This window comes from Rosa rugosa, chromosome 3, assembly GCF_958449725.1.
Source record: "Rosa rugosa chromosome 3, drRosRugo1.1, whole genome shotgun sequence".
Lineage (NCBI taxonomy): Eukaryota > Viridiplantae > Streptophyta > Magnoliopsida > Rosales > Rosaceae > Rosa > Rosa rugosa.
The window spans coordinates 57661483-57713162 of record NC_084822.1 but is presented as its reverse complement, the minus strand read 5'-3'; the positions used below and the strand labels follow the sequence as shown (position 1 = coordinate 57713162).

Genomic DNA, 51680 nt, shown 5'->3' with positions numbered 1-51680 from the left:
TTTAATACATATTTCTTAATTTTTCACAATTGATTGGACGAAAATATTATTAATATTGTGGTAAATATTTTTTTTTAATGAAAAAAATTTAAAAAAGTGACTAAAGTGAATAACAGAGTTAAAGTTGAATGACCAAAATGATATATTTAAAAAGTAAGTGACCAAAGTATAGAATAGGTAAAAGTTAAGTGACCATTTGTGATATTCTTCCAACAAAATAATGCAAATTCTATTCATAGAAATTGGAAGAGGACAGATTAGTATAGGACTGTAGGCTCTGGGCCACTACTGGGACTTTGACTTATGCATAACAATACTTTTGTTAAATATTAATTTAATAGTTTGATGAAACGTTTATTTATAGGACAATAATTAAAAACAAAATAGGTTTATTTCACTATCCTCGCTATTTCATAAGGAATATATTTTGGATTATATGAATGAGTTTTACTATCAAAATGTTGAAATGAATCTTTATGTTTGTGTGGTTTTGTTATAGATTATGTACAAAAATTTTGAGCATGTCATTTGTGTTCTTTAAGGACACTTTTAGAGATACAGCAAACAATACGAGAAAGTTTTATTTATAGCGAGGATAGTGATTTTCCTTTACCCTTTTAATCATATGTAAGGAATAAGGACAAAAATGTATACATTGTTTGGTTATGATCATGATTCATTTAACTATAATAATCATGATCGTATCAAAAAAAACTATAATAATCATGATGATTTAAAACTAGGGAAAATAATGTGGCCACACAATGATGAATGCTGTATTTACACAAATACCCCTTGGAGTTGACACATTAAATAGGGACATTACACTAACTTTTCTATTACACACTTATCTGTCATGTCATGATGGTTAATATGACTCATTTAGTACTGCTTGGCTGCTTTGTTGACATGCAAGAGCATTTGACATTGCTTTTAGGACTGTTTTTACTTATTTAGGAGTGACTTTAGTCTTCCAGAAGCAAATATCAAACGAGCCAGCTGGTTGGTCAAATTTTTTTATAATAAGATGAGATTGGTAACACTCAAATTCTTCGTGGATTTGCTTTGGCGATGGTGTTTAATTAAGATAATGAAGAAAACCCGTGTTGGTATGATATTTTTAGGATTAGAAGCATAACTACCTTAACCACCAAAGCCAAAGGAAGACTGGTCATAGCTGTTTCTTTCCTCCCAATTCCTAAACTCAAGCCTACTGTTTCGGATGATGCTACGAATGACTTCAATTCCGAATTGCAATTGCGCTGGTTCTCTCTTCTTCGAGGAAAACAAGCATCAAACCCAACGTTGTGGAAGCGAAGCTAGCTAGGAGCCCCTTTTGAATTCGAACCTCGATCGAGAAATCCAAGAACCAAGGGGATCTAAAACAAAAACACAAAGCTAGGCAGTACATCAAAACCATGAATGGAAATGCTTTAACAATGAAGTTGTACAGATTCAACTTCCCCAATATTGATTTTGATGTTTGAGTACTCATATGGGAAGAAGCATACCCACGGATGAAGCCGACCTGCTGATTCATCCGGTGTTTCCATTGTCACTCTTTGCTGCTGGGATGGCCGCAGCTACCATTGCCATGATCACAGCTCTTTGTAGTTTTAGACGAAAAAGGCCGCGTAATGTTGATGAGGATATGCTACAATCTCCGGGCGCAACAAAGACGAAAGAGGAAGCACTACAACCTGATGACGTGAAAACAACAGAAGAACCAGCAGAACAAGCGGCAGCAGCAGCAGCAGCAACAACAACAGCAATGTCGAACGAGACCACAGCACCCCAAGAACCCGAAACAGTAGATGAGGAAAAGGAAAATGAAGATGGAGCAGATTTTAAAACAAAAGAACTCCCACTTCCTCCAGGAAAGAAGGCCTTAGGGTTAGAAGCTCGGACGACTAATTGTTGGAATGCAAGCAATGTCAATACGACAACATCTCAGATAAAGAAATCGGCTTCTGAAAGACGGCTGCTGTCGAATTTGAGCATCAAGCTACCGAGAAGCTTGTCAATGGCGAAAAGGGGAGAGAAAAGTAAGGACGAGTGTAATAACAAACGAAAGAACGGGAGAAAGTTGTCCATGTCGTCAATGACGAAACAGGAAGAATCGATTTGGATGAAGACGATCATATTAGGGGAGAAATGTAAAGTGCCAGAAGAAGATGACATTGTGATTTACGATTCCAAGGGAAGAAAAATCCCGGCTTACCACCCGAAAAGTAGGCAAAACTCCTTTATTGATCAGACCGCAATTCCGAACCAGTTTAACAGTAGGCAATGGTCCTTCATTGATCCAAGTGCAATTCCAGATCAAAGAAGAAGCAATGCCACAAATGTAGAAATAGATCAAAACAAAAAAGTTGGAGATCATCAAAAAATGATCAGTTCGGATCACGAAGAATTAATGTCCTTGTCTCAACTCTGAGGTCGTGTAAATTTTATCAGTATCCAACTGTTGTACGTGGCTTATACGTGGCTTGTCTTTGGAGTACGATGTATAGTGTTCATGTCAACATTGGTTGTTTTTGTTTTTGTTTTTGAGAGAGTGACAAACTTTTTTTTTCTTCCTGCTCATCAGCAGATTAATTAGTTAGTCTTATGATTTCTAGGTTGTTTTTGCTTCTGACTTTACTATTATGACAGATTTATTCACCTACTCAATGTTAGAAATCATGGTAGAAACGAAGAGGCAAAGAAAATGGCTATGGAGTACTCTGTAACAAATCGTAGAAATCTGGGTACATGGATGAATGAAGAAGACGATGTACAGTTACAAAGAAAATGACCAACCCTCAGTAAAAGATAAAAACTCCATATTTATGCTAATGTGGTTATTATCTCTGTTGACTGTTGACTTTGACCATCAACATATGACTTGTACTCTTAACATCCCCCCTCAGACTAGTGCTGGGATCCCCAACTCCCAAGCACTAGGGTGCTACAGAGAATGTGTTTTCAACCAGGAGGAATGAGAGGAAGTGATCGCCACGAATTCGAAGACTCACAAGCTTGCCTACAATTCATTAAATTTCTGTCCAGAGTGGAAGGTAGTAGCCAAGTTCTTGGTGTCCGCAAAACTGCAAGTTTCGTGAGGAGAGCTTGCTGCAATTGAGGTCGAGTAGGAACTGATAATGAAAATGGCAGAGACTTGACAACTTGTGATTGAGAAGCATTGTTAGTTGGCTGAGTAGCAATGGAGGGTGGCTTTGGGCCTTTGGTTGAGTGCAAATGGAAGCAGACAAAGCTTGAGGTGCTGCAGGGGATGGTGGTTGACAATCATACTGATGCCTTGTAGCAAATATCTGAGGTTGAGGAATTCTAAGATGACATTTGTAGGCAGGGTGACCAATTTTCTCACAAATTTGGCATACTACCGAAGAACTTGATGCACCCTGCTGTTGTTAACAATTCCTGTAATAACACTTGTATGCACTGTGCCCTGGTTTTTCACAGATCTGACACACAATGACATTGATGAAGTTCCCATTGGTTCTTGGCTTCCCATTGTTTAGGTTTGAGTGGAGAACGCCATTTTTCTTCAAATCTTGTATTGAAAAAATGGATCTTGAAGAATTTGAGTAGTACAAACGGCTACAGCATGAGCAACACAAACAACTATAGAATAACCCCAAATCTTGATTCACAAACAGATTTTCACAAATCAAGAACAAAGCAGAGTAGATCTGCAAGTAGAGAGATTTCTTTTTGACTGGTAATTTGATGATTCTAAAGGGTAGTTTCTTGTTGGTTTTGCTTGATTTCTTGAACAATATTGGTTTTCTACTAGTAATTGAACAAGGAAAACGAAGAACAAAGAAAGAAGAGGAGGAACTTAGGGTTTTTGATCGGAGTTGCAGCGGAGAATCTTGATGAAGAATCGAAGTTGTAGCGGAGAACTTGATGAAGGATTGAAGGTCAGGCCACCATGGGCTTTGATACCATGTTAGAAATCATGGTAGAAACAAAGAGGCAAAGAAAATGGCTATGGAGTACTCTGTAACAAACCGTAGAAATCTGGGTACATGGATGAATGAAGAAGACGATGTACAGTTACAAAGAAAATGACCAACCCTCAGTTAAAGATTAAAACTCCATATTTATGCTAATGTGGTTATTATCTCTGTTGACTGTTGACTTTGACCATCAACATATGACTTGTACTCTGAACACTCAATAAATTATTTGCTCAATTGTTGTTATTTGATTTAGATTATATGCTCGGATGTTCAGTAAAAAGAATAAAACTCTCTAGCCCTAGCGCCGCGAGAGAGCACAAATTAACGCAGCCAACTCGTTCCTTGTCCGACGGCAGCCATGGATAGCGTCGGCTTTGCCGCGTAGTCTCTATGCTGGCTGCCGGACGGGCACTTCAACGCCCTAGGCTGAGGTCGGGAGATGTTTGTTTGGCTTGGGGTTTGGTAGGTTGTTTTGATGGCAGGTTTGGAAGGCTTTTCTGGACGTCTGTGGTGGTTTCTATGCAGGGATGGCGCGATCTGGAGGCGGCGAGGATCTGGGAGCATCTAGGCGACGGGGCGGTTTGTGGGTCTCGGGGCTAGTGCATTGGCAGTGGCTCGGGGGGCTTGGGGCGGTGCTGGCTTGTGGAAGAGGTTGGCGGCGCGACTCTTGGTGATTGAGGCTGGTTTTTACGGCAGGACTTATGGGCGGCGCGACTCTTGGTGAGGCTGGGGCTGTACTCATGGGCGGTGCTGCACAGGCAGCTGTAGACGTGATGGAATGGTGGACTGAGCTTGGGTCAACCCAGTTTTGCTGGGCCTTGAGTAGGGCTCTTCTCTTTGGGCCTGCCCTATTGGGCCTTCTAATTTAAGCTGGGGCTGTTTTAACCCTAAGCCATTTTGTATGTTTTTTAGTTAAGTCTAAATTACAATAAATTTCTTGTATTTAGGAAGCTAAGCACCGTTGTGCACTCTATGTACCTCTAACGCCTCTGGAGTAGTACCAAAGGAGGATTCCCGCTATCTCTACGTATTTAATTGTATAATGAGTAGGTCTATTTCTGTGTACCACTGTGGGTACTACCACTATCTTCTTGTCTGCCTATGCCCTTAAATGACAGTGGAATTGTATGTAACGATCTATTCTGGCTTGTGATGAATATAACAATCATTGATCGATTGATTCGAAAAAAAAAAAAAAATCTAGATTATATGCTCGAGAAAAATAAAATATTTATAAAAAAAAAATCACTGTTATCCATCCTTAAATTTTAGTCCTATGAAAGTTGAGTAATTAAGCAAGAAATTTACTGAATATGTGAATAGGAAATGACTAATTGACAAGATTAAAAAATTTAATAACTTGAGGAGGTTGAAGATGACCTAATTTTCTATTACACCCATGATTTGGTCCCATATATACATGCAAGGACAACAGCTCGATCCTGAAAAGCAGATAATACATTGAACCTTATCATCATATATGCCTCCCCTTATTTCCATTAGGAATTTAGCTGGTTCATGTCTCCATATATGTACCTAAAGTTGGGACTTGGGAGTGGAAAAATGATTCATCTGAAAATTAGGTCACTAAGCATGCAATTGATCTAGACATTATTGTAACAGAAGAAAAGTCAAGCAATTGACATTTGATTTCATATTAATTTATCCCATTTGAATATTTGATCCATTTCCGGCTCGAGCATAGTGAGGAAGAACTGATAAATGATTCTTATTCCAAGTGATTCTTATGTTTGCTAAAAGTAAACAAACAAATACATCAATTCCACTTTGAGTGATCCATATTATGAGAACCACAATGCATGCAAGGCAAATTAGTAACAATATTCCACTATAAGGGTTAATAGTAATTTCTAATTTATTAAAAACAATTTATATTCTCAATATGATTCAGTCATATTGAATCTTAGATCCTTAAAATTTTAAATATGTGCTAAGCTCCTACCATCGGAAAGATCAAAAGTATATTACGAAATTGTGTTTGGGAAAACTTATAAGCAGCTTAAACTAAAAACAATGAACAATAACGTGTTTGGTAAAACTGAAAACAACTTCTTTTATTTTAAGCCAGAACTCTTTTAGAGCCAACCAAGAGCAGAAGCACATTCAATTTAACTTATAGAAGCATCTTATTTTTTTACCATAGCACTTTTAATTTCAAATTAAGTAAAATATTTTGTCACTGTTATAAGTATTTTTAAAGTCTAGTTTACCAAACACTCAACCGATTTACATATCACAGTGAGATCGTATTCCCATATTATAGAATAAAGCCAATTTATCTTACTAACACATCCGTATCAAATTGGACCTAGACCTCCCTAAACTTTGATAAATGGCTACTATCTCTCCATTACCACGTAATATACGTGCAAATTCCAAGGTGCCACGTTAAGGAACGAGTCAATTTTATACGCTCTGTATTTATTGATGAAAAATAATTTTGACCAAAAAAGAAAAGAAAAAAACATCCCCCCATCCTTGGAAATCCGAGATTCCTAGCTAGAAGCGCGTTGGACAGAAAGTGAGATCGATAGAGAGAGAGGAGAGGGGACAGGGGACAAGTCACAAGTCACAAGTAGTTGTTGTTGTTGTTGTTCAGAGAGAGGATTTGAGGAGAGTCCGAGGAAACCTCCTTCTCTCTCTTTGCTCAAGCAGAGACTACTGGCTTACGTGCCGCCTCTCTTCTCTGAATCAATTTCTGGTAGGTTTCCTTTTTTACGTATTCAATTCCTCCTTGCCCATCTCCCATTTCCAATTCTTCCTCCCTAGATTTCCATTCCACAAACTATTGGGAAACTGGGCATTGAGGAATTGAATTCACCGGATACATGTTTGTATCGATTTGAGGGGTTTCAAGTTGTTTGGTCTCTGGTTGGCGATCCGAACGATTCCAACGTTTGATTTTTGTTAATGGGTTTGTGATTGATCCACCGGAGCATTGTTGGGATCGAGTTAATTGTTGGTGGGCTTGCTTGGTTTGGCTGTATATCTTTGGATGTATCTAGTTATCACCCAAGAGCAGGATCGGCTTGTGAGCGTAGCCGACTCGTTTCTGGGTGTTCTCAGGCCATTTGACCTGAAACTTCAACAGAATCCATTCATTTTTTGTTCTTCCAGAGATAGATGGGATAAGGAGTTCTTCAAACTTCAGGGAGGATAATAAATTTTAAGAATTTGTCGATTTTTGGCTATAATATTGTGACGAGTTTGAGTCTTTGAGATGGGTTCTTCTGCGCAAAGATCATCAACCTTGACCACAAATGTGGCAGAATTAGTTGATGTTTCAGCTAAGCGGCCCGAGGTCTCGTACATTGATACCATGCCTATTTATGTTAGGGAGCTTATTGCTGGAGGGGCAGCTGGGGCATTTGCTAAGACTGCTATTGCGCCGCTGGAACGGACCAAGATACTCTTGCAGGTGAGGCATATCTAGAAATTCTCCATTTCATTTTCGTATAAGGTTCTTTCTTGTTTTTCGAAGTTTGAGTCATTATACTTTTGGTACATTGCTCTTCACTTTTTTGTTATATGTTTGTTTGTGTAGCCTTTTGTAATATGTATGTTTGTGTATTTGCATGGGAATATATAGACAAGAACAGAGTTTCGTTCCCTGGGGGTAGGTCAATCTTTGAACAAGGTACTAAAGCATGAAGGCTTTCTAGGATTCTACAAGTAAGTTGGACATGAAGAATCAATTTTTTCTTTTTTCTTTTCCTGTTTCCGTTTGGTGTCGTCCTCCATAGTGTTTAATTCGTTCTTTAACTTCTTGTTGTCCTTCAGAGGAAATGGAGCTAGTGTTGTTCGAATTGTTCCATATGCAGCCTTACATTACATGGCATACGAGCGGTATAGGTGTTGGATCTTGAATAACTATTCTGCTTTGGGATCAGGGCCTCATATTGATCTTTTAGCCGGTTCAGCAGCTGGAGGAACAGCAGTCATATGCACTTACCCCTTGGACTTGGCTCGCACAAAACTTGCTTATCAGGTCATTATCCTTTGCACGTATTTATAATCAGAACCTCTTGTTTCTACAAATTTAAAATTTAGGATGCAGACTGAAGAAGTTTAGCACACATTGTGGAAATACTTATGCTTAGTCAGGATCTGTACTTTCAAGTTCATGATCGATTAGTATGTTATCTAATCTTCTTTTATTTGCTTGATCGATCATGGTTTTACAGGTTGTTAACACCAGAGGAAAATTCACTTATGGTATGAAAGGTGTTCATAGTCAAATCTCTTATAAGGGCATTGGTGATGTGCTCTCTAGTGTCTACAAGGAAGGAGGTCTGCGGGGGCTTTATCGCGGCGTAGGTATGTATGTCAGTACATGTCCGAGGGCCTGATAATGATATGTAATAAACCTCTTGTTACAATCTTTGTGTTCATGAATGAGTGCTATTCCCATTTTATAAGTAACATTAGCAAAGATCTTTCTATCGAGTCCTCATATTTATTTGTGTATCTTAGTTTGATTGATCTGTCAAAATTTGTACCAATTTGAAGTGTCCTTATGTGATATATGATGGACAAAGCTAATACTGGGTTGAACCTTCATTGGCTTTATCAGGCCCCACACTGACCGGAATCCTTCCTTATGCTGGTTTAAAGTTCTACATATATGAGAAACTTAAAAGCCATGTTCCTGAGGAGTATGAAAAGTCTATTGGGATGCGCCTTTCCTGCGGAGCTTTGGCTGGCTTAGTGGGGCAAACCTTCACATACCCATTGGATGTTGTTAGGAGGCAAATGCAGGTATTGATTTGTTGAAGTCTCACTTTTTTTTTTTTTTCTTTTTTTTTCTTTTTTGCATCATTGCATGGCATTGGACTTTGATGCAGCAAGAAGCTATGAGGTCATAATGTTATATGCCAATATAATGAGAAAATTTACTGTATGTTACGGAGTTTCGAAGGATTAGAATGAACAAATGCAGTTGGTTGAATACGGAGGAAATACGATTTGAATTCTCACATTAGTTTTGGGATGTAACAGGTTGAGAATCTGCAGCCTTCAGGTGGTGTTAGGTACAAAAACACAATGGACGGACTTAAATTTATTATCCGCAATCAAGGATGGCAAAAGTTGTTTGCAGGCCTGAGCATTAACTATATCAAGGTGATCGCTTATTCTGTATGGATCAAATGATTGTACTTTGACAGGATTTCTGTTTTGCGTATGTTATTTGATAGGATCATTTGTGTATTATCAGAAGCATTTGAACCAGTTATGCCAATTAGAAAGAATATAAATCTGTGGTTCTTATGATAACTATGCTAATTTTTGTGTTTTGACCTGTTTGCCTTGCCTAACAAAATGGTTGTTATACTGTGCTCGCAGATTGTTCCTTCTGTTGCAATTGGTTTCACAGCATATGACGCGATGAAAGTTTGGCTCCACGTTACACCCCAACAGAAGTCCCAACGAATAACTGCTGCGTAATCGGAGAGACTCAGAATCTGTAACATAGAAACTTCAAATAGATGGCATCAAGCCATCAATTGAGCTAATACAAATGTTCTGTCTCTGAATTACAAGAGATTATTGATTTTACACCATTGTTATTCCAATTAAGTTTCTATCTACGATTCACTTGGAGTGATTTCACTATCAATAGCACCCAGCAAGTATCAAAACACGGCGAATTTTGGCAGTGTGTCCGGAATATGCATGTTTTTGGACTTTTAGCAAATACTTTCCACATGGAGCCATGAACAGGGAGAAAGTCTTGCCCTTCACAAAGGGCTTGTGAGCTTGTCTTTGTTTTAGTCAATAAAGGCTTGTCTCCTTCATAGAAGACCCCATGGTCCTTTTATGTGGATGGGCTGATAGGGCCATTTTGTTTTTGTGAAAAGTGATTCCTCATGGTTATCCCATTCTATTCCACTACCAATGGCTAGGACTAGGAGTACTGTGTATTAGAAAGATACATACTTTTTTCTCTTGAACAGAAAATTCCATGCAACCCAGTAGTTCTACCATTTTCCATTTTCTTTTAAATTTCTGATAGAAAATGTCACTCTCCAAATGAGTCATTTCTGTCTGTCCTGGCATGCCAATCACTTGCCTTGGGAGCAAGGGGTCTTGACTCACCAAGCTTTCATAGCTCATATCTACGAGTCCAATATGTACTACTATTCTTCAAGAGTCACTTCTTGTTAGATGTATATCCTATCCATTCCTTCGAAGATGAGACAGTATATATAAATATTGGAGTTATGGCACGAACCACTTTTGTACTAACAAGCCAAGTGGTTATCTGCAAGGAAAGGCCAACTTCATATCCAGCGGAGGTTGAGCTGCCAAGTCAAGTATATTTCTTTTTCCTTGTGACAACTCTAGTAGTCGACTTGGCTGGTTTTTAATTCTGGGTTTGTCACAAGTTGACCGACACCTCAACAAACTAACCAAGTTAATGGAGCTGGATAATCAAAGTAATATGCCTGTTGTGCTTTGGAAATGGGGCTCGTAATAAAGTTATCATACCTAACCTACCCTTGAAGATAAAGAAATCAATTATTGGAAACTGTTATCAGTGTTAAGGACAGTGACTCCTCCATTATTGGTGTCTTGACCATGCACTAAAACATAATACTGCCACACCAACTGTGTTACAGATTCATGGTTGTTACTTGTTAGAGGGATAGAGTAACAATTCCATCGCAAATGGGGTAAAAGTCCTATGAATTAGGATTAGATTACTCTTTCCATTAAAGAAGAAAATAACTGAAGTAAAGAAAGACTTGCAGAAGTCAATGAGTCAGTCTGGAAGAGATTCAAGTTTCAACAACCAAAATCGCTTATCAGCTTCTTGTCCCTAACTTCACAGTCTCTAGCGTACACAGTGTTGACCATGCAAGCTTAGACTTTTGCCATTAAAAGCATGTGTCAGTAAATATATCACTAGTTAGGAGCTTCTTCAGTCTCTCTCTTTAACTTCCATGAAGCTACCGACTTTGATTTTTCAAACAATTTACCAGAGCCACTAGTAAGCTTATGTATATAAAGATGATAATCTGACTTCATTCTTCAAAATTCTCTCCACGCTACCAAGCTGACTTGAGAAATAAAAATTAAGGAGGAGGAAGAAAAAGAAGAAGAAGAAGAAGAGGGGCTTGCATTGCATGTAAGATAAAGCTTAACTAATATTCTTGAGCATCTCACTTCATACATATTGATATACCTCATTTCATTCTTTAGTTCATAAAGCTTGATGGGTTCTTGTTGTTTAGTTTGGATATGTTGGTGATGTGTTTTAACTCCATGACAATTTTAGCCTGATCTGAGTTTTGTGGTGCTTAATTTCCAGTTGGGTTTGCTGAGCGAGTTCCTCATTTGATCACTGCCAAACTAATGGGTCTGACCGGCACCATGGAAACACTTACCGTGAGGTCCATGAGCTTAAGTACTGAAGATTCAGAACCCCATAACAAGTCTAATGGGTTAGACTATAAGAAAAGTATGGAAAGGTCAATGGGCTTCAAGAAACGGGAACCCACAGAAGAAAAACTCAAAACAGCATCTGATACATTTGATGAGAAATCACATTCAGATTCTTCAGTTGGTAGAAACTGTGAAAAAATGCAGATAAAGAAACCCACAATACTGCTTCCTGAACCAATCATGTTGTTTTCTCCAAAGCCGGTGGCTAGTGAGCGCGATGCTGCAGCAACTAGGCTTCAGAAAGTGTATAAGAGTTACAGGACTCGGCGCAACCTCGCAGATTGTGCTGTTGTGGTTGAGGAACTATGGTGTGTACCTTGAAACTGTGACAATTTTTTTTTCTGATACCCTTTTGTTAATTTGTTGCTTATACGTGCGTGGTGTATTTTTTGAAGGTGGAAAGCCGTAGAGTTGGCAGCTCTGGAACGAAGCTCAGTGTCATTCTTCGACATTGAGAAACATGAAACTGCTGTGTCAAAGTGGACAAGAGCTAGGAAAAGGGCAGCTAAGGTACTAATTTAATTTGGTTATGTGAATGAAATTGCTGAGATGTGCAAATTAGTGGAGGAGATCAAAGTTAACAAACCAATATGTTTGTGTTTGTAGTTAGGGAAGGGGTTGTGCAAGGATGAGAAGGCTCAGAAACTAGCCCTGCAGCATTGGCTTGAAGCTGTGAGTATATCCATGCACTTCTATACATTCAATTTTGTACAGAAAGCTGTCTTCATTGTGCTTTTTTCCCTTTTTAATTCTGTTTACAAAACTCTGTTGTTTATGATTCTTGTACTTTTTTCATTGAATAATAGAAGAAAGTAACAGCTCATTTCACTAGGATTCTATAAAGCAGTCCATGTATTTTAAGCTGAAAGACATTGTTGGCGTGCAAGGATCATTAGATAGATCCTAATAAATTCTTAGAAATTGAACTATATGGACAATCCTCTAACTAGGCTCACTGATCCAGACATTTTTTTTTTAGTGACATCGGAACTGATCAAACAGAAACTGAAAATTGATGCTTTTTTTTACTGCAGATTGATCCACGCCATCGGTATGGACACAATTTGCAATTCTACTATGATGTGTGGACTGCTTGCAAGAGCACTCAACCTTTCTTCTACTGGTAATGAAAACATCTTCTATCACACACAGTCGTATAAGATTTTCCTAGTTTTCTACGAGTTTAGCACTCATGATATTAACCTGTTTTTCCTTCACCCTGAAACTGAAGGTTGGATGTTGGTGATGGTAAAGACACAAATGTCAAGAAGTGTCCAAGGCCTGATCTCCAACGCCAGTGCATCAAATATCTTGAACCAGTAAGAACTCAAATACTAGTCACTAATTACTACTTTGATGTTCATAATGTGCAGCCTCCATAGTAATAGTTTTGACCTTTTCATTGTTTATTGCAGAGAGAGAGAGAAGCATATGAAGTGATTGTAGAGGAGGGAAAGCTAGTGCAAAAGCAATCAGGGTTCCTTGTTGACACAGACCCTTCATCTAAGTGGATATTTGTGCTGAGCACATCAAGGTCTTTATATGTAGGCCAGAAAAAGAAAGGTGTTTTTCAGCATTCAAGTTTCCTCTCTGGAGGGGCTACTACTGCAGCTGGAAGACTAGTTGCTCATAATGGGGTTCTTGAGGTACATATATTGTATTATACAGTTAGATTTAATTTTAATTTCTCAACTACACGTAGTGCTAAGCTAATCAAATTCCTTATCTCTCACTTTCGTTTTTTTCAGGCTATATGGCCATACAGTGGTCACTATCTTCCAACCGCAGACAACTTCAAGGAATTCATTAGCTTCCTGAAAGAGCACAATGTAGACCTCACCAATGTCAAGGTGATTAGACTAATAAGCAAAAGATGTTTATTTATTTTTACACCAAGTAAAATAAAGATTGAATTTTGAAAATTATTTACTGTTTTACAGATGTATGCTGTTGATGAAGACAAAGCATATCAAAATGAGGAGTGCTCTAAGCCAGAGGTGACTGGTTCATCCACAACCAAAGTGACCTTGGATGATTCTAGTAGTGGTGCTGCCATTGAAGTTCCAGCAGATCATCATCAACAACTTGAGAGTAATGGGAGCAGTTCAAGTAGTAATGCAGATGAAGCAGAAGAAGAACAAGCACAAGCATTTGACATGTCAAAGCGCTTGGCTTGCAAGTGGAGCAGTGGCATTGGGCCACGTATTGGGTGTGTGAGGGACTATCCAGCTGACCTTCAATCCCTAGCTCTTGAGAAAGTCAATCTATCACCAAGAGTCACATTGGGCCGCCATGAAAGCTATGCCCCAATTCCCTCACCTAGACCAAGCCCAAAGATCAGGGTCTCACCTAGGCTTTCCTATATGGGCCTCCCCAGCCCAAGGGTACCCAATTCCAATTAGACATTTTAGGCCTCGTTTGGTTCTCGAACTAAACGCTAGAAAATAGTATTTGCAACCTCGAGCTAAAAGAATCATTTCAAAGTTCAAACCCTTTAGTCCGCTTGCATTTGCTTTTCATTTCCGAAAAACTACTTTCCGGAAACAAAAGAGACTCAGCTCTCGAGAGTGGGTACATCTTATTTCCGAACTTGTTTAGGGAGTCATAAGAACGAAGCCGAACTTGTTATTCTTTTATTTATTTGTTTCTCTTTAAATTAGTTTTTCTTTTCAAATTTGTATACATGCCCTTCTTGTGAATGGTGCAAAGACAATGTCCCCAGGCATCATTCTTTTTCTTCCTCTGGGTTATATGCAACACAGGCATCATTCAATGATAGTACAACACTGCTAATCATTTAGTAGAAGGAATCCAATGTACTAGACATAAAACAAGGATTCCAAATTCAAAGAGGTAGTCGATGACCATAAATTAAATGAATTTATTCTAAACCATAAAAGGAGGAATCCAAGGAGAAAAATTGAAATAAAGAACAACCCTTTTTCTGGAAGTCCATTAATTTAAACATGGAATTGGAAGAAAGTTTGGAATTTTGAAATCTTGGTGGCAAAGGGACAAGAGTGTTCAACCTCGATGTCAACGACTGACAAACATTATAAAGTCTAGTTGGTGTTTGTTGAGAAATTCGAAAATAAAAAAATTAAGTAAAACACAAAATGCACTTTTCTCTAAATAAATGCTTCTTTTCCTGAACACTCCTCAGTCTCCGGTCTCTAGTCCACTGTCAATTTTCTGTGCATGATTCAAAGCAAAGCAATTATAATAACAGAAAGACAATAATTAGTATCCTTTAAAATCTCAGTCTCTTCTGTTCTGTGTACTTCGAGTCTCTGGCCATGTATTGTAATCTTATCATAAACCTCAGCAATTCTGTGTAGGGTGAAGGAAAATTTTCAATTACGTCAAATGTGTTCATCACATTCAAGGTTTAATTTGTTTTAGTTTAGCCTAATTTGTGCAATAGTTTAGTCACTTTGAGTGTAACCTAGCCTGTCCACAATCACAGTTTGTATTTATGTAATAATGTGTCTATTGTGGAGAATTTGTAACATCCAAACACTTTTGGTCATCCGGTCATAAGACAACACTCAATTTTTACACATTATCATAAGATTAGACAGTAGTTGCAAGAGCTGGCCGAAATCTAAATGAACAAGTGAAAAAAACCTTATATTTTTCCAACAACCTTTTCACCACTTCCCTCGAGGATTAGTATGAGTTCCTAAGTGTTCGTTACAAAAGTACGAAATCGTTATGGCTTTGTTAAGATCAACTGGAATAAAACAAGGATCCCTACAACAACTGCCATTAAAACATTGGGAGGCAATATGAACTAACCCAAGATCCAGTTTAGGTTTCTAACATGAATCAAGTTAGTATGTTCTTAAATGATAGAATTTAGTTTCTACCTACTAGTTCAAACTTGGCCTCAATCACATGGCCAGAACTGTGAAGGTTGCAACCAGAAATTGAAAATACAAAGCACAAATGAATGATCCAAGTACAGTGACTAGTCAGCCAATCCAGGGAGATACATTGTCGGTTTTCCTTTTAACCCTTTTGTTAACTTTTAATGTACTGACAAAACAGAGTCGTGCCGTCGTGGCCACACTCATCATTCTTCCCCAAAAAAAGTGGTGGCTGTAATTTCGTAAATTTTGCAGAAAACTGGGGGCAAACAACTGCACCACTTCCAAAGAATCGAGCGCCATTTATACTTTGGCTCTTGTCCGTTGTTGTGTGTTTGAATTTCAAATCTCGAACGGCTCTTCGTCTCAGTACCAACACCACACTCCCCACTAATCCCACAAAACAAAGCCAACCACGTCCCACGTTGGAGTCTGTTTTCTAAAAACAGTCTTAGATAGCCCATTGAGGCATTGAGCTCTCTCTCTCTTTCTCTCTCCTCTTTCTAGTTTTTCCAAAGATTTGAGCTTCTGTTTTTGCTTCTTCTAAGAAGAAGAGGTTCTCACAAAAATGGGTGCTTCAGGAAAATGGGTGAAATCCCTTATAGGTTTCAAAAAACCCGACAAAGATGACCAAGTAAAGCTCGCATCTTTCTTCTCCTTTGATCTGTTTAGACCATATTCACTGTGCAAGAACTTTCTCTAAATCTCTTTTTTTTTTTTTTTTTTTTGTAGGAAAAGTTGAGTGGGAAGAACAAGAAATGGAAGCTATGGAGGAATTCGTCAGGGGATTTTGGGTCTTCTTGGAAAGGATTCAAAGGGAATCACAGGGCTGCTTCTGAAGGGTCTGATTCACCGAGAAGGGCTGAAGCCTACACTGCTGCAGTGGCTACAGTGGTTCGAGCTCACCCTAGAGATTTCAGAGTTGTCAGGCAAGAATGGGCCGCTATCAGAATCCAAACCGCTTTCCGAGGCTTCCTGGTAATTAAACTGCTCTGCTTTTCTTCCCTTTTTTTTTACTTCATTAGCATAATTTTTAAATCTAAAACAATAGATCTAGTCATCTAGATTGATGTCTCTGGAATCGGATTTAAGCTAGTTGATGTAAGAAAGTTTAGATCTTTGTTGCAAAACAGTTCAGGATCATATATGTTATAAGCCAGAGTACTCTGTTCTGTTATTACACGTTTGAAAGTTTGAAACTGGTTTACAGGCAAGAAGGGCTTTGAAGGCGTTGAGAGGAATTGTGAGGCTTCAAGCTCTGGTTCGGGGAAGACAGGTGAGGAAGCAAGCGGCTGTAACACTGAGGTGCATGCAAGCTCTCGTTCGAGTTCAGGCACGTGTCAGGGCTCGCCGCGTGCGAATGTCCATTGAAGGCCAAGCTGTGCAGAACATGCTCAATGAGCGCCGCACCCAAGCTGATATCTTAAAAGAAGCTGAGGTAGTTTAAACTTCAACACACTTTGCTTTCGTTTCGAATATCAAAGAACAAATCTTTAATGTTGTTAATTTATTGATAAAGTTGTGGAATTTGAAAATGCAGGAAGGGTGGTGTGATAGCAAGGGAACAATAGATGATGTTAAAGCAAAGATTCAAATGAGGCAAGAAGGAGCCTTTAAAAGGGAGAGAGCAATTGCTTACTCTCTTGCTCAGAAGGTAGTCAACTAATGATGAAGCCTAATAATGTTGGTGTTTTTTTGGTCATGTTACTTCTATATAAGCAAAGATTGAGTTTCTATTTTTGTTTTCTCAGCAATGGAGATCAACCCCAGATTCGAATTCACGCATCAATTCCTCAGTGTACTCTCTCAATAAGAACAACGAATTCGACAAGAATAGCTGGGGATGGAGTTGGCTAGAGCGCTGGATGTCAGCTAAGCCATGGGAGACTAGGTTGATGGAACAATCCAACAGTGACCCATCTGAGATCACACCTCTTCCAAAGAAATGTTCAGATCCTTTTGTTGGCATTGGCAAACATTCGAAATCTTCAGAGCCACCATGCTCAGTCAAAGTGAGAAGGAACAATGTTACTACTAGGATTTCTGCTAAGCCTCCCCACATTGGGCAAGTGACTACTCGGTCATCTTCAAGCCCGAGTTCAGAATTTCAGTACGATGACAGCCCTGGCTCATCTTCACTTACATCAACAACACCGGTTTCTGGAAACACCGGATTGGCTTCGGATAGAACAGATGAGAGCAGTAACTTTAGGCCAAGTTACATGAACCTGACCGAGTCAACTAAGGCAAAGCAGAAAGCAGCAAGTTATCAATCTCACAGAACAAGGCAATCCATGGATGAGTTTCAGTTTCTCAAGAGGTCTGGGGCTTTCTCTAATGGGGATTCCAAAAGTAGTGCTGGTTCTGAGCCTTCATCAGTCAACTTCTCAAAGCCGCTTGGCATGCCAACCCGCTTGGATAAGAACTCTTTGAAACCAAGGTGAAAGGGAACACACTTGATCATGTGATTAGCTGGACTTTGCTTGAGAAAGATCAACGGCTTGTTGTTCCCTGTTCCCTAAATGTGTAAGTTAGTGTGGTTGTGCTAGAATAGTTTTTGTACCAGTAAAAGATGAGTCTTTCATAATGGACCTTTGTGATTTGAGGCTTCATTTGTAAAATAGTTGATTTGTTGTTATGAAATTGAACACCGTTTCGTACTTATTTCATATGAGATCAATCATAAAACAAGCGTGTACAATGTTTCACTTTAGGGTTCTAAACAATCTTACAAGTTCTTGAGCAGGATGACATACTTAATCAACTCTTCTGTCTGTTAAGATTATTGATACCTCTGCTTCTGATTTGTAAAACAATATGGGCACCAATGCTTGAAGATTATGACTTAAAAAGTTTAATTAGTGCATCATGTCCGCTTGATGACTGTAAGCTTGACACCCTTCTTGAAGTTGAGAACAATGCCATACTCAAGTTCCAGAGGTGTCTCCATGTTTGGAGAGTGCCTGAATACATATTTCCGGTATAAATGAATTAGTGAGAGCTTCAGTTCTTGTAGAGAAAACTTCTGACCAACGCATGCTCGGGGCCCAATTCCAAATGGTATGAAAGCATAAGGATGCCTTTGTTTTTCTTCTTTGCCGTTCGGATCAAACCTCTCTGGCTTGAACTTCTCTGGCTCCGGGAAGTTCTTTGGATCTTTTGCTAAAACTCCGAGAGCTAACCAGACCCAAGTCCCCTGCTCAAAAAAAATATATCTCATTAGGTTATATACAATGATTCAAACCAGTAGGAATAGGTCCTTACTAAAACAGCAGTACCTTTGGTAGAAGATAACCTCCTACTTCTACTTCTCTTGACGTTTCTCTTGCAACTAAAGGAGAAACCATGTAAAACCTCATTGCCTCTTTAATAACCTGCCAATTTATATAGACCACATGAAGTAAGTAACAGCAAACAAAATGACTACTTGGTTAGCTCTTGAAGCTCCATGTAATTTACTTACCTGTTCAAGATAAGGGAATTTGTGCTGAAGATCATGAGCTGTTGGGATCTGATCATGTGGACCAAATCCATCGATTTCGGCTAGCAACTTGCTTTCGACTTCCGGGTGTCCAGAAATCAAGTAGACAGCTGAGGACAAGGTAAAAGATGTGGTGGCTGACCCAGCAAGCAAATGCTCATAAGTGACTGCGCTAATGTAATCTGGAGTGAACACAGTCTTTGCTACCCCTTCTGACTCCCTTGCATTCATTATGAGCGACAAGAAATTTTTCGAACCTCGCTCACTATCTTTCATTCTCTTCATTACAATCCCATCAAGCCGGCTAGACAAATTCTGGTTAGTCCGGTCTACTTTCCAGTCCATAGTGCCCGGAATTCTCTTCAAGATTTGCCTAAATGGCTCTTGCAATATGGGGACGAGGAGGCCCAATATGATTGATACGGAACCTGACAAGTCCATCTTCAGCTGAGTAGTGGAATAGATGTGTTGGTTGATAAAGTCCGAGACTTCATCATCATTCTTGTCTTGGCCATTATCAATCTTGTTGATTGAATCACTAATGGACTGTGATTTTGAAAGGCCAAAGTTGACACCAAAGGCAGCTTGTCCAATTACGTCAGTGGCCAATCTGAGTGAGAGGTTTGAAAAGGTAATGTCTTCCTTTTTGGAAGAGTCATCAAGGTTTTGAGTTGCAGATTCAATAAATGATTGCATGGTGGGAACAAGGCTAGCTAGGTATGAAGGTTGATACACTGATAATATGGTGTTTCTCATAGTTGACCATCTTGTGTCCCTGAATCAATATAGGCTCAAAGTCAATCTCAGTCTAAGAAAAGTTGCTAATTTTAACTGATAATCTCCGCATAATTCATGAAAATAACATTACCTGGTGAAAAAGAGACCCTTTTGGTGAAGAGGGGAGCCTGAGATTGGAGATGGTATGCTTCTGTTTGGGATGTCTTTGAATTTCTTGATTCCAACTTCTCTACAAAGCTCCGCATCTGCTACAATTATAAGTGGCTGTCTACCCATATGAAATCTGCCCAATATTATTAATCAACAAATAAGTTTAAAGTCAATTACAAGATCAAATGTGTAATCAACGCCCCAAAATTATAATTAACAAAAACATTCACAATATAAGAGTCCACATCAGAAGACTTCTCACAAACAGTAGGTGTTTTGTTTCAAAGAAGAAGCGCTAATACAGAAATACATACTAACCTGAAGATAGGGCCATATTGTTTGGCAAGAACTGAGAACACATCAGGACCATGCTTAGCCAGCAAGGGAAGGTGTCCTAGAAAAGGGATAGTTCGTGGGCCAGGAACCCTTCTCACTCCCCAGTATGGTGCATACAAGTAGCCCAAAACTCCAGCCAATATTGCCAGCACTGTGAAAACGGTCGAGACCAGAGAAACATTGGTAATCAAAAACTCCATCCCCATCAATTTCTGAAAGCTCTCTTCCGTTAGTTCTCTGAGTGAGAAAGAGAGAGAGAGAGAGGAGTCGACTTAATCGACAAGAATAAGCTTTGGGTGGTTTAATATATAGTTGATGGAATAACTGGGTGGCTGGGTCTCACCGCTCATTAGGCAATTTGAACAAGGCTACTGGGTCCTTCGTCTCTATGCAAATGATTTTATTCGTGGGAAGTTTGGTACCAGTCCATTAGCCGACCAATATTTTTGCACCATATTTAATGGTGGTGATCCCATCATGACACCTTTCAAAATTCAACGGTGTTCTGGAATATTAAAATTTTAGATCGAGTCGAAAATTGTCGCATTAATTTTAAGCACTATAGAACACCCTTCAAGCTGTAGACGTAATGGAGCTACGGAAGCTATTACAAGGAACCAAAAAGAGGTTGGGTTTTTTTCGTCCATTAATCTTCTTTATCTTCTTGATAACTGACAAGCTTATTGAATGCGACCTTCATATAGAACAATGGGGTTTTCAATATTCTAATTCTTCATTTGTAGGGCTATCATTTTCTTATTTTCACTCGTTTGTCCAGTTAAGATAGATGAGAATCTATTTCTTTGTTCTGCTATCAGCAATGGTTTCGATTCCTTCCTCTCTGCGTTTGTCTTCACATAATCAAAGTCCAAGCATATAAAATAGGCGATTAATCATGTGCATGTGTCCTCAGGAAATTTTTATTCTACAGAAAAGTAATTTACTATATATATATAGGTATTGTAAATATTTATGGATAATCATGTAAATAGATGTTGAGTAATAGGTGTCTATCTCTATAGATTGGTGATTGATATGTTGTAATTGTAGGAGTGATTGGATTGTAATTAAGCATTACCCTTTTGTGTACACCATGTAGTCCTATATAAGGCTCCTCATGATGAGATGAATAATACACACATTCTATTCTCTACGTCTCTACTCTCTCTCTCTCTCTCAAATTTGTTTACTATAGTTTTACAACACGTTATCAGCATGATACTCTAACCCAAGCCCTAGCCAGGAAAAAACCCCCCTGCTGCAGCCTGTTTGCACGCTCCGAAACCTCTTGATCGGGACCTCAGATCAAAATCTTTCCTCCATCAAAGTTGTTCGTCTCTGCCTCTTCTATCTGACCTCCAAATTTCAGCCCTATTGGAGTCTTTTTGAGACCTGTACACCATTCGAAGTGGGAGCTGTTCAGAAGAGAATCTGCTCCGTGTTCATGACTAGCTCTAAGATTTGGATCGAATAGCTTTGAGATTTGGGATTTCCTACCAGAAGAGGCGAATAGCTCTTGGATTGGCTAAGAAGACAACCTTCTCAGTTCTGCACACATAAGCTGAAGATTCATCCGTCCTTCATCAAGTAATGTTTTTTAAAATCTAATTTTATATTCATGCTTCATGCGTATTGAGCCTATTGATTGAACATGAAAAATCCTCCATGATGCATGAACCCTAAATTCTGATTGTTTTATTTGGAATATATATATATCTGTTCATGTTTTGGATTGTTTGATTGGAAAAGAAAAAAATTAGGATACTTTGGCTGTAGCTATTTCTAGCACTTGGTCCAGTAGCACCAATTCACAACTAGAGAGCATCAATCAATCATGCAAAAATAAAGTCTGCTATTTCTGGAATTCGAACCCAACCATAGTGTGTGCCCAGCATGTTGTCCACTATGCCTTTATGGCCAATTGGTAATTATTACCACCATTTAATATTAATACTGCTAGAAGCAGATTCAACTCCATTTAATTGGTGATTGATCAACCCGTGATTTGATTTTGATTGATTTTAGGGAAAATTTTAGGAACAGTGCACAAAGTTTGGCCCACTATTAATTTTCGTACACGAAGTTACAAATTATGAACTTTGGTACATGAACTTATAAACCTGACCAACTTTTTATACACGACGTCAATAACCCCGTTAGTGGGTATGTCATTATCCATATAATGAAGGGTAGAATAGGGTTTTCACCGCAAACCCATCTCTCTTCTCCTTCGCACAACCCTTCTCTATAATCCCTCCTCTCTTTTCTTCTTCCTACACCCTCCTCCTCTCTCAGCCCTTCGATCATCCCTCTCTCCCCACCACCGTCCCTAATTGCGGTGGATTGCGGTTGGAATTGTCGCCGTGGATGGGGAAATTTACGGATATCGGATTAGGAGGCGACGGCGGCGAGAGAGAGAGAGAGATGGTGTACGCCGAAAAGAAGAGATGGAAAGGTTTGGTGGTAGGAGTCTTAGACCTGGTTCTGCTTTCTATGCTCGTGCCTCCTCTCTTCCTTCTCGGTATTCACAATGGCTTTCAAGGTGAGTGAAGCCTCTACTCCGTTCACACTCACTTAGATTTGTTTCTTCTGTTTGTATCAGATCTGATTTGAAATCGATTTCGTGACTCTAGTTCTGGATCTCTCTCTCTCTCTCATTTGTGTTACCTCTTGCTTTTTGTGTTTGCAATGTGCAAGATATGGTTCGGAGCAGCCGAATTCGCCTACAGTAAGGACTTAGTTTCTGGTTTGTTTTGGTTAGGTGGAGATTTTGTGCAAGAGATGAATCTGTGGAGTTTTGAGACAGATGAATCTGTGGAAATTGATACTGTGTAAATGGGAGGTGCTAATTTTGGTTTCGATTTGTGGGAGGTTGGTTTCGGGTTGGATTAGGATTATGGTGTTCTTTGTGGAGAGGAACTCATCCTAAGGAAGGGACTGTTATATTATATTTTGTTTATGGGATCAGGAAGGCTGTTTCCTTCTTTCGAAAAAATGATGTGAAATGCCACTGCTGCTGTATTTTGAGCAATTGCGGCAAGGACATATCTTGAGACTGCCATACCATACTTCTTGCTTTGCAAACTTAGAAATCAATAACTTCCATATCAACATTCCATTCCATAATCGTGCTGTCAGCTGTCCTCATTGGAAAATCTTCGTTCTACATTATATGGCTTTTAAAACCTCTCCAAGAACTAGTCCCCACTGAGTCCAATGGGAGCCACCCTACAATACAGAATCCAACAAAACAACTGACATTCAGGACACAGTAACTGCATTAATTTTATCTGAATCTCAAGAGCCTCAGACCTTACTTCATAATTGCAGAACAGTAATTTTTGGGTTTCAAGCAGGAAAATATACCGTATCAACAAGCACTTACCTGGCAAAATACAGCGAATGGCTCTCTTAATGGTCCATCACATGAAAGCTCACTTGTACTCCCATCAACAAATGTTCCATCAGCAAATATCACCTGAAAGATGTACCCAACTCAAATTATTGGAAATGAAGTCATAACAGATTAGCTTCCAAATGCAAGTTAAACTTGAACTGTAACTTTGTAATGCAAGATTTGCCACCCCTCTGGAAATAAAGTTATCCACATAGTGACCCAATTTCAATTTCAGAAAGATTCACTAATGCTATTATGCAATCTTGGCTTTCGAAGTAGAAGGTACCTAGTGAAGAGCTTAATAAAAATTGTGTAGCCATGCAGGTATTGAATTCATAATTTAATAGAAGTTGCCGGATACTTGTTTCTGTTCTTGTGAACAATGCAATATAGGAGACTTTATTCCTAAAATATTGTACAACTGAATGTAGAATTAATGTGGCCAGACCTCTGATGCATATCCAGGAGTTGTGCCAGCAATTGGTTTAGTAAATGAACCGACTGGGGAGCTCCTCTGCACAGCCTCACAGAAAGCAAGAAGACGCTCACGATTTCCAAGCTAGAACTATATTTGGCTTGGCCTTATTTGATGGGTTGGCATTTCGGGTTGATCAAGAAGGGTGAGAAGGAAACAAATGGTAGAATCCAAACAAAGAAGAAGAACAATTTGTATTGAGGTACGAAGAAAAAGAAAAAAAAATCTGATATTACAGTGAAATGACATATTTACCCCTCAAAAATTGCCACGTTTCACACCTTCTAATGACGTCATTAACGTCGTGTACAAGTCTTTGGTCGGGAACAAATGTTCGTGTACCAAAGTTCATAATTTGTAACTTCGTGTACGAAAATTAATAGTGGGCCAAACTTCGTGCACTGTTCTTAAAATTTTCCCTTGATTTTATCCAAAGCAATTACCATAGTAATTTATGCTCATTACCACAATTACTTCATTATCACATTGAGACAATTCTGAATTACTGCGTGAATTATGATAGAAGAATTATGGGCTTAATTTTTGGTTTCACAAATTTGAATTATGCCATTATAATTCCTTATGCAATTCTGAATTATTGCGTGAATTATGATAGAAGAATTATGGGCTTAATTTTTGGTTTCACAAATTTGAATTATGCCATTATAATTCATTATGCTAGAAGCATTATGGGCTAAATTATTACCCGATTATTACATAAACATTATGCCAGAAGCATTTGCCCAAATTTATTACCTATACTAAATGCCAAAAGCATTAATGGGATTTGAACCCATTTCCTTAGGTATATAACCGTTGCATAAATTTATTTACGTTATGATTTAATAACATATATTGAATTTGGTTATGTTATAATTGTGAATATTAAATGTGGCTAAGTCAGAAGCTCAAATCAAGCCCAAAGTCACAACAACAAGTCTGAGCCAGAAGCTTAGGCCCAAGTTGCAAGGCTAGAACAGAAGCTCGCCACGTGTTGCCATAACAAAGGTTACGAATCTTCTCAAACTAGGCTCATCCAGTTGGATGCAATGTCTAGGCAAGGTTCAGATGAGGCCGTGTACTTAAGAGAGCCTCACTCCACCTAAACCTCATCTTTCCTTACCTGGTCGTATTCAATTGGAGTTACCGAAAGGGTTGAGTAATAATTTTTTCATTCTTTGGCAGACCAACCTGAGCCCAGCAGGCCCACTCTCCCTCTACGGGACCTAGCAGCCCAGCAGGCCTCACACACCATTTGACTTAGGCATGAAAGCCCGGGTCACAAGCCTGCAGATTAAGCCTGATAGGCTTCACTATCAAGTCTACTCTTTCTTTGGTCCAGCAAAATCAAAATAAAAGGAAAAATGATTTCATATTGTAAATAGATTCACCATATCTGATATGTGTAATTAATTGCCAGAAGCATTTATTCACATAATTGTGTGATAGTTAATATGTTAAATTAGTAGCATGCAATTAATATCTCAATTGATTTGTGATTTTTATTTATCCAAATTTGTGAGATTATTTCAATTTGCTTTATTCAATATTATTGAGTTACTTGTCTAAATTTTCGCACTAGAATATATGTGTAGAAAATGCAGGTACCTAATGAACTAGAAGTTCTAAATGAACCAGTAGTTCATACATATATCAAACTTGTAGTTTCGATAATGCCGTTTAAGAAACTTGAAGTTTCCTTCATAAATTCACCACACATGATAAAACCAGTAGATTTTACATGTCTAATCCGATTTTTCATACCATGTTATAGAACCTGAAGTTCTCATTACTTGCTTATGGATGATATTACCCAAAACACTAATATTATTTGTTCCTTTCCTGTAAGAAATGTCAAATCTCAACATGTTTGACTTTGTTGCTTTGGAGGTTTCCAGAAGAAACTATCTAAAGTGGACCCAAGATGTGAAAATTCATCTGACTGCAAAGAAGATGAGATCAACAATCAATGCTAACAATGTCGGCATTGAGACTTTTAATATGAGTGCCATAATTTTCAAAAAGGAAACATATGGAGAAAACACTCCAAGTTGAGTATCCGATGAAGAGGATACACAAACTCTTTGGGTTGCTCTGGAAGAGCACTTTCACCATTAGATGACCATTGTCTTGCTTGAAGCAAGACATGATTGGCAGAACAAAATTAGCCCATATGACCGTCTGCCACTTGGCCAAAGCCCAAGAGGCCACGTAATCAGGCTCCACGTGGCCAAGGCCCACGTGGTAGGAACCATGATGCCATAACTCAGCAAGCCCGAGTTGAAAGGAACACTGGTCAGGCCTGTCGCCATCAGAATCAGCATGATCTTTGTTATTGATGTGGAGGAATTAACTGCTGGTCTCGCACATGTTGTGCGATAGTCGAAGCAGTAGATGAGTATTACGGCAGTCGCGGAACTCAAAATATCAACTTTATTGAAGGGTCATTTTCTATCGATTCCACACTAGAGATCATGGATTTTCAGACAGTTACTGAACATACCGAGGATTAGAACTCGAAGACATGGGTATAATTGGCCCCTTGTGCCATATCTATTTCATCTTAATGAATGAAACATCTTCAGATTTTGGTGATTTATGTTTTCAATTATTTTGGATTATAGAAATGTGGTTATGTTCGAATATATTCAATTATTTATACATGTGATCCATTGAATTAAATTTATGAATAGGCATATTTTGTGGGGAAGTTTGTTGTCTGGTTAAAAGTGCTATTACGCACACCATACTCCCAGATCGGAGATATTTTTCAAACTAATTGTCTATTCATACCTCTGTGACAACTGTATCAGGCCAATCCAACCTGATAGAGGGTTATGGCAAAACCCACTGTATGTTGTCCGATGGTACTGAACCTACCATTAATGAGGCCTTATAATCTCCACGTTCCAGAAGAATGTTATTGAGTATTAAGGATATTCGAACCAACGGTTATCACGCTGAAACCACTGAGAAAAATGAGTGTAATATCTTTGCATAACCTCCAAAGTGTGTGGCCAGAAGCATACATTGGAGAAATTGGAATCTGTTAGCTAGAAGCTAACTAATTCAAGCAACTACTTGCTATGGCATGACCGTTTGGGACACCCAGGTCAAAGTATGATGTACCATATCCTCAATTCATCGCAGGTGCATCCCCTTCTGAATAAGGGTCTTGTATATAATGACATACTATGCCATACTCGTTAAGAATAGTTAATACTAGACCATCATATGCAAAGACTAGTACATACACCACCATTTTTCTGCACAGAATGCAAGGGAAATTTGTGGACATATATATTCAACCACCATGTGGACCAGTTAAATATTAATGGTTTTGGTTGATGTATCGACAAAGTGATCACATGTTACACTATTGTCCACAAGAAAACGCTGTTTTTGCTAAACTCTCACCCAGATCATGAAATTGAGGGTTCACCACTCGGATTATCCCATAAAGTCTATAAGACTTGATAATACCGGAGAGTTTACATCGAAGTCTTTCGATGATTATTGCATATCCCTTGGGATTGATGCTGAACATATAGTTCCATATGTTCACACCCAAGATGGTCTCGCAAATAAAATCTTGGTAATGCGCACCAAGCTTCTAGTTTTTGCGTGGGGCTATGCAATCTCGCATGCAGCTATGTTGGTCCCGTTGAGGCCCACTGCTACCAACCTTACTCCGCGTTACAGCTGGTGAATGGGTACGAACCTGATGTTTCGCACTTACGCGCATTTGAGTATGCAGTCCGCGTGCCAATTGTGCCGTCACAACGTACAAAATTGGGTCCCCAACAAAGGATGGGCGTGTATGTCGATTGTGAATCCCATTCATTATGTGCTTTTTAGAGCCCTTGACAGGCGATCTCTTTACTGCTAGATCTGCGGATTGTCACTTTGATGAGACAGTCTTCCCGCCGTTAAGGGGAGATAAGAACGTCACTGTTCCTGATGAACGGCGTGAATTAACATGGAATGTCCCCACAATGTCTCATCTTGATCCCCAAACCGCATGAAAATACTGAAGTGCGGACAATTCTAGATCTATAGAGATACTTTCTCTGACCTAGCTAAAGTAACGAGATCACATATACCTGCTGCAAATGTGCCTACAAGGATAGATGTCCCTGTAGGACGCGTCGCCCCAGATGGATGAGGTACGACCATGGCGGCTAACCAGTCACATGTCCTTGCCCAGAAGCAAGGTAGACTACTAGGTTCGAAGAATTCTTATCCCCGGAAGAGGGTAAAACTGGCACCAACGAATCCACTAGACATCGTGATCTCAACTGATCCATCTCACAAGACAATTCCGGATTATGGGTCTGTCCTAGAAGAGACGACGTTGGGGGACGCTCGAATGTCTGAACCCACTCCCAAGAATAGAGAAATCTCGGTAAATTATGCATGCTTAAGTGAGATCTGGAATCGGAATGAGATTATCATCGATGATATATTTGTATTCGCAGTAGCTACCGAAATTATAAATAGCGATGACATCGAACCTCACTGCGTTGATGAATGTCAACGTAGAGACGACTGGCCAAAATGGAAAGAAGCAATCCAGGTCGAATTAGATTCCTTGACAAAGAGAAAGGTGTTTGGGCCTGTCGTTCCCACACCTCCCCATGTTAAACCTGTAGGATTTAAATGGGTATTTGTAAGGAAGCGTAATGAGAAAAACGAGATTGTGATACACAAGGCTCGTCTAGTGGCGCAAGAATTTTCTTAACTCCCTGTGATTGATTACGAGGAGGCGTATTCTCCAGTAATGGACGTCATAACGTTCCGCTAACTTATCAGTTTGGTAGTTTTCGAAAAACTGAATATGCAGCTTATGAATATGGTCACAGCTTATCTCTATGGGGATCACGATACAATGATATACATAAAAGTTCCTGAAGGAATTAATATACCTGATGCAAATAGTTCTAGACCACGGAACACGCTCTCCATTAGTTTTGAGGCGTTCACTTTATGGATTGAAACAATCTAGACGGAGGTGGTATAACCGTCTAAGTGAATATTTGATCGGGATGAGATATGTAAATAATAAACTATGCCCATGCGTGTTTATTAAGGAAACAAGTTCCGAGTTTGCAATTATGATGGTCTATGTCAATGACATAAATTTGACTGATACTCCTGAAGAAATCAAGGAAACCGCAAAACACCTGAAGTCGGAATTTGAGGTGAAAGGCCTTGGGAAACAAATTATTGTCTCGACCTGAAGTCCGAGGACAGTGCAGATGAAATTTTGGTCCATCAACCAAATTACATCTAGAAGATGTTAAGACGCTTTAATAAGGATAAAAGCGCATACCCATAGTCGTCCGAAGTCTAGAAAGAACCGTATCGTCCTGTAGATAATAACGAAGAGATATTGGTGCCAGAAGTCCTACCATATCTAAGTGCAATAGGCGCATTATTGTACTTGGCTTAATGCCCTAGATAGGACATCTCATTCGATGTGAACTTGTTAGCTAGATATATGTCTGCGCTAACACGCCGTCACTGGAATGGCATAAAAGACATTTTTCACTACCTTAGAGATATGGCGGATATGGGCTTATTCTATCCCTACGCATCAAGGAATGGATCAAACCCTCTTGATCCTCAAAATGATGTTTGCCTTGTTTGATATGCTGATATAGACTATCTATCAGACCCGCACAAGGCACGTTCTCAAACTGGTTATGTCTTTACCATTGGGAATACTACAATTTCTTGGAGGTCTACGAAATAGACACTTATTGCTACCTCTTCGAATCATGCTGAGATACTAGCTCTTCAAGAAGCAGTATGTGAATGTACATGGCTAAGAGCCGTTACAAAGCATGTTCGAAGCACATGTGGACTGCATTCCACCACTGATGAACCAACCATTATCTACAAGGATAATGCTGCTTACATAGAGTAGATAAAGATGAGTTTCATCAAAGGAGACAACACTAAACATATTGCACCGAAGTTCTTCTTCAATCAGCAACAAGAAACATCAGAAGATTGAAGTTAAGCAGACTCGATCTGAAGACAATCGTGCAGACCTCTTCACCAAGTCAGTACCAAAGTATACATTCCAGAAGCATATCCAAGGTATTGGTCTACATAAACTATCTGAATTACCTGAAAATTACGTAATTTTCAGGGGGAGTCAAAATCAGGGAGAGTATCTTGAAGCATACCCACTAGACCATCGTGTACTCTTTTTGTCCTTCGTCCAGGGTTATTTTGTCCCACTGGGTTTTGTTACCTGGCAAGGTTTTAACGAGGCACATCTTTAGCATGGTCACCCCACTTATACTACATCCTGAAGATGCTTTGATTTGACATATATGCATTTGCTCATTTTTTCCCTTCGACCATGGGTTTCTCCCACTGGGTTTACCGGGCAAGATTTTGGTGTAGCAACTCTAATGCATCCCTCTCGTAGACATACTACCTACCTATGGTGTTGATAAGAAGACTTCACCTATCACTAAAGCTGTGATACTGCTACTCCACACTCAAGCGCGTTGTGTTTTTTTTCCCACATGATTTTTATTACTTGGCAAGGTTTTTGACGAGACAACTTAGAAGCGCTCAGCCTATGCAACACTATTGACATGGAATATCCAAGGGAGAGTGTTGTAAATATTTATAGATAATCATGTAAATAGATGTTGAGTAATAGGTGCCTATCCCTATAGATTGGTGATTGATAGGTTGTAATTGTAGGAGTGATTGGATTGTAATTAAGCATTATCCTTCTGTGTACACCATGTAGTCCTATATAAGGCTCCTCATGGTGAGATGAATAATACACACATTCTATTCTCTACGTCTATACTCTCTCTCTCTCTCTCAAATTTGTTTACTATAGTTTTACAACAATAGGGTATATCTGATATATATCTATGTGTGCATATATTATTTTGCTTTTGTTTTTCTGTATGTCATACTCATGGTCCTTTTTCTGCACGGGATGGGACACGTTAGATCTTTTTGCTCTTTTTCTGTCAATTTGGGTTGCTTTGGAGAGCAGAGCCCAGCCATTCAAACCCAAAGAACAAGGTCCAATACTATTAAAATTAGTTTCCTGCTCTATAATCCAGGCTCCTATGAAACCTTTTGATAACAGTTTCCTGCTCTATAATCCTGGCTCCTATGAAACCTTTTGATAACAGCGTCTGGACTTCATGGGAATACAAAGCATGTATTATGAATATTTAGCAGAAATAAGTTTCGGTGTTTGTCTGCAAATAAAAAAAATGCAAGTTTGTAAGGTTACTTAAGTTGCCAATTATGGTTAATTAGTATTGATGAAGTAAAACTTCTTGAAAATGAAGAGGAGTTCTATTAGATCAGAAGAGTTATAAATTAAGACAACTCTAACAGTTATAGACCAGCTTTGAGAGTACATGCCCTTACAATTTACCTAATTGTGAACTCAACTACATTTACAATGGTGAAACTATCTAGTTCTCATTTTCCATACACTCTTTTTATGTACTTATATATCAACTTAGTTAACTGCTACCTACAGCACTACATGAACGAACAAATTTGAATACAGCTGATTTAACTCCAGTGACAAGCTAGATCAAACTATGAGTACAACGACCCCTCCTTACTCGACTCCACAGGCTTCTCTTCCTCCTGCAAAGCACCAAAGAACAAACAAAATAGAATAGAATTAGAAGTACAAATGTATTAAAAAACCAAATAATAATCGCTTAAGGATACATAAAAACAGCAACTAGTATCGGCCCCATTGCAACATTCACCATTCCCTGCATCAGAAATCATACATTATTTCTCACTCACAACAAAGAACACACATACTAATTAAAAAACAAAACCAAATAAAGGATATACCAAATATGATCAGCAAGGAATGGTGTTGCAGGGACCAACTAATCAGAACACAACATCTTCATCAAAAAGTCATTGACATTTGGTTATCATCCTCAAGGATTGGGCTTGATCAGAAAATCCATTTGATCAACAAGGTCTTGCAAGTCCTCACCCCATTCTGAAGGATCAGCAACCAGACCCTCCACCTCCACATCGATTTCAGAGTCATTCCCAACCACAACCTCTTCCTCTGGATTTCCACCAATGAGCTCATCACTCCACAGGTGGTCCCAAATTGTCTCATTCACAGTGCCCAAGTTGCCACCACCACTTGTGGGTATTGAAGTCAGATTAGAGCCGTTGATATCACTGCTTGATTCATTGTCCAAAGCAGCAGCTGAGAAAAGTGACTCAAAGTCTGACTCCATGGTTAACAACTCCCCCTGATCTTGACTTGCTGCCATGTCCAAAACATGGGCTGTAGGCACCTCTTGCAAATTCTCCACACTGGGGCTAGCACTTAGTCTCCGTTTTCGACCTACACCAACACCAACTAACTCTCTCTTCTGAGCAAAGTTTTGGATAAAACATGGGTTCTTGAGTGCTTTTGCAAGGAAATTCATAATCTGTTGCTGTTTCTTTTCAGTCGTCTGCAACCGATCCTCCATCGCAATGACTAATTCTTTCGAATTCTGTTGTTGCTGCCTTAATCTCACTATCTCAGTCATCAACACATTTCTGTCCCTTTTCAGTCTTTCAAGCTCAGTCTTCAGCCCGTACTGTCCCAATTCAACACAAGCTCCTCCTCCATCTTCATGCGTACTCTGCGACACATGCCTCCTCCTCTTGATAGTCTTCAACAAATGCCTCTGCCCTCCAAGAAACCCTTCATTCGCAAATTCCCATCTATCCGGATCAACCTTTCTGAAACCCTGCATGTGAAAATTCGGTTGAGCAACCCTTGAAAATTTCTAAACAATGATCTAATCAGCATATGTAACAAAGAATACTGAACTGAAACACAATCAGGCATTATATCAAACAACTTCTAAGCAATTCTAACATCGAAAACCCAAATTAACCGCTAGAGTCATCAATTAGCAAACAACTTAAATTTCAAAACTTTCTAGCAGCCCAGAAGACAAAAGGGTACTATTATTTCATTCAATTTCAAGAAACCCAGGTTCAATTCTGCAAAGCAAATATGAAGAAGAATGCTAGAATTGTTACTTACATATGTATTAAGCTGGCGAATGAAGCTCGAGAAATTATTGTGCTTGAAGTAGCGAGGAAGGAGAATTGAGGAGAACTGATGAGAGTCCCAAACGATGAAGCTATTGCGAGCTCTGCTCCAGGAAACAATGGCGTCTGTAGAAGAGTCCTCCACCATTTCAAACGTCTTTGTGAGAAATGGTGGCGGACCCAACTCGTGTAACCCCTCCATCGGCCGCGGTGACAAGCTTGAAGAAGATGAAGACGATGAACCAACTGTGCAAGCTATAATTTCTTCTTTCACTGCTACTCCCTCCATGGTTTCAACTTAAAAAGAAGCAAACTTTTCATTCCAGAGAGGGTTTCAAGACTTGATTTGATGAAATTGAAGGAGTTTGGTAGCTTGATTTGAGCTTTGAGTGGGTTTAAGAGTTGGGTTTATAGTGAAGGTTGAGATCTTTAGTGAGATAGTTTGTTGGTGATGTGGAGAAGAGATTAGATGGGAATTTAAGGCGGTGAAGAAAGTTCTAGAGAGAGAAAGTGTTGTGTCAGGTTGTTTCTCCAGTTTGTAAGTAGTTTCTCCCAATTGTCAATGTGTGATAATGGCAAACACTTCAACGCTCTAGAACCTTCTCATCGTTCTGGGCTAAACAACATGGCCCAAAAAGCTCTATCTGCATTTTTTTTTTATAGAGAATTTGACAATATTAACCCCCTCTTACCAGTTTTCACGCATGCACTTATCCTCCTCAGGAACCCGCTGCCCATAAAAAAGAAAAAGAAGATATAAGATGGAAGAGGCGGGACATAGTGTTTGAGCCCAAAAGTAATTTTGACAAGATCTTTTAATGGATTTAGCACAGCGGGCCGATACCTGCGGCCCAAAAATAAGTCTATTTGGGTTTGGGTTACAGCTTCGCCCATTTCGTGATCCATAAGGAAAACGAAACTTTATTGGAATCAAGTAGCAGAGATTGAATAGGAAACTTCAATAAATAATCCTTCTATGGCAAGGAACAGTCGAAATCCTAGGTATAAATACCAGGTTTCAAGGACGAATAGAAAACAACTCTACAATCAATTAATCTCTACGATTATCAAAGCCTCCCCCGGAGCAAACTTTCAACCTAGTTGAAACCCGGTGACCGTGCTTCCAGTCCTAGTCTCTCCAAGAGCCGACTGTTAAGTGCTACTGCCACCGATACTACCAGCGAAGCAAGGGTAACGCCCTCGCAACCCAGCGAAGCTAAAGTCACGCTTTAGCAAAACCCGTGCTTTCTCCAACTTCCTAGTGATTGCTCTGCTTAACCTACAACGTTAAGTATCAATTCGGTGTCGCGAAGAGATCACAACCAAAACCCTTATCCGTAAGGCAAGAAGTCCTTTCTCGGAAGGCAGAGAAAGGAGCCTTGTGACGAGGTTGGTGCTCTCCTCGTCCACAACGCTTGAAGAAGAAGTCAGGTCAAGGGACTCCCCCGACGACTGCACCCCACGGTGCTGCCACGCCCGCGCAATCACAGCAGCAAAAGAGACATTTGTACCTCACTGATTTTCGTGTCAAACATTTTGGCACGCCCAGTGGGACCCATTGCATAACGTTTCTTCACGAACGTAACCATTGGGAAGTCAAGCGAAAACCCTTACCAAAAGGTTTACGCTAACTGTCCGAAGCACAAGACCTCCAGTTACAGACCGCATTCTCGCACGGACTGTCGTGGTCTTTCTGAAGAGCAAGTGACACGAAGGTTTTCTATCTCCTTCCAATCATCAAGCATGTCAACTGAACAAGGAGAAAACCAAGCGCCTGCTACTGAGGGGCAGAACGTCACTACGAACCAGGTAAGTGAACCTGGCAGCAGTGTCGCCTCCAATGCAGGAGGCGTGACAAGAGAGGCCTTTGTGCCTACGCCCATCCCAGAGGGAACTCCCTTCGAAGAGCAGTTTGCGATCATCTTGGCTGATATTGACAGACATCGAAAGATAATAGCTGATGATTTTGATAGGGCAGAGCGGCGCATAGGTGAACTGGACCAGCGTGTGGCCCAGCTGGCTGATGAGACAAAAAAGGAAGCGATTGAGTCTAGAGCGCAAGCCAGAAGAATCACTGAGGAGCAGTATCAGCAACAAAAACAGGTCGTGGAAACCATCACGAACCAAACCAAACAGACTGCGTCAGATTTGGCAGGTCTTATCAAAGATGGTTCTAACCTTGCGACAGAAGTCGCCATGTAGAGAGCTGAGTTGAACCAGGCCAAGGAGGTATTAAGCAAAGCTTTAGGGGATCCTAATGCCATCCTTAGTTCGCTTGGCCAACCCTCTGGCTCTGGCAAATATATACCTCCTAATGCTCGTGAAAAGGTTAGCAGCAGCACGACTACACCTTCTGTAACGACCACTGCTGCGGTAGCCAAGAGTAAGGAGAAAGCCCTGGTAATCGGCGGTAGCAAAGAAAGGACCACTCAAGGCGGACAAACTACCTCCTCGGTTGGACAGAAAAATAAAACCTCAAAGGCAACGAGCGTATCTCGTCCGATTCTGCCGCATTCGTGCAGTATGACAGTGATGGGATAGAAAATATATAGGATTAATTTCAGTTTACCCCCCTGAGGTTTGCGGGTGTCATCATGTCACCCCCTCGACTCTCAATTTTGACTTTTTACCCCCCAAACTTTTCAATTTCAGTCAGTCATGTCCAATTTCACAGATTCCGTCCAAATTGGACGTTAATTCTGACTATTTAACCCACTTTGAAGCCTTTTAAGGACACATATGAGTTTTTTTTTTGTCTTGAAATGACCATAAAAGGCTTCAAAGTGGGTTAGATCGTTAGAATTAACGACCAATTTGGAAGGAATCTGAGAAATTGGACATGACTGACTGAAATTGAAAAGTTTGGGGGGTAAAAAGTCAAAATTGAGAGTCGAGGGGGTGACATGATGACACCCACAAACCTCAGGGGGGTAAACTGAAATTAATCCAAATATATATGAAGAGCTGACAGGAGATTACTATGGCATTGATATGGCTGGCAATCCGATCAAGATAACTGCACTGGTCAAAGAGGCAGCCGTGCCAACAATGACTCTTCGGCAGTCTGCGAATCCCCGGCCTATTCATCTAGGGGAGCGAACAACGAATACTATTCAAGCCATACCATTGCAAGCTGTTCGCCAGAATGTGGCGATACCTCCTCCTCCTGGTCCTGAGTTTGTGAAGCGTGAAGAGGTCGAGGAGATGATCAGGCTGGCTAACCCTAGGGCCCAAATGGATGGGGTCTATGAGGGACCTTTCCCACCACATGTAATGCTCGTACCTTTTCCTAGGGGCTACAAGAATATTATATTTTCTACTTTTTCAGGAGAGGATACTGAGAATGTGGCAACTCATCTGGCCAGGTTCAGGGTGCAATGCGGCCAATATCAGAATGATGACATTCTCAAGTGCAGGATATTTGGCACCTCTCTTTCTGGAGTAGCCTTTAGATGGTTTTCCAAACTCCGACCAGGAACTGTGGCCGATTGGCCAGCAATGGAAAAACTCTTCCGAGAAACTTTCGGAGCTATTAGGCCTGAGGTTGATCTGTTTTCTCTCACTCAGATGGCCCAACAGTGACAGGACCCGCCCCGAATTTCGCCCTGAAATCCGAGGTGGCCCTGCGGGGCCCACCTTAGAGATAACTCTACCGAGAACTGGTCGAGTCACCACTAAAGTGGACTACCCTAAAACAGTAACCGACGATAGATCAGAGCCAAACAAAGAAGTGCGGAAGCTATTCACCAACTATGCCTCGAACCAAGTAAGCCCGACCTCAACTAATAACGCCTGCAAACTGGGCATTAGAAACCGAAAGGCCCAGGGGAAAGTAGACGAAAAACGTTAGCGTGAGTGGACAAAAATAAATAATTTAAAAGAAAAAGGATTTCATACTTTCCCACATTTATTTTATTAAAAACCTCGATGCATGCACAAATGGTAAAACACATTTAGCTTTAAATCCAAGGATTCAAAACGATAAACCGACTAGCCTCGCTAGTCAAAACATTCGAAAATCATGTATCGTAAAACCGAAATCTCGTTTCTCAAGAAAATAAGACCAGCCCCGCTGGTTACGATAACATCGAAATCCAAAATTCTCGTGAAAACATACCAGCCCCGCTGGTTACAGTGAAAATCACGGACTAGCTCCGCTAGTCAAGTCACGAAAAAGTATGGGGAAGAAGTTATCACCATACAAGAAGGGAGCCTCCCAGGCTCGGGTCGGAGTGTCCCACACTCTGGAGCATCCCATGCTCTGCTCTTACTCACCCACAAACACATAGTAAGCAGGGAGGAGTACTAATAGGCTAGCTAGCAATAAATATAACGACCCAGGTATGGTGGGTTAAAATCCATCTGAAAACTCGAAAATCAATAAGGCTTCCCCATCATCTCACGAGAAAATACATATGCCAATGACGTGACCCCGCACGCCAAAAATATTCTCGAAATCATAAACCAAATCTGAAATCATCAACAAGACATTCCAAATGCCAAATTCCATCGAAATCCCATTTCGAAAAATATTCCAGAAATCTCAAGATCGACGAATAAAATATATTAATAAATTCCGGAAATCACCTCGGAAAAATAATTCGTCGAAAATCACTTAAATCACCAGTTCAAATCCGAGCGAATAGAGTTCACGTTCCAAAAATCATGATGGAAAATCCAAGCAATATTCCAAAACCAAAATCATATCCGAAACTAAAATAATATGATAATTAATAAAACATTAATTCGAAAAATAAATGCATGCATCAATATTTAAAAACAAACGTCCACTCACAGTACTATTGGCGACCACGCAAACGAGTTCCTTCATCTAGTCGTAGCGCGCAACAACGTCCTGTACACAAGTACACTTCCATAAACGACAATTCGAATAAATAATTACGAACCTAAACGAAACCCGAAAATCCCTATCTCCATTACTTCTCATATTCTACCCAAATCTCTTCCACAACACCAATTCCTCAATCTACATATTCCACAACGAAAACGAGGAAAATCCGACGGCCGGATTTCCAACAATTCCACCACAAAACACCAAACTTCGAAAAAATCACAAACAATTCCAAACTCCTCCAAAAATTACCAAATTTCACATACAAGCTCTACAACATATATACAATTTAATGGACTAAAAACTGGAATTGAATCACTGCTCAACACGCCTCCACGCGCCACCAACAGTGGCGGCACGTGGGCCCCACGCGCCGGCGGCCACCACCTCCGATGGCCACCAAATTTGGACAGTAGCTTCTACTCAACAAGCCTAACCATTCATTCAACTACAACAAGTTCCAATTTTACCTGGAAGAGCTCCAATTCGGCCTGTGAAAAATTTCCAGAAATTCCAAGAACCCTAGAAATTTCAATTCATCAATTCGACTTCTACACAACAAATCGTGACACAAGGCCATAGGGGAAATGATCAGTGATGAAAACCGAACCTTCGATGCTAACCTGGTGGCAGGAGACGGCCGGAATCGGATGAATCGCCGGAAAACCCCAATCTGCTACAGTGATCTTCTTGGTTCAATTCCGAGCTCCTCCGGTCGAGACGCCGCAAAATACCACAGTAGGCATGACAAGGAGGTAGAGGCGAGTCTAGGGGTGTCTGGGTTTCGCTGTGGGGTGGCCGGAGATGGAAGAATTCGAAGGAGGAAGAATCGGGCCGAAAGGGGGAGGAAGAATCGGGGAAGAAGAGAGAGAAAGAGCTGGGTAAGTTTCCAAATTTGGAAACTTACCACAGTAACTCGGCTATTTATAGAAACTTACCATGAACAGTAACCATGAACAGTAACTTTACTATTTCGCTTATAACTTTCGCATACGTACTCCGATTTTTACGTACCACATATGCACGCGCTCGGTTTAACGTCCTCTACGACTTTCGTGAAGAAACTTTTCTCAAATTCTGACCCGAACAAAAAGTCATCATTTAGGGCCACTAAAAGTACTAAACCGAAAGTAAAAGTGAAAGTAAAGGTCGTTTACCGTCCAAATGACTAGTAAACGGGTGAATTTGGGTTCGGGACGTAACAAACAGCCTACCGAATCTGTTGTCGACTATCTTCAACACTTCCAGATTCAGAAAGCCAAACTGAGTGTGATCCTGCCTGAGAAGGAATTAGTCAAGTTGGCAGTCAAAGGTTTGGAACCACGCCAGCGAAAGAAACAACATGGCAGCTTAATCCAATCAATAGGAGAACTGATCACAAAGGTAGGTAGCTTTGAGCATCTCCTCAGAGAAACCGATGCCAGGAAGAATGCATCCAAAGGGACATATGTGTCAGGGAAGCATCGCACTATAGCAGCTTTGAACTACCAGCCGACTACCTATGATCCCTACTACCACCACCAAGAGGAAGAGGTGTTCCAAGATGAAGATGAAGAGGAGAATGACGTCTCCGCGTTAGAATTGACAGGTAGGAAGAACTCAACCCTCAAGCAATTAAAGATATCTAAGGAACCTGTCAAACTCAAGTCTACGGCTTTCACCAAACCTGAGTTCGCGACATATACGTATGATGCCAATAAGGCACATGAGATTCTAGATGGGATGATCGCCGCGAAGATGGTGAAGACAGACTTTGGCCATTTTCCTCGACCGGATCAGCTGAAAGGAAAGAAGTATTGCAAATTCCACAATTTGTGGAACCATAATACAGCTGACTGTATGAAGCTAAATGACCAAATTCAGGTATGGCTTAATAATGGTAGTTTGCAAGTTGAGCCTTCGGCGACCGCGACAGCACTTGTAGACCTGAACCCCTTTCCGGACACTAGAGTCGGTATGGTTGATGTGAACTGGCCCAAGAAGAACCAGAGAAAACCAACCCTGGATTTGACTATAAAGGGGAAGGAAGAGCAGGTTGAAGAGGAGGAAACCCCCGTAAAAAAGAAAGCTAAGCCCATCAGCGAGGCCTCATCAGTGGTCCTCTGCTCATGATGCAAAGAAGAATGCGGCATCCAAGTGACGCACAAAGAAGTCGAGCAGACGTTTCAGTTCGGTTCTCTCCCGCCAATTAAATGGGCTTCACCATCACGAAACTATCAACCTTCTAGCCCAAAGGCAAGAGATGAGGTAAAGTCACCACCATACCCAAAAGATTCCAACCTATTCAAGAAATTGAAAGAGGCCGCGGCTGATCAGAAACAAGAAGGAATGGCTTGGAATGAGCACAAAGATGTCGTGACCAAACCTTACATTCCGCCTGCTTCAACATCCACCATCAAGGAAGGTAAATGGTACACCAGAGAGAAGGGGAAAGCAGTGGAAATCAGCCCTTCCAAGAAAAGGAAATTGCAGCGAAGGTTCGGAGAGGCCAAGCGTGCTTTAGAAGCTTTGGATTAGGGTCTGATTAAGCCGTCACAACTGGTTAAATCTCCTGAGCAATATCAGAAGGAGATGGAAGCATTAGCTGCTAAGCCATTGCTGGCTCCTCACAGCTTTCAGAAGCAGGCGCGTTCAGAATCAGGGGCCTCTAAGTCTAGTGTTTTCTGCAGGATCACGAAGGAGAGGACACCTCCGCCAGCTAGGAAAGACAATTCTCCAACTAGGCGACCACATGTCAGGCGCAGGTTGTTTCGAGAGGAACCACAAGCCAAACCCTCAGTGTTTGAGAGATTGGGGGGCAAGGGCAGTACTGCAGAAGATCTAGAGTGGAGACCTAAGAAAGTCCAAAGTCTGGTGGTCGCGCCCTCAAAGGAAATACTTGCAGGGGAACAAGGACCAAACTCGCCATTAGAGATGGCCGGACTGCAGGAACAAAAGCAGTGTGAGGTAAAAGGCCTTACAGAAGAATCGCTAGTTGACCGGCTGGCGAAGCAGTTCAACACTGATATCCCGGTTGGGGAGCCTAAGCTCAATTTAGAAGACGACACAGACGAAATTGAAGCGGTTGATAGCTCCTGCAATATGGTCTATTTACTTCCCGCGAAATATGCTCTGCCAATAGCCGCACAGGAATGTGTGGAGAATGAGGAAGGTACCGACCAGCCCCTGCAGATTACTTCGGCTGCAACAACACCTTTGGCAGAGACAGTGGTTCTTGAGACGGAAGATGCTGCTGGTAGAGGTTTCTCAATGAGCTTTACAAGACCAACACCCGCGATGGTCCAGCACATGCGACCTTTATATATCACTGTGAAATTTGCTGGCACTAAGGTCAGTAAGGTTATGGTTGACACAGGGGCAGCTGTCAATGTTATCACTACAAGAACCATGCATTTACTTGGGATCAAGAAAGAAAAGATCTAGTCTACATCCATCACGCTGAAGAACTTCGCGGGGACAGTCACAAAGACTTTGGGCTTATTGTTTCTATGTATCAAGGTAGGACCAGCAGAGGGAGTTTATGCCTTTTTCGTGACAAACTGTTACGCAGCCTATAGCGCCATCCTAGGACGCGACTGGATTCACCAGAGCTATTTTGTTCCGTCAACTCTCCACCAGGAACTGGTGATGTGGAACAGGGTAACAGATAAAGCTGAAGTAATTCAAGCAGATCCTCATCCATTCCCAGTCTCCGCGAACTATGTAGATGTCAGGTACTACTTGGAGCCAATCACTCCATTGCAGGTCAGTGGCATCGATAATAAAGGCCGCCCCACAGGGGTGACGGCCTCTGAATTGGCACAGTGGGGGCTAACGCTCGCAAAGGAAGGCTTGGAAAGGCCTGGCCACGCTGTGCCCAAACCCTTAAACGATTAATGGATTACGACCTTCCAGAGGAAGAGATAGAGGCCTCCTACTCGCTGTACGAAAGACTATCCTCATACTTGGTGGAAAAAGAGGTCTATGATAGGATCGCGACCTTAGAAATCATAAATGAGGAGCTCTCTGACCAAGAACAGGAAGATGAAGAAGAGATTCAGCTGGCTCCGGCAGCACTGGATGACACTCCCCGAAAGGTCAGGGACCCTACCAAGAAGGTCAATCTTGGAACAGCAGACGAGCCTATAGAAGTGGCCATCAGCGCTTACTTAGAGCCTAGCGAGAAACAGAGGCTTATTGATTTATTACTAGAATTCAGAGACTGCTTCGCGGAGAAATATGAAGACATGCCAGGCCTGTCACCGGACTTGGTATGCCATCAACTTCCAACACTCCCTGACAAGAGGCCTGTAAAGCAAGAGCCGCGGAGGATGAACTCCGAGACCCAAGTTCTGGTCAAAGAGCAAGTTGAGAAAAATGCACAAGTCAGGCATTATTAGGGTAGCCAAATATAACCAGTGGTTGTCCAATATAGTGCCAGTCCAAAAGAAGAATGGCAAGATGAGGGTCTGCGTGGATTACAGAGACCTTAATGTTGCTACGCCTAAAGACGTCTACCCCATGTCGGTCGCGGATATGTTGGTAGATGCAGTGGCAGGACATGAATTGTTGTCCTTCATGGACGTCACCGCGGGATATCATCAGATTCCGGTCGCGGAGGACGATAGACACAAGACCGCGTTTCGCTGCCCAGGGTTCGCTAGAGTTTTTGAATATGTGGTCATGCCTTTCGGTTTAAAGAATGTTGGGGCAACGTATCAAAGAGCCATGAACCTGATCTTCCACGACATCCTTGGGAAGATCCTAGAGGTTTATATCGATGATGTAGTCGTCAAGTCCAAAAAACGAGGAAACCACATCACGGATCTCATAAAAGTTTTCGAAAGCATGCGGCTGCATAAGCTCAAGATGAACCCCGATAAGTGCGTGTTTGGAGTCCAGGCAGGAGATTTTCTGGGCTTCATCGTCCATCAACGGGGTATTGAGGTCCCTGAAGATAAGGCCAGCGCAGTCATCAACACATCTTCCCCGCGAACAAAGAAAGAGCTACAACGTTTGCTGGGTAAGATCAACTTCTTGAGACGGTTCATATCCAACTCTGCAGGTAAAATCCAGCCTTTTTCTCCACTACTGAAACTACAAGGACAGAATGAGTTTGTGTGGGAACCTAAACACCAAGAGGCTTTTGACACAATTAAGGCCTATCTAGCTAGCCCGCCAGTACTCGTTCCACCTAGAGCTGGATTTCCATTAAAGCTGTATATTTCAGCAGCTGAGGCTTCCATTGGTAGCCTACTCGCCCAGGATGATGCGGACGGTGTCGAGCATGCCATTTTTTACCTCAGTAAGACACTGACGGATTGTGAAACTAGGTATACTCCCATGGAAAAGCTGTGTCTTACATTGTACTTCTCAGCATGCAAGTTGCGACACTACATGCTATCCTTTACTACGTGCATCATTGCTCAAACCGACCTGGTTAAGTATATGCTGTCGCGACCTATTCTGAGAGGTCGCATTGGCAAGTGGGTTCTGGCCCTATCCGAATTCTCCCTACAATACATTCCACAAAAAGCAGTGAAGGGACAGGCCATCACAGACTTTCTAGCACATCATCCTATGTTGGATGTCCCCACAGTGAAGGAGTTAGAAATCGCGACCGCAACCACAACTCGACCAGATTTGGCGCGCATCCCAGAATATGCTATATGGTATCAAGCCATAGTCTCCCTTCAGCCCTGGATATTATTTTTTGATGGTTCAAGAACAGAAACATTAGCAGGGGCAGGGATTGTTCTGGAAAACCCAACGGGCGATCGTTTCTCTTATTCTTTCCAATTGGAGTTTAAGTGTACAAATAACCAAGTAGAGTATGAGGCCCTCATTATAGGCCTAGAGATCTTACTGGAGTTGGGAGTCAGGGACGTTCAAGTTCGCGGTGACTCTTTGCTCGTAATTAATCAGCTTAAAGAGAAGTACAGGTGTGAGAGCTTCTTGCTCATACCATATTTAAATCACGTCATTGAGCTTCTGGATCAATTTGATGACGCGGATTTGGAATCAATTCCTCGCGAGCGCAACTTTGCGGCTAATGAGCTCGTTCAGTTGGCTACCGGCCATACCTTGAAATATGGGGTTCGCGAGCGCATTCTAAAAGTCGAGCGCCGCACACTTCCTTCATGGATCGCGAGGCCAGATCCTCCAGATGAACCAACGGTGGCGGCATTAGATCCCATTGATGTGGACTGACGCGATCCATTAATTGCTTATCTCAAACAGCCAGATCCCACTGCAGACATAAATACGTTTTCTGGCGCTCAATTACTTTCTCAGAGGCGACGAGTTTCGACGACGCAGAGAAGATTGCATCGACTTCCGGTGTGTCTATGGCCGCGAAGCAAAGCGCTTAATGCGCGAAGCACACGCAGGCATATGTGGGGCCCATCAAGCGGGTCCTAAGATGCGGTGGCTCATCAGGAGACGTGGGTATTATTGGCCCAGCATTTTGAAGGAATGTATCACGTTCGCGAAGGGATGCCAAGACTGCCAGGCACATGGTCCAGTCCAACACATCCCGAATATTCCCATGCAACCTATTATTAAGCCTTGGCCTGCGAGGGGCTGGGCATTGGACTTGATTGGCATGATTCACCCACATTCCTCACTCCAACACAAGTTCATCATTGTTGCTACTGATTTCTTCACCAAGTGGGTCGAAGCTGAGCCTTTGAAAGAGGCTTCAGGTGCCACCATTCGCCAATTTATCTTTCAACATATTATCTGCAGGTTTGGTATCCCAGAAGTGCTTGTCTCAGACAGGGGGGCAGCATTCATGGGTGGTGATGTAGAGAAACTTGTCAATGACTTAGGCATCCAGTTCGTCCACAACACTCCATATTATGCTCAGTCCAACGGTCAAGCGGAGGCCAGTAACAAGATTATCATCACCCTGCTAAAGAAGATGTTGGTTGAAAACCCTCGCCAGTGGCACGACACGTTATATGAGACACTATGGGCTTACCGCACCTCCAAGAGGAATCCCACTGCTACAACACCCTATGCACTAATGTTTGGTCATGATGCAGTTTTACCCTTAGAACTGAACGTTCAATCCTTGCGCATCCAAGATCAGCATCACTTGATCGGCGAAGACTATGTCCAGGCGATGTGGCAAGAGCATGAAGATCTGAACGAGCAGCGCCTAGCGACTTTGAATAACCTAGTAATGGAAAAACAGCGTATCGCCCGCGCCTATGATAAGAGGACGCGTGGCAGTAGTTACAAAGAGGGTGACCTTGTTTGGAAAACTGTTTTGCCCTTTGGCGAGAAATTGACCGGTCGCGGTAAATGGACTCCGCGCTGGGAAGGACCCTTTGTCGTTCACCGCATTTCTGGAGCGCGTGGCTTTTCACCTCATAGATTTGGATGGCGATATCCACCGTAACCCTATCAACGGGCGGTTCCTAAAAAAGTATTACCCTAGTGTTTGGGAGTTCGAAGATCCACTAGACTAACCTTCTTCCCAGACAGGGGGGCAACCATAGTCTTCATTGGCTCACGTCATCCATACATTCAGGCCTTTCATGTGGCCTGATTCTCATGTATTTGCTTCACCTACGAACACTAGGGGGGCAACACTCTGTACATCTTGGCCTTAGTTGTGGCCAATTTTATGTTTTTGTTGTAACTTTCTTTATTCCATTTTCCTTGACAATATGTGTTAAGAATATATCCATGGCCTATACATGAGGCTTTATTTTACAACAAATTTTTCCATTTTGAACTCAGAAAACATTCATTCATAAATTGGCTTTACGGCCAAAGTAGTACAAGTTTAAACAGTTACATTTGCGATTTACAAGGCCAAAAGTGGCTTAAGAAATCATAAGAGTTGCAGATCTTCTAAGAGTTTCTGGATCTTGTGGCGACAGGGGGGCAGTGCTATGATCAAGCATGCTCTTCCTCTCTTCACCCACATCCCTCCTCTGATCTGAGTCGCAGCTGCTATCGTCTGTACCAGAGGAAGAGGGAAGGAAAAAATCCATCGCAACCCTTCCATCCAGTTGGTTACCCTCCGGGATGGAGATGGTCTTCAGAGAGAGCGCGACTCACAACCACATCTACCTCCAGAGGAAAAATAGAAGTCTAACAGTCAGACCCCGGAGGTAGGCTGCGGAAGAAGAACATTCGGCCTCGAATGGCCTTCTGCCCTTCTTCGCCTTGCTCCACGCGAGAAATCTGAGGAGAGGGGATCCTCAGAATCTGGTTCCACCGCGTTAGGAGCGCCGCGTGTTCTTCAGTCTAACTGGAACCGGTGAATCCCATCCGGAGTTCCAGAGACCAAAGACATGCGGCTGGACCTGAGATTAGGCCATAAGACCGACCCAGGTATTGAGATTAAGCCATAAAACCTAAGGATTTGAGGCTAAGTTTGAGATCGTGAGGAGAGGATTTCAGAAACAGAAGGAAGAGAAGTAGGGCTTGCGAAACTATTTCTGGGAAGGCCATATTTGCTTGTGTTTTTTCACTCCTCCAGAATACAGGTATTTATAGGACCAATCTCAGTGACCTCAACCGTGCGATGGACAGTTGAAGTATTTTCAACGCCATCAACAAGAGTACCAATAGAATTGAATGCTAAGATCTCGGAAATGAAAGTAATTAAGAACGCGTGGGAAGCGGGGCAGTCTTCAAGGAGGTAACCGCTTCATTTCGAGATTATCTTTTCAAACAGTTTCAACAGCAATAAAGGCAGATTAAACGCTGAACTGCTTGTAAAGTTGTGTGTATATTTGGGCCAAGTGATGTGGGCTAAATTTTTAAATTATTGATAATAATATTGTTCATACAAAATGGGCCTAATACTAGAGGCCTAAAGTTTTCGGCCTGCATGGGTTAAACGAAGGAAAAGTTCATCCAGGCGAAAACTGGCATCAGCAACTGCTCGTTCTGCTTGTCGGACAGCCTCGTGAGCTTGAACTAGGTTTTGAGACAGTATTTCAGAAGCCGCTAAGGGTTGCTCCAGCAAGGGCTCTTCATGTTCAAGCCGGGCCGTCACAGCAGTCAGTTGGGCCTGAAGATCTTGGACTTGGGACCGGAGGTGATTTTGCATGAGCCTCAAGTCTCTAACAAGGGTAGACTGATCTCCCAAAAAGTCACGAGAAAAGTCCATTTGTTGAGCGAGGCCCTGATAGTGGGCCTGGGCTTGTCTGGCTTGCGCAATCGCGGCCGCTTTTTCATTAAACCACTGGGGGAGATTCTGCAGCAGCTCGTCTATCTTAATGAATTCATCTTCAGTGATGGCGCGCTCGCGACAAAGAGCCCTGACGGACGCGCCAGGCAGCAAGATATCGGGACTCAGAAGACGGCGAAGGCCGTCCCTAGCTTCATCTATAACTCTAGGAGGAGTCACCTCAAGTACGCGAGTTAGCCTTTCTAGTCTGGAAGGAAGCACAGGCAGTAGATTTGGGGGAGCAGCAGCAACAGGAGCCTCAAAAGGCTCCGCGACAGGAACCGCTTCCAGTATCGGCTCAAGGTTTACCTCTTCCATTGCTTCAGGTGCTTGGGGGGCAGGTTCCTTATTAATTACATCTTCACCAGCTGATTCAGCAGGATTGGCGTCAAATACCTCCACAGCGGCAGCTACCTCCTCGACAGGACCAGGGTTCTGCTTCTAAGGAGGAATCATTAGAATGTCTAAAGGATAGGACAGGAATCAGAATGTAGTGCTTGTTAGAAGTGAAATATACCTCTTCAACAGATGGTTCACGAAGGGTTGCTATTGGCACTGATTCTTGAACAGCCTCGCTAGAATCTGGAACTAAATCAGGCGCTATCTGTTCCAGGACAGGTGTTGAGTTTGGTTCCTCGCGAGATGCAGCTGGAAGAGGCATTCTCTCTTCGACCTCAGGCGAGCTGTCATCTATGACTTGCACTGGGATCAGAGCCAACTGCAAATTGTTTGCAACGCCGGCAGGAGGTGGAGGATTATTAGAACCAGTTGGCGCTAGGGCCTATGAAGCAGATGTGCCTTCACCAGCAGCTGAGGATCCTTCCCCAGGTTGCCTTGAGGACCTACGACGAACCTGCAAGCGAGGAACGTTATATGGTCACGTGGAAGGAAAAGAAGATTCCAACACACACTTCTAGTGTCTTACCAGTCGATCAACGATTGGTTCATCTTCCGCCCATGGATCAGTTCGAGGATCAGAGCGACTGCGCTTTCGGGCCAAAATGGCGGCGATCTGCCAGGGTTGAAGGATTAGACTTGACTTGGAAAGAAAGCATGGAGGAGTTAAATAAGAAAATCCTTACTGTTTGCGGGTCATCATCATCAGAAGAAGAATCTTCGACTTCAGGTTCTGTCACCACTGCTTTTTGCTTTCCGGACTAGCCAGTGGATCGAGAAGCATTGACTGCTCGATTACCAGAAGGTGGCGCACTTCCCTGGTGCAACAAAATCTGAGTTAGAGAGGAAAAGTGAAAGAAGAAACAAAATACAGACGAAGACACTTACCTCTTGAGGGCGCTCGCGAATTACGATACGAGCTTGGGCCTGGCGCAGAGCTCGCGCGGGTCGCGGAGCCGGCTCAGGTGGCGGGGATTGTGCTGCATCTTTAGGAAAGCGAGCAAGTAGCTCAATGTCAGCAGCATAAGGATATCTGAGCTCCTCGAAAATGGTCTTGAAGAGTTCATCATACCGTTGTCTCCAGCAATTAACAGAAACTTCTTCCCACCATTCCTCATACCCTTCTTCGGTCCCATCCACGGCAGCAATGTTGTTAGCCCAATCAGGAAGATCAACCAGTGCAAGCATGCTGCGTACTGGCGAAGGCCCAGAGAGGGGCCCAATTCTGCGCCAAGAGGTGTTGTAGTTCCAGGCATCATAAAGAGGAAATGGCACTAATTGGACTAGGCCAAATTGGCGAGCGAAATGGTTAGGAGCGTAAAGCTCATAACTGAGTTCTTCAGCCGCAATCTTAATGTCTGAGCAAGAGATCGCACGACGAAAAGCTAAGCGCGCGCGATCGCTGTAGCGAGGAGCACCAGGGAGGAATCCATTTTCAAGCGGAGCTGGGAATCTTCTGCCCAGCACTAAGTTGCAATAGGGCATTTCGTGCAGGAAGTATAGATATGTGAAGCACTCGGAATAAGGAGGGGAAGTGTACCTTTCCTCGCGACTGAGCCATTGACCCAATAGTTGGTCAGCCGGTGGAAGCAGCGGGATGTCGTCGCGGCGAAAATATGGAAAATAGGTTTGAATCCAGAAGTCAAGGATCCAAAATGGGCCAGAAATGCTAGTTTCAAAAGGATGCATGGTGGCCTGGTACAGTGTACGATAGAGGGTGCCCAACACTGGTTGTCCGAGCCCAACGCGGCGGCCGTTGTAGAGGGCCGTTGCCAGAAGAGTCCAAGCACCAGTGGGCTTATAGGAGGAGGTACAAAAGATGAACTTACAGAGCCCGTATTCTAAGAAAGCAATTCCGCCAGTCGCATTATGCTCTCGGCGGTTATAGGCCAGCCACAGTGGATAAGATCCGTTGTGAGCGCTACGATTGTTTTGGGCCATGGTTGAAGTAAAAGTGACAGAGTCGAATTGGCCATGCAAATAGGGCTCGCCATCAATGGGTAGGCCGGTGATGGTTAGAATATCCAATAATGTGATACTCATTTGGCCAAATCGGAAATCAAAGGTGTTTGTGGCGGTGTTCCAAAAACAGAGAAAGGCGGCGAGCGGTGAGCGATTGCCACCGCGCGGAAGACGAAAACAAAGATCAATAGTGTGAGTGATACCTGCAGCGTTCCATCGAGCCAGATCTCATGCTCGCGCTTAACGATATCAGGAAAGCTCCCCCGCGCTGATAGAAGATGGCCAGTGCCCTATTTTTGCTTGATGGTTCTGGGCACTCCAACTGCTGAAATCCCCGGGAGTCCTTCAGAGGACTGGGATGGGTCGACGGATGGGCAGGCCGTAGAAAGCGATAGCGTCTGCTGGAATTGAATCTCGCGGCGTTGGACCCAGTCCGACATGGTGGTTTGAGAACCGGAGAAGCAGGGGTCTCTGGATGGTGGTGTGGAGAAGACAACGAGCACCGATGCTGGTTCCCCAAGAGTGGGCAGCCTGTTCATTAAGTTCTTCTTCTTGATCGATGACTATCTTCTTTGGGGGAGCCATTTCTGGGTTTCTGTGAGGAAGATATTGGCAATAAGAGGGTTTCTGGGTTTAAGAGACTAAAAGAGTTTCTGATGTGACAGGTCTGAAGTGGCTGCGGGTTTAAATAAGAGATTTTGTGAGGGAAACGATACAACAGAAAGGTGTTTTTGCAAGCGAAAGGACGCAATCCTCATCAATGATATCGTTCCAAGTAATAGGCGTGTCGTTTTAGTCTCCTTCAATCAGTTACATTTTCGCGGGCCTGATTTCGGGGCCTGGGGGGCAATGTTTGAGCCCAAAAGTAATTTTGGCAAGATCCTTTAATGGATTTAGCACAGTGGGCCGATACCTGCGGCCCAAAAATAAGCCTACTTGGGTTTGGGTTACAGCTTCGCCCATTCTGTGATCCATAAGGAAAACGAAACCTTATTGGAATCAAGTAGCAGAGATTGAATAGGAAACTTCAATCAATAATCATTCTATGGCAAGGAACAGTCGAAACCCTAGGTATAAATACCAGGTTTCAAGGACGAATAGAAAACAACTCTACAATCAATTAATCTCTACGATTATCAAAGCCTCCCCCGGAGCAAACTTTCAACCTCGTTGAAACCCGGTGACCGTGCTTCCAGTCCTAGTCTCTCCAAGAGCCGACTGTTAAGTGCTATTGCCACCGATACTACCAGCGAAGCAAGGGTAACGCCCTCGCAACCCAGCGAAGCTAAAGTCACGCTTTAGCAAAACCTGTGCTTTCTCCAACTTCCCAATGATTGCTCTGCTTAACCTACAACGTTAAGTATCGATTCGATGTCGCGAAGAGATCACAACCAAAGCCCTTATCCGTAAGGCAAGAAGTCCTTTCTCGGAAGGCAGAGAAAAGAGCCTTGTGACGAGGTTGGTGCTCTCCTCGTCCACAACGCTTGAAGAAGAAGTCAGGTCAAGGGACTCCCCCGACGACTGCACCCCACGGTGCTGGCACGCCCGCTCAATCATAGCAGCAAAAGAGACAGTTTGTACAGCACTGATTTTCTTGTCAAACACATAGACTAGAACATCTTGTAAGAACAAAATGGTTACAATGAGACTAAAAATTGAAGCTGAGATTAAGAATTCTGAAGAAAGATCATCATCTTAAAAATAAAAAATAAAAACTTGAAACCTGCTAAGAACAAACAAAAAGAAAAGGTCACGATAATTCTCAAGCAAGCAACACACAATAACAAGAGAATAAAAGCTCCATGTCATTATGCCCCATCCCCATCCATACCAGAGACTTCCTTCATAATCCAAGAAAGAGGCACTCCATAATTTTTATGCGACCCTATCCGATCTCTGACCAATGCTTTGTAGATCAGTGGATGGGTGGTGGCAGGTGTCGGGTGTTGTCGGGTTTTGGCAGCCAGGACGGTGTGGAGGAGGATCTGGTGGAGGACGCTTCAAGCGGTGGTGTCGAGGTGCGACTGATTACACGCATTTATATACGTGTAATTATATCTAAAACACTAGAATTAAGCTAATCCTCATATCAATTGTTATGTAATTAATCTACTTTTATTTATTTTGTAGAAAATAAGCGGAGTCGCGGAAATTGAAAGCAAAGTGTGCAAAATCATCATAGCAAAGGTGGAGTTTTTAACAAAGATCGATGCAGTCAACTCTTCGTCAAAACATCCTTAATTAACCATTAGTCTTAATTAACCAATGGTCAATTAAGGACAATTATGGGCTGGACGTTAGCTGCATGTCTCCTAAATTGAAAGAGTCCA

General features: G+C 41.8%; 5 protein-coding genes and 1 long non-coding RNA gene across 8 annotated transcripts; 3 read left to right on the top strand and 3 right to left on the bottom strand.

Annotated features, from left to right (window-relative positions):
• The first annotated feature begins 6590 nt into the window (after positions 1-6590).
• Positions 6591-9606, top strand: LOC133736777 (mitochondrial carrier protein CoAc1). The gene is made up of 7 exons (XM_062164375.1): positions 6591-7407; positions 7579-7661; positions 7770-7977; positions 8174-8306; positions 8563-8747; positions 8988-9110; positions 9333-9606. The coding sequence occupies exons 1-7, from the start codon at positions 7210-7212 to the stop codon at positions 9432-9434; spliced, it is 1032 nt and encodes a 343-aa protein (XP_062020359.1). The 5' UTR covers positions 6591-7209; the 3' UTR covers positions 9435-9606.
• A 1248-nt stretch (positions 9607-10854) lies between these two features.
• On the top strand, positions 10855-14211 carry LOC133740483 (IQ domain-containing protein IQM1). Its single transcript, XM_062168432.1, has 9 exons — positions 10855-11118; positions 11302-11743; positions 11831-11945; positions 12042-12107; positions 12470-12558; positions 12667-12754; positions 12851-13081; positions 13184-13285; positions 13376-14211. Exons 2-9 carry the CDS (start codon positions 11346-11348, stop codon positions 13835-13837), a joined length of 1551 nt encoding a protein of 516 aa, XP_062024416.1. The 5' UTR covers positions 10855-11118; positions 11302-11345; the 3' UTR covers positions 13838-14211.
• A 1429-nt stretch (positions 14212-15640) lies between these two features.
• LOC133739031 (protein IQ-DOMAIN 6) lies at positions 15641-18012 on the top strand. The gene is made up of 5 exons (XM_062166743.1): positions 15641-15938; positions 16037-16282; positions 16515-16742; positions 16845-16958; positions 17056-18012. Exons 1-5 carry the CDS (start codon positions 15873-15875, stop codon positions 17746-17748), a joined length of 1347 nt encoding a protein of 448 aa, XP_062022727.1. The 5' UTR covers positions 15641-15872; the 3' UTR covers positions 17749-18012.
• On the bottom strand, positions 17981-20371 carry LOC133739030 (cytochrome P450 711A1). Its single transcript, XM_062166742.1, has 5 exons — positions 19992-20371; positions 19654-19806; positions 18768-19560; positions 18583-18678; positions 17981-18500 (listed from the first exon to the last, which is right to left on the bottom strand). Exons 1-5 carry the CDS (start codon positions 20213-20215, stop codon positions 18171-18173), a joined length of 1596 nt encoding a protein of 531 aa, XP_062022726.1. The 5' UTR covers positions 20216-20371; the 3' UTR covers positions 17981-18170.
• Positions 20372-22970: 2599 nt separating this feature from the next.
• On the bottom strand, positions 22971-23965 carry LOC133736010 (uncharacterized). Its single transcript, XR_009859375.1, has 3 exons — positions 23855-23965; positions 23395-23487; positions 22971-23237 (listed from the first exon to the last, which is right to left on the bottom strand). It is a non-coding gene; the product is annotated as an uncharacterized LOC133736010 (long non-coding RNA).
• Positions 23966-31205: 7240 nt separating this feature from the next.
• LOC133740716 (heat shock factor protein HSF30) lies at positions 31206-33470 on the bottom strand. 3 transcript variants are annotated; one of them, XM_062168661.1, is made up of 3 exons: positions 32961-33470; positions 31899-32658; positions 31206-31528 (listed from the first exon to the last, which is right to left on the bottom strand). In XM_062168661.1, exons 1-3 carry the CDS (start codon positions 33255-33257, stop codon positions 31500-31502), a joined length of 1086 nt encoding a protein of 361 aa, XP_062024645.1. In that variant the 5' UTR covers positions 33258-33470; the 3' UTR covers positions 31206-31499. The 3 variants fall into 3 exon arrangements, 2 of the variants coding, with proteins under 2 accessions (XP_062024645.1, XP_062024644.1); XR_009861382.1 differs by lacking the exon at positions 31206-31528 and adding an exon at positions 31558-31662 and having other exon boundaries at positions 31748-32658; XM_062168660.1 differs by lacking the exon at positions 31206-31528 and having other exon boundaries at positions 31558-32658.
• Between the last annotated feature and the right edge of the window lie 18210 nt (positions 33471-51680).

Excerpts from the sequence above, each read along its gene's own strand:
- LOC133736777 (XM_062164375.1), top strand. The coding sequence starts at position 7,210 with ATGGGTTCTTCTGCGCAAAGATCATCAACCTTGACCACAAATGTGGCA. Across the intron at positions 8,307-8,562 it reads GGGGCTTTATCGCGGCGTAG|GCCCCACACTGACCGGAATC; the intron begins GTATGTATGTCA and ends TGGCTTTATCAG. Across the intron at positions 9,111-9,332 it reads TGAGCATTAACTATATCAAG|ATTGTTCCTTCTGTTGCAAT; the intron begins GTGATCGCTTAT and ends CTGTGCTCGCAG.
- LOC133740483 (XM_062168432.1), top strand. The coding sequence starts at position 11,346 with ATGGGTCTGACCGGCACCATGGAAACACTTACCGTGAGGTCCATGAGC. Across the intron at positions 11,946-12,041 it reads CTAGGAAAAGGGCAGCTAAG|TTAGGGAAGGGGTTGTGCAA; the intron begins GTACTAATTTAA and ends TTGTGTTTGTAG. Across the intron at positions 13,286-13,375 it reads TAGACCTCACCAATGTCAAG|ATGTATGCTGTTGATGAAGA; the intron begins GTGATTAGACTA and ends ACTGTTTTACAG.
- LOC133739031 (XM_062166743.1), top strand. The coding sequence starts at position 15,873 with ATGGGTGCTTCAGGAAAATGGGTGAAATCCCTTATAGGTTTCAAAAAA. Across the intron at positions 15,939-16,036 it reads AACCCGACAAAGATGACCAA|GAAAAGTTGAGTGGGAAGAA; the intron begins GTAAAGCTCGCA and ends TTTTTTTTGTAG. Across the intron at positions 16,283-16,514 it reads CCGCTTTCCGAGGCTTCCTG|GCAAGAAGGGCTTTGAAGGC; the intron begins GTAATTAAACTG and ends ACTGGTTTACAG.
- LOC133739030 (XM_062166742.1), bottom strand. The coding sequence starts at position 20,215 with ATGGGGATGGAGTTTTTGATTACCAATGTTTCTCTGGTCTCGACCGTT. Across the intron at positions 19,807-19,991 it reads CAATATGGCCCTATCTTCAG|ATTTCATATGGGTAGACAGC; the intron begins GTTAGTATGTAT and ends AATATTGGGCAG. Across the intron at positions 18,501-18,582 it reads GAGGTTATCTTCTACCAAAG|GGGACTTGGGTCTGGTTAGC; the intron begins GTACTGCTGTTT and ends TTTTTTGAGCAG.
- LOC133740716 (XM_062168660.1), bottom strand. The coding sequence starts at position 33,257 with ATGGAGGGAGTAGCAGTGAAAGAAGAAATTATAGCTTGCACAGTTGGT. Across the intron at positions 32,659-32,960 it reads TTCGCCAGCTTAATACATAT|GGTTTCAGAAAGGTTGATCC; the intron begins GTAAGTAACAAT and ends TTTCACATGCAG.